Source organism: Cupressus sempervirens, chromosome 3 (genome assembly GCF_028749045.1).
Source record: "Cupressus sempervirens isolate cs-2001-9-10 chromosome 3, ASM2874904v1, whole genome shotgun sequence".
NCBI lineage: Eukaryota > Viridiplantae > Streptophyta > Pinopsida > Cupressales > Cupressaceae > Cupressus > Cupressus sempervirens.
In genome coordinates this window covers 723,756,059-723,828,147 of record NC_143120.1, presented here as the reverse complement: position 1 = coordinate 723,828,147, position 72,089 = coordinate 723,756,059, and the positions used below count along the sequence as shown (strand labels likewise).

At 34.4% G+C, this 72,089-nt stretch overlaps 1 protein-coding gene across 1 annotated transcript; it reads right to left on the bottom strand.

The window, feature by feature from the left end:
• Window positions 1-16,016: 16,016 nt before the first annotated feature.
• COX10 (cytochrome c oxidase 10) lies at window positions 16,017-66,521 on the bottom strand. Its single transcript, XM_089821696.1, has 7 exons — window positions 65,709-66,521; window positions 50,829-50,958; window positions 32,866-33,003; window positions 32,616-32,749; window positions 17,224-17,349; window positions 16,980-17,083; window positions 16,017-16,611 (listed from the first exon to the last, which is right to left on the bottom strand). Exons 1-7 carry the CDS (start codon window positions 66,068-66,070, stop codon window positions 16,220-16,222), a joined length of 1,386 nt encoding a protein of 461 aa, XP_089677822.1. The 5' UTR covers window positions 66,071-66,521; the 3' UTR covers window positions 16,017-16,219.
• Window positions 66,522-72,089: the final 5,568 nt, after the last annotated feature.

The following is a 72,089-nucleotide window of genomic DNA, read 5'->3' as shown; positions in this document are numbered from 1 at the left end:
GGTGTTGATATAGTACAGAAAGTGCTTGACATGAGAGGTCTGCAAGTGAGGGTGTTGACGTAATTTGATGACAATTCTACATGAATTTGTAATCAACCCACCTAATCAGCAACTAGACCCATTTAACTGGGTTACGGCTAGTTTTTTTCTAAAAATTTCTGCTATGGTATGTTTTTGTAAAATTTCTTGCAAACTCTGCTCATTTTTCTTGGTCTGCATTATTTTTGTGGAGGATCTTGAGGTAATTCACTTAGCACGGGTTGAGTGAGTTTTATTGTGTTATTATTTGGATTCTGGAATATGTATGCAGCTAGATGAATTTTTTTATTGTGCTAAGATGTAATAAGCACCTTTAAAAAGATCTCTAAATATACATGTTTAGAAGGAAATACAAAAAGATACCTATTTAAAAGTAAAAGAAACCAACATTTACATAGCTCCCTTGAAGAAAATTGCAGAGCTACGGCATGGCAACAAAATCATAGAGCAAGGGCATGACATGGCAACGAAATCGCAAATCAAGGGCACAGAGATCACAAGGGCACGTCATGGCAACGAAATTGTAGAGCAAGGGCATGGCAATGAAATCGCAGAGCAAGGACACAATAACCAAATGCAGAGATCACAAGGACATAGCAACCAAATCATAGAGCAAGGGCACAGCAACAAAATCACAGAGCAAGGGTAAGGCAATGAAATGCAGAGATCACATCAATAAAATGCACCAATGACAAAGGAACGACAATGTTCAAAGCTCTCCACCCTCGTTTGAAACTCTCCACCCTCTTTCACACGCAGCTCTCCATGACAATAAAAACAAATGGGGAATGATTTATGTTGTATTTTTTTGGTTTGTTTATACTCATGCGAGCGTCACAATTATGATGCAAATGTCGGTATTGCAATGGCGTCAGGGACAGTTGTAAAAAAAATATGAAAATCACCACAAATTACACCACCATTGCAAATTGTCGTTGCAATTTGACCCAAAATGTTGTAGTGATTGATTCTCAATCATTTAGGACCCTATCTAATCTTAATTTGATCAAATCCATCTCATTTATGCATCTCCTTGAATTCATTTCTATTTCGATCCTAACGGGGTAGGAATATCCTAGATGCAAATCAATCAAGGTTCCATTACTAGGGGCATATCAACTTCATTGTTTCACACCAAGTTGAGATTCCTTGATCTTTTTGACAAGTGATTTCATCATTTCACATCAAATTACTCAAGGCAAATGCTTAATTGAATAATGGGCATATCAATTCTCATTGCACCACATCAATTTGATACTCTCTAATCAATAAAAATTAGTCATAATGTTCAGTTTCATCAGTTGACATCAAAGTGTGCATTCATGATCTTCTTCATCGATTCTAGTTCAATCAAGTTCAAATTTGGTATTATTGTTTTTTTGTTGTTCAAGTTCGGATGGAGTTTCCTATCTTACTGAGTTTCATTCGATCAAGTTTGGAACCAGACCTCTCAAACTAACTAATGTTCAAAATCAAGTTCAAAATCAGTTTCGTATCAAATTTTGTTTAGTTTTGTTCAATCAAAGTCCAAAATTAATTCCTATTAAGCTTATTAGCCTTCATTTGATAAAGTTCAGAGTTAATATCTCAAACAAATATCATTTCTCTTCATTCAATCGAGTTTAAAGTCAATCTTTTAAGAACACTCAATGGCTTCAAAGCATTTGTTTGACTTCAACATATTATTTGACTCAAATGTACTGCTCACACAATGACTTAAAGAGGGAAAAAATATAATCACCCATTTTTGGTCTAGCAATCAAAATAATCAAATGTTCAATTATGTTACATATTACATATATTGACTATTGCCATAACCATTGCACCTCCTTTTGATGCAAGCGCTAGTATATTTCTACAAGACAATATCACCCATTTAGAAAAGTTTGTGGATTGGACATAATTTAATGAGTACATTGAATGAATGCGTGAAATTTCATATGAAATTTCATTCCTTCAACTAGCTCGCCTTACGTATAAAATCAATCTAGATTTTGAATTCAATAACCAATCTGATTGATTAGCTTGCCACCATTTTCTTCTTATGAGAATTTAAATACACAACACTAAAGGAAATGCAAAAATACCATCAAACCAAGAACATTGTAAAGTATAGCAGATTTTTTCCATGGCATTCGTCTCATTTCATAGTTCTTTGTCTTCATATAAATGTGTTGCTATTTTTTATATTTTTGCAACTAATGGCAGATTATTGTACTCTAGTTGTGGTTGATGTCATGACAATGACAGAGAATCAAGATCCAACAACACCCTATCTCATTTATTTTCAATTTTGGATATTGATTTCTTTTATTTAATGTCCCTTGGATAAGTTGGCAATAAATTTGTAACTTACCCATCATTGGTTTGAAAATAAGTCTTTGTCTTCTTCCATGTTTTTGTGTGTTCCTGTAGATGAAATAAGGGAACCCAAAAAGGAGAACGAGGAAACCCAGAAAGTTAAAAATACTGAATCAGAGCAAGTGAATAGAAAGAATTTATAGTGCACGTCGATTGGATATATCTAGGTGGATATGGGATTAAATTCTGAAAGCTATGCCAAAATCAAAAAAAAAATCAAGATGAATACTTTGTTACCCTCATCTTAAGTAGCTCATTTGGGAAGACAACATTTGTATTTTTTTCATACAATTTTGCAGTTGTTTAAGCATATTCAAACTGAATTAAATTGAATAATGGGGATCTCCAGTAGAGTGCTCAATTCAAAAGAGGCTGACATGTATGTCTTCTTCAATGTTGGTGTTAAACTCCAGGCAGGGATCATCTAGGGAACCATTATTTTACATTGTCATTACAATCGCAGACAGTAAAAAGTAAGTGAAGAGAAATACGGATAACTCGGCCAACAATGAGAATGTCTCTCAAGAAAATTCAAGAGCAATGAAAGTTGAATCCATGTTGCCAGCAATTCCAACATGGAGAACAATATTTCATCCAACTTTCTCAAACAATTCAATCGTCTTGCATTTGTCTGCATAAATATGGACGATTGATCTGGAAAGTTAACTTGTATTTTTCAGAGAATAATGCCTACGGCATAATTAGAAAAACATATCTGAAATTTTTTCGCTAAAAAGTTTGTACACTTTTTACCTATAATTCACAGCCAACGTATCCCCACAACACATGGAATAGAGCATTTTCATGTTGCCAAAAGATTAGAGAGGCTCAAACCCACCCTCATCACCTTCTGAGTTATGCCAGAATGTAGGCAACGAATTCCTCTGGTTACCAAAAAAGAAACAACCAACATATATAACTTCTCCACAATCTTGGTAATTAAATGGTACCTAAGTACATTTCATTATGTCTTTTTGTATTTGCCAATGCAACATTTATATTGATTTGGTGGCAGTAACTACCAGGTTTGCACACTTTCAAAATTTATCAGCTCCTCGCAAGGTGCATACCTTGTGTTTAAAGTTAATAATGTTAGAGTTAATGTTCCAGTTAGTCAATAAATAATTGTTGCATATGTGGGAAACCTTGTTGAATTGAATTGCTGACAACACAAGTTTAGTTTATGTTTTGAGTCAAAGAGTTTTAGTTTGAATTAAGTTCTTATTGTAGATGTGTTGAGTTAGGTGTCCATAAGTTTCAGTTAGCGGTCAAGTTTATGTGTGTGTTGTCAATCATGAAGTAGTTTGTTGTCATTTAAATTAGCAGTCATTTAAGAATGTTGTTGGGTCAAGTCATTGTATATATTTGCATCTATTGTTCAATAAAACAAGATGAAAGCTCTTTCTTCTCTTCTTTTTTACTGTTGTTCTATTTTTCCAATAAATAATACATCTAAAGAAGCATCTAAACTGAAATCAAAGCACCTGTAAATGAAACTATACAAAATTGAATATCTACATTAACCAAATACACAAATATAGAGTTTACAAAATATTTTCACAAAGAAGTAAAGTCATCTATGAGTATAAATAAATAAGTTAAGACAACTCAAAAATAGAACCTACATGACCATTAACTAAGATTCTAAATGACAAGCTAAAAATAGCAAGAAACTAAGATACTAAAAATAATATAATATCCTCTCTTAATGGGTGTTCTATCAACTACACCAAGTTACCCAAGAAACTTGACAAACTTCTCTTGACTGGTCCTTAGGAGTCACAAACTGCAACATTGTGGATTTGTCTTCGACAAGTCAACGGATGTAGGGACAATCAAGTTCAACATGCTTTGTCCATTTATGAAAGACTAGAGTTTTTACTACTTCAAAATTCCCTGATTATTATAGAATAAGGGAGTAATTCATGCTTGATACATGTGTGTCTACCAACATCCAAGCCAAACTGTCTCACAAGTTGCCTTAATAGTACCCAAATATTTAGTTGTCATAGAGGAGAGTGATAACATCTCCTACTTCTTATTGGCCCATGTGACTACACCTATGCCCAAAGTGAAACAAACCAAGAAGCAAACTTTTTTGTCATCGACAAGACCCACCCATCTTAGTCTATAAAACCAACAAGTCATGGATTTATGTTTCCGTTGTAGAGAATGTCAAAATTAGAAGTGTCCTTCACATATCTCAACACACAATTTCATGCAATCTAATGTTCATCTTCAGAGGTTTTCATAAAGCAAGAAATGTAGCTTACAACATAATTGATGTCAAGTCTACTGGCAACGAGATGAATGAGGCATACCCACTAGTTGCATGAATGTTAACTAATCCATCATTGGTGAATCTGATTTAGCTATAAGATTCAATCCTTTCTCCGTAGGTGTAGACATTAGTTTGCAATAATGTATCCAAAATTTATCCAACAAACTTTTGGCATACATTGAATGAGAAATGAAGATGGAGATATCTCTCTGCAAAACCTCTACACCAAGACATAATGGAGAAGTCTCATATTTCTCATGTCAAATGTCTAGCACAAATTATAATTGACATAATTAACCAAATATGAGCACTACCAATAATGATCAAATAATAAACATAACTAAATTAAATAAGAATCTCACCACTAGCATGCTTGACATACATATTAAATAATCAAGAGGACTACAGTAAAATTTTTGGTAAATCAAATATTATCAACCTTAATGTACTGTGAATGGGGACAACATGATTGAGACCATTGATAGCTTTTACCAATTTGCAAACCTATGTTTTTTACATGCAACCTAAAAACCTGGAAGCTAAGTCATGTAGACCTCTTCTTGCAAATCAACATTGAGAAAATCACTCTTGACATCCATTTGATGGAAAAGACGAGACTAATGGTACTCATTTTGGTTATGGGAGCAAATGTTTCCTCATTGTCAATGCCCTCCTAAAAAACCATTTACCTACTAATCATGCCTTGTATTTATCGAGGGTATCGTCAGCCTTATACTTTAGCTTATCCATTTGCAAATAGGCTTCTTCCTTGGTGGGAAATCTAACAACACCCAAAAGTTGTTTTTCATGATACTAATGTTTATTTTCCAAAACTTGTTCCCACTCTAGTATGTCTTTTAACCTTTAAATATCTATGCAGCTCAAAAATACTATAAATATTGGCCAAAGAATGAAATTAACTGTAGAGTGTTGCTTTCTCTTATTCCTTGCAAATCTATCAGTAACAAACTCATCATTATGAATATCACTAATGGTCTTGGCCCACCATTTAGTCTAGCTAGTAGAAGAAGTAACATCCACTACAAGAGAAACATCATCACCTAGATCTGTTAGATGTGGAGCCTTAATGTCATGTAGAGGGCTTGGTGGCACAATGACATCACAATCCCTCCCATCAAGCAAGCCAAATGGAAGATTAACATCCAAATCTCCAACCTATGGAGGTTGAACCTTAAGACTAAAACAAGAGAAGACATCAAACACCACATATTGATTGGATACAAGACAATCGAAATCAACATCAATAAGTCAAAAAGCCTTGTGTATCATTATCCCCTATGAACATCAATTTGAGTCTTGGAATCTAGTTTGGTGCACTTGGCATATGGAATCCAAACATAAGTTATAGAGCCGATAACGTTTAGATGACTAATTTTGGGCTTCTGCCAAGACCAAGCTTCCTTTGCATCATCTTCTTGATGGGCTATGTGAGAGGTTGATTCAAAAGATAAAACTGTTGTAAAGATTGTTTCAGCCCAAAACTTATTTGTATCATTTCTATGCACTAACATCAATCGGGCCATCTAAGCGATTGTAGATTTTTTGCAATCAACAAGATCCTTTCATTATGGGGTGTAAAGTGCGGTAAGTCGATGCTTAATCCAATGTGATGCATAAAGTTGAAGAAATCATATGAACAAAACTTTCCACCATTGTTGGACTGAAGAGTGACAATCTGACAACCTAACTTTTTTTCCATTAAGACCTTGAAATTTCACAACATGTCAAATAGCTTAAATATATGTTGAAGAAAATACAGCCACACTTTCCTGCTAAAATCATCAATAAATAGGACAAAATACATGCATTTTGAAATTCATGTAGTGGTCATGGGTCTTCAAATGTCTACATTAACCAACTAACAAGACCTTACACACCCTCCAAGTATCACCAGCTAAAAACCATGTCCTATTTTGCTTCCCTACTTGACGTGCTCTACAAACATCATGATTCTAGGCCTAAATCTTATGTAATCAAACAAGATGACTATCTAGAGACAACTAAGAGAGATAGTTGATTCAGATACCCATACCATTGATGCCAAAGATTATTCATAGAATTACTTCTCGCAGCCATGGTCTATGTTGGAGAATCACCTATATCAATGAGTATATATAGACAATAATACTCAAGACCAACTACAATTATTATGTGAGACTCCCTATCAACAATGTTGCACTTGTGCAAATTGAAGCATAATTTGATTGACTAACAATAGATTGAGCTTCGTACTTGGGGAAAATTATACATTGAGAAAGATCAAATCCCTCCCACAAAGTGAAATCCTAACTTTTCCATTGCAACAACTACATACTCCTCATCCCCTCCAAAAACTATTGAATCAAATTAAGGCATGAACTCTATGAACCAATCTCAACAATGAGTGAAATATCAAGGGGCACTAGAGTCAACGTTCCAAGTAGTTGATGTCTCATGATTTGATAGGCATGTGGCCATAAATGCATAAGAGATGAATTCCTTCTAATCAAAATGTGTATTTGGTTGGACCTTTTGTTAAGACCCTGCAAAGATTGTATGCTTGTCATATGTTTCTTACATTTTTCTTCATGTAACCAAACTTGTGAGAATAAATTCATTGAACACTCTTCTTTGAAGACACTTGAGGTTTACTTGGGGCTTATTGTTGGGAGGATCAAGGTTTACATTTGTTCTTATCCAAGGCTTTGATTGTAAAGGTTGCCTATTCAAAAGAGGACAAACAAGCTTTGCTTCCAAACTATTATTTTTATCTATCCTGTTGTTAATATTTATTTCAGAGATCAAGAAACTTCAAATCAACACTAGCAGAAGTGATATTGAGTATCTAAATGAAATGCTTGTAGGATTGAGGCACACTTTTTAGCGTGATCACTTTCATATTTCCTTCCTCAACCTTGTAGCCAATAGCCTTAAGCTAGTCATTGATGTCCTTGATCTTTGTAAAATGTGCCTAGAGAGAAATCTGCTCAACCATAATGATAGGAAACAATATGCTTTTCAAAAAGAAAGTTTGACTCTTGTCAAATGAAGATTCTTCAAGAGTTCCAAAATCTCTTTAGTTGTTTTTCCCAAAGGCACTTGAAGAAGTTGATCTTTTGTAACTAAAAGTTCTATCAGCATAACAACTTTCCATATACACTCATCAAATTCATCCTAATCTGGCTCAATTTGAGTAGGATGTGTTTCTTTAACCATATCAATTTTATCAAGACACCAGGATTTGAATAGTCATGTGTTGCTTCCACATATTGTAATTGTGACCATTAAAGCATATTGATTTCCCTCCAACGTATTGTTGGTTGAAGACACCATCACAAAGTTGAAGGTTGTTGATCAAACCTATGAAGACACTAAAGTCGAGGTAGGCATTGGCAATGAATTAACACAATTTAAAAGAGTGAACACACTGGAAAAGTTGAAGAAAAAATAATAATAATAAACCTGAAAAAAAATCAAAAAAATCAAAAAAACACTTTATTTGGGGAAATTTACTGAAACTCTAAACGGGTTTAAAGGTTTAAAACCCAAAATTGAATTTAGGATATGTTGCCCAAAGATTTTTTTAAAAACAAATCAGTGCCCACAATTTGGATAAGACCTAGTTAGTTTACTATTTAGTATTTTAGTTATAATAGAATGCTCATTGTTTACATTTCAATATTTTATGTCATTTCATGCATGAAACTTGGAATCTTTGGGTTTTTTTTATACACATGCCATTTTTTACAATTAAAATATTAATTTGCTATGTATTGAACTTCTAAAATGTCTATGGTGAATGGTTTATCAATGTTATAATATGCATATTTGAATTTTTTCCCTCTCATGCAGTGGCTGATAGATCTATATGGAGGGGTTATGTTTGAATAATAGACCTTTAGCACTGACACATAGTTGCTCTGCTAAAATTTGAAATAACAAATGCATTGCTCTTATCAGGGACTAGTTTGTGGATAACTACCTGAAGTGTTGGGAGGAGTGTAGTGTCTACCCCTAGTTTACTTTTCATGTTATATTGTTGAATTCTTTTAGGCCAGCTTTATGGTTATGTTTTATGATTTAGTGCTACTCGGTTACTTGATTTGATTGGATGTTATTTCATACTCAGTTTATATATTTGATGGGCTACTTGATACTCGGTTATTTCATGTGTTCATGTTTATTCTTTCGATGATGATGCTTCGTATGTTCATGTATTGATTTTAGTTGTTTCATGATGATAGTTAGATAGATGATTTATATACGGTTTTATATGGTTACTTACCCCATACTTGCATGTGTATGGTGTACATGTATGTTTTACTTTATGTTTAGCATTTTCGATGTGGTTGCGGGAGGGAGTTGTAGTCACCTGCTAGTTGGGATCTACACGATGCACTGCTCCCCGCCATTGCTTGTTTAGTTTAGATTTATATGTATATGTACATGTTCGGCTTTTATGAAGATTGTTGGTGTCGAGCATCAACTACTCTGAATTGCCAAGATGAGCGTGCCCTATCATAGTATCTCAATGGTAAAGAAGGGAGATAGTTCTCAAGTCCAAATCCTAACCCTAAGCCAATTGTCCTAGAAAATAGGACAAGTATATGAACTATTTACCCTTCTAAATTCATCAAGAGACATGAATTCGGGATTTTGACCCTTGAGCTTGATTTAGTACCATCTTTAAAATGGGTTTTATTATTTAGGTTTGTGGGTCTGTTGTGATTTTAATTATAATTAAATCAAATAAAGATAATATTAAATTATTTAATTTAACAAAAAAATTATAAAGAAAAATCAATTTTTAATTATATATGGGGGCATTTTTATTGTTTTATATAAAAATAATAATAATAAATTATAAATAAATTGGGGGAGGGGTCTGGACCTCCCCCCGGCTACAATAGCAGCGAACACTACCAAGGCAATGACTGCCAAAGCAACCAGGCTGCTAAGCAGCTACCCAATAGTTTGGGGTTATGATAATATAAATTCACATATTTTTTTAATTAATTTTTAATTATTATATATAAAATCTATTAAATGTTTTTTTAATAAATTAAAATTTATTATTACTTATTATTAATTATGAAAATTAGTAATTATTATTATTAAATTAATAAATATTATTTATTGATAATTTCATAATTATTATTAATTTAATAGTTATTATTATATTTTAATAATTTTTAATTAAAAATTTGTTTTGAAATTTATTAACTAGAGAAAAAAAAATTAATTTAGAAATTGTAACTCAATTTATAAATGGGGGAATTGATTGTTTTTAATAAAACTCAGATTTTGTTTAAATGGCTCATTTTATATGAAATGGTTTTTATACTAAGGAATTTTATTAAACTTGTGAACTTGAAAACTTTATCAAATATGACACTAAAAACGAAAACTTGAACCCATTAGTATATCAAAGTTTTATGATTTCAAACCAAATGAACTATGAAACTACTCTTGTTAAAAACTTGATGTGATGTATGGTTTACTTTGTGTTGGGGTTGGGTTTTAACTTATTACATTGACCAGTTTGGATTTTTACCAGAGGCCTAGGAGTTATTGTTTTGTGATGTTGTATGTGATGTTGTGGTTATGTGATTTGATCTTTGACGTTTTGATCAGTATATATTTTGTGATTTCTAGTTGCTTGTACAGGATTGATGTCTTCATTGTGACATTATGAGATTTTGTGCTATGAGCTTAGGGTAGGTTATTTTTATGCATGTTGGGAAGTGACTTGCAATGGAGGTCAGAGCCCTAAAGAGGTTGTCTAGGTAACCCATTGTAGGTTGTATTAATAAGTGATAATATTTCATTAAATGGGTATAAAATGAATTAACAAAAATCAATGAATTACCTCGCCCATGCCTCGAGTACTAGTACAGGCTAGGATTGGAGTAGAGAAGATGCTTGGTTGTGACTTTGCCTCATTAGTATGCCTTGCCTGTAAGAAAGGATATTGATGCCGCATAAAGTCACTAGGGGGGCGAAGTCCAAAGAGGTTGTCAGGGTAACCTTAAAGTTGGCTCAGGTGATGACACTTGCCCACTTACATAGTAGATTTCCTATGTATCTTTGTTGCCTCTAGGATTAGATGTTACTTGTGTCTTGGTACCTTTGAGATAGATTGCTATCAGGATTTCCTTGACGTAGATGATGGTTATGACTTTTGGGATTGATATTTGTATGGAACTTGAGATTATCTCCTCAGCATGGTAGGAGTGGGTCATTTAGGTTCCACAAGGTCTGGTGGTTGTGTTTTGTATACCATTAATATCTAGTCGTTGGATGTCATTGCTGGATGTACTTGTGTAGTTGTTCCTTTCACTATGATCTTATGTTTTTGTTCGGCGGCATATTCTGATGTATTATACTTGATTATTGGAGATCTTATGAGATGGTGTTTTTATTCAAGATGTATATTATTTTAGCTTTCCATGCCCTATGACTTGTACAAAGGATGATTATGCATTTGGGCTATGCCATGTGACATCTTATGTAATTGTATATTATTTCATTTGATTCGTACTTATGGTTATTCTATATGTGAATTTTGTTATCAAATTTAGTCTTGATAAAACTTGTGTATGCGATTCAATGTCATGGAACCCTTAAGAGATGTAATTTGTTTATGTATTGTTTGTATGTATCTGAGTTATTGCTTCCACTATATTATCCCTTGTTGTTTTATTTAATCTTTTTTTATAAAAAATTGTTTGGCAAAATTAGTGACTTTTTAGGTTAATTTATTTTGGGTTCCCTAGCAGAGCGTTGCAAGGAGATCATTGTTGAGTTTGGGATTCCTAGTTCTCAAAAGAAGATTTGTTAATTAGGCTATTGGCAATTCTTTTGAGTAAAATATATGATTTTGGTTCCTTTATTAAGCAAATTAAATGGTTGGAGGGTTCAAAGCTTTTAAAGATTTCCACTGAATAGTTGTATAATATACTTATGGTTGATTCCTCTTATCTTTCATCGGTGAACCATGGCTAGGGTTTCAAATGTTCCTTTTCTAATTGGCATTTTCCTTTTATTGTTTCTGGCAATGCCACTCTATGCCTAAAAAATTATTGTTACATCCCAATTTTTAGTTCAATTTTTAAAAATGTTCATATAGTCGTTGAGGTTTCATGTGAAGCCAATTGACATGTAAAATTAGCTATGATCATGTGAAATGGTAAGATGGTTGATCATTATAATTTCATATGAAGATGACATCAATTAATCATTATGATGTTATTATATTGTTGTCTCGAGATCTTGAAAAGTTGCTTATTCATCATTTGAAGTGAAATGGTGGTTAGCTGTTATGATGGTTTATGAAAAATAACTCGTTATGGCAATTGTGATTATATTGAGGAATATGATATAATCAGGGAGAAATTCCTTTCCTTAAAAGGAGCACGTCAAAAGGGGGAAACATTGGCCAAAAACTTTGGGCACAAGGGCACCATCATCACTGGCCAAATAGGTATGAGTCGTGAACCACTATGGCTAAAGGAAAATGGCTAGACAAGCAATAGTGTGTGTTGGACAACCTTGAGCTAACTAGACAAATTATATATATCACTTAATAATAAAAGAAATCACTAATCATAAATCGAACTAAGAACAAGTCGGTACCTTTTTAATTGTCTTATTTGGTTGCAGCCTCCTAGTAGATAAAGCATGTCCTGACATATCGAAACCATGATACCTGAATACATGTACATGAACATATATGTATATGTGTAAACCAGTTAAAATACATAAGAACATGTACACACACACACACACACACACACACTTGATATTTGACGTATACATAAGAAATATAAGATTGAGGTTTACACATGTACATGTATATGTGTACATACATATATAGGTGTTTCTAAATACAATGATGTTAAATATATTGACATTATTATTATTTTCCACCTTGGCTATGAATTAATATTATTTTTTGAGTGGCCATATTGTTTTCTTATTCTCCATCGAGCCTTATAGTCTACAATGACCTTTTTTTCCTTTATAGAAAGTTTAAAAGTAATAGCTAATGCTCCTTGTTTTCTGTTGAAACTCACACCGCCACCATTTTCTTGTTCTGGCTTGTAACCGAGCATGCGGAAGAAGCAATTTATATACAGTGATTCCATTACTAGGCACCCCCCAATACCACGATAATTACCAAGCATTGAAGCTCCAAGTTTGCCAGCTTTCCCAATCTAGATAGCTATGTTATTGCATTTGTTTTACAATCACGATAACTTTGTTATTGCATTCATTTTACAATCATGATAGCTCTATTCTTGCATCCATTTTTTGACCACAATGGCTTTGTGATTTGCATCAATCACAACCCTATTCCATAATTACATTGAGCAAGAAACTCTGTTTATACAAGTGTATTTATTGTCTGCAAGTAACCTAAGTCTCCAACGTTGGGAGTTCAAAATCTACAAGTGTATGGAACACGATTGCACATACAGGAGGCAGTAATCATTACCATGTTAAGCATTGTATTATTCCTTCATTTATGTTATAGCAAAAGGATCGAGTTATGATATTATAGATGTGATCTTCGTATGTTGCCAATGTTTTATTGCAAGAAAATACGCTATGCACATGCTACTTACAAAATTTTGTGTATGAAATGTTGTTCCAAAGCACCAAAATACTTACTATGCATATTGATAAAATGCATTGACTTATACAGAGGTGTTGGCAATATGCCTCTATGATAAGTTCACTACTTAGAAGCCATGACAAAATCTTTGTGCAATGACATGGATTTAGAAATGCAAATTAATATTAGAACTGAATTCTACTCAAGGGATCTCCTAGGAAGCACCCATAAGGACTAGAATGATCAAGATAAAAGGTGGGAGGAGAGAACATCCCTACAATGGCAAAAACAAGATGAAATCAATGATGTATTTATAAATATAACAACATTAAGTAACTGAGTCAGCTCATGTTAGTCCAATGTTTAGATCTTGTTTTCTACTCGAGTGGTGGGTTGATACTCCAGTGCCAAGATGCTCAGTGGTTGAACAGTGTGTCACATCTCTATTTCCAAGTAGGGAGGGTCTTTCTCGGTTGAGATTGTGTAGGGATATTTAAGGATCTACGGTTGGGTGGTTAAGCCCCTGACAATGCTTCTCCCCTCCACCAGATGTCAAGGCTTGCACAAGACAGAGATATGATCTAAAATCAAATATTTTTTAGTGACAAGGATTTTACTTTTATGATATTTGCAATCTCAAGTTTAAGAAATATTAGATGGTTAATATCAATTAATTTCCTTTAGTGCTTAGAAATCAATTTCCTTTTTAAATGTATTAGGCAATCAGTGAAATCAATTGATTTTCCAATTAAACATGAAATGTGACTGGATGTAAAAAATAAGCTTACTCAATGGTTGTTATAACTATCATTCATTCATGTGAATCTGAATATATACATAACTTTTATTTACTGATTATCATAATTAGCGATGAGAAAAAGAAGATGTTACAATGACTTTGTTGTCCTAAATGGTCTTGGTTATTACAATACAATGGTACAACTTTTTGTGCCCTAAGCAATATGTGTGGACTAACCCAAGTTTTGTAGTTGTTGCCCTAGGCAGATTTCTGATTTGGAATTTAGGGTATTGCAGACTTAAAATCCTCATTTTAGTTTTATTTGATTTTCCCTTCAATGGTTAAGATATTTCAGTTAAACTGGTTCCGACCATTAATCTCTTTCACATGAACATGTAAAATAATTGTTCTAACTGCCTTCCCTTGCTCATGTATATGAAATGAAAATGTCTCAATGATATGTAAATTGTTAGCTAAGGTTGTTAGCTAAGGCCCGAGAAAAGGGGTTGTTAAAATTATGTTTTAGATGGTTATTGTTGCTTTAAAAAATGGTTGTTGAACTTGTGCTCAAGTCTTTGGGTCATGACTCAAGTGTGGCTTTTGTTCTGTTGATGAAACTTTTGAGCATTTGTTTTTTTATTGTGAATTTGCTTTGGAAATTTGGTCCATCTTCTTGGGTTCTACTATCATTTCGAACAGTAGTCCTGGTATTTCTTGGAGTGAAATCCTCGCTGGTTATGTTGAACACTTTGATTTGAAACTCAATAGATTTTCGTCTGTACTTTCTTGTGAAATTCATTGGCTTCTGTGGCAGGAAAGAAATGCAGAGGTTTTTAAAACGAAGACCAGAAAACTCAGTATAAGCTCTCACATTTTTCTGTTGTCTCAGATTTCTCTAACCTTGGAGATCTCTAAGAGTCAATTTATAATGCTTGTCCAAGAAAGATCTGTGCCTACTTTTAAAATGGTGTTAAAGCTATTCAGTACTTGATCCAATACAAATCCATGTTGATCCAGTTGAGTTCGATAATCTTAATCAGATTATGAATGAATTCAGCATCAATGATAATCAAGGAAGATCCAATGCTAGCAATTAACCTAATTTAGGTAATGTTTGAAGAGCCTACTGGACTTACAGAGGACGATGGGGTAGCTAGATGGGACAATCTGATATGTCCTAATGACACTTGTGATACTATTGAAAAGGTTTACAGCTCCAATGATGGTTGGTGTAGTTGATCCCCTCTGCTCTCCGTTTTTGCTGTTTTGGTCCAATATATTGTGAACAATCTGATGATAGATTACTTCTATAAAGACATCTAATATGTATATGCCTTTGATGTAGTTCAGAACAGTGTCTTCGCCCCCATTTTGTAATTGTATATATGAGGGGGGTGAAACTGATATAGCCTTACTTCTCTTCTCCTGATTGAAGGACCTTCATTTTGATGATGCTACTTGATATATGTACTAGCTGTTTAAACTATTCTAATAGAATAAAAATTCTAGCACTTTTTTAATAGCCATACCTTCCCCTAAATTTTGGCTTTAGTTTTACCCATACCGGAAACATATCCCTGGCCCTTAAAATGTCCTCATACAGGAAAATCTGTGAAACATAGGAAAATATGCAGAAAAATCCCCAAAAAATAATGGCTGGTTTCATAGAAAATCGTGGGCAAAATTTGGCAGAAATTTTTGATGTGAAACAAAGCTAGTGCCATGCCGATGAACAAAGAAAATACCGACATAAGCAGAGATGAAAGAAGGTCTGTATCAAGCTCTTTAAAAACAAAAATATAACAATAAAACAACTAGAAAACAAGGGACCATTTACTTGTAGGTCTACCACATACCTGATATAAAGGTAATCTTCTGCAAGTATTCTGGAGAAACTAGATGGAAAATTGTTTTTTAACACTAAACTTTTCCAAGTAAATTAAATGCCCATCTACCAGTGCCTTTGAGGGATTAAAAGGTAAATAGAAATCGAGAAAATATTTTTATGCTGCGTCTTTGGCCTTACAAACTATAACTTGTATTTGGAAACAATATAAAAATCCAATAAAACTATTTTATGAGAAAGGTCTTGGATTTCCCATACAAATGGCATGTTTTTCTTAGTGAAGTCATAACAGAATTACAATCTTTTCTCATGGATTTCATATATGGAAGTAATAGATCAGTCATCTGAAACAAATGTTGGCACAGGTAGGAAAGGAAATGGTGCCACAGAAGCATAAGCAACAGGAGGTCGTGATTGATTACTAATACGTTGTTTTCTCAACTTATACCTGTCTTTGCTTTCTTCATTGTCAACCAATTCAACACTTCCAAAGGCTGTGTTGATCCTTTCTCTTTCAGGTAGATCGCTTGTAGACCTGTCAAACTGTGAATTGGGCAAACGATGAAAAAGCATTGCTGCCATAAATATTGGAAGATACAGAAGACTAGCATGGAAGAGTTTCCGAGCATTTTTTGAATTTCGATTGAAGTAAAACAGCATTGCTGTGACAACCATTCCAGAAGTTAGCAGTGCAGTCTCTAACCCAAACCATGCAGATGTGATGCCCCCTGAAGTTGAGATCAAAATCAGTTAGCAAGCAGAAATAGCATCTTGTTGACAATTATCAGGCCTCTAGATTATGGTATATACCATATAAAAAGTTTACTTCCCATGCCTTGGCTCAATAATTAAAAAGCAATAGCAAAATTGTAAAAACATAACTATAATGCAAATCTACCAATAAAATCCTACATGCAGCAATAAATAGTAAAATGGTCTAGAATGACAGTTCAGAAATGAGAGTAGTAAGAAAGAAGCGAAAGCAATATGATACTAAATCAGTAGAAATGATTAAAGAAATCTTGAAGATCAATGAAACAAAAAATAGATATAGATTATTATCTTAATACACCCAATTTACGAAAATTGAACTTACAGTCGTACGCCAGATACCCCACAGGAAGGAGGTAAATACAATTTCGAAGAGCCACAAGTGATGTTCTAGCCCCACTGACATCCAAAAGGGAGAGCATTTTGAAACTGTACAGATTGCAAACAAGAATGACTTGAAATCAGCCAGCCAAAGTGCAGATCTCAAAACACTTAAAGACAACTCCATAAACAACAAAGAAAGCTACATTCAGCTCTTTGAAATAGAAAGTATTAAATTAAGAACATACCCTCCGGTAACATAGTCATTCCGGCACAGATATGCAAGGGCCATGAAGTGTGGAATTTGCCAAAAATAAAGAGCTGCTGGAAGGACCAGCCCTGCCAATGTAATTTGTCCTGAGGCTGCCACCCACCTTAAGTATGCCACAATACAAGCATCAAAATCTATACAGATAAAAATAGACTAGGATATCTAACATTTCATTGATTTACCAAGGCCCAAAAAAAATTCAGAAGATAAATGTGCCTAATCAAATATATTGCTATGAACTGATTCCAACTATTGAAACCAAATCCTCTGACTACTATAGATATCATAGGCCTTAGATTGAAAACCTAAACAAACCTGAGCAGCAAAATTGCGTCCTCTATGGAGAAGGATTTTAAATGTCTGCCTTTATAGCAATAATGGTGGGAACAATGGCAATTTGGTTGCATATATAGACAAACAACGAATAACTAGTATGTAGTTCCTTTTCGAAGAATATGAGAAAAGGAATGCCATCTGGATTGAAGCACAGTAGCCATTGACTAAAAGACTGATATTATACCCTTGGTTTGTGTTCAAACCTTCTAGTATAATGATTTTGGGTTTCTTAAAACTGTTGGTATATTTTTTTAAATTAAAAATAAACAAATATGTTTTGCACCAAATTAAAATTAATTTACGAAAATTGAAACAGGAATTATGTAATGACCCCCCCTCCCTACCACTTGAATTCGGGAATCATTCTTACTAACCAAATATGTTAGAATATTATTCCATATTAACCATCACTAGTCATAAATATTAGAAAAAAGCAAACCATCAAGTGATCAACTAATGAACATAATCTAGATTAACATCTAAGGATTTCTTCATATAGATCACAAGCATTCCTTCCCTTTTCTTTACTAATGCCATCATAAGGTGGAAGCCTTACCATAACAAGGGTGCGTGAAACAGACTACAAGTGGGGCCCCTCAAGGCTTAACCTCAGTGTTGAGACAAGCCTCAATGTGTCTGAGATTACTTCATCTCTCCCTTCTGCAAGCTCCCTACCCTACGATACCTTAATAATAGATAAGAGATAGATCCATATAATCAATAACCTAAGAATCTAAAACATATTCTTATTCTTTGTTTTTTATTTTATCCATTTATTCCTTGTGAATATAGAGATCTATTATAATCATATATTTACATATACAATAATTCTCATATGCTAGATGTAATAAATGTTTCAATTATACTCCCTGTATATAATTCAAATATATAATCTTTATTTATATGTCACTCTATCTTAATGTATGTGCTTTTCTTCTCTCCCCAACTTCAAATGAAATTTTATTATTCATTTTATATCTCATGGTTGAAGGAGTCGCATCTTTTTATTTCATGCCTTTTGACCACTCATTAAACTTATTTATAGTTTAGTTTTATTTCTTTTATATTTTACTTAGATTCTCTTTATGATTCTTTTATATTTAATTAAATTTTAAATTAAATTCTTTTACATTTCAATTATAATTTAATTTAATTTATTTGCATTCTAATTTATATGTTATTTTATTTTTTAAATACTTTTTACAATCTGGTTGCTTGTAATGTATTCATTGATTTTTATTTTTTTATTTTCATTTTTATTAAATCCTATTAATAAAGGGCACATCACAAATTAAGAATAATTATGTGGTTCATTAAAAACTAAAAAGTAGAATAACTAGCAATTTCACCTTAGTGTGCAATAGGTACGCCGTAAGTTATGTAAGTTCAATAAGTATTTGTCCATTTATCTCTCTCTCCCTCCCTGCTGCTCCATTTTATAATGTCCTTACATTTATCCTTGTTATCTTTTGATGAATCTAACTCACCATCTATATCACTTTATATCTCATCCCATTTATATATCCCTCTCTATGCATCCTTCCAATCCTCATAGATATCTTTCTATCTTTACCTCTGAATCCATCTGTATCTCTCTATACATCCATCTCTCCTCATTACACTCTTCCTATACCTTTAAATCTCTACATATATATATTTATTCCCCCATCTCACACTCAATCTCTATCTGCACACCTCTCTCTCTCTCTCTCTCACACACACACACACAAACACAAACACACAACTCACCCTCTCTTTGTCTTCAGTTTTTTTTTCTCTCACTCTCATTCTTTCCTTATGTCTCCATATATATTTATGTCTGCCTTATTTGTTTATCCTTTTATCTTCCCAATTTATGTATCTCTTCCTTCTATACATAACCCTCTCCTCCATACCCATCTCTATATCTATCTATGTCTTCATCTTTATTGTTAGTTTCTTACCTCTCTCTCTCACGCTTACGCCTTCAATATTGTTACCCAAATATTTTACAGAGAGTTTAATTATATTAATTATTCAATAAGAGAGAGAGATTAGTCTTATTGAAAAATCAAATTTTCTCTCTCCCTGTACTTCTCTCTCTCCATGTACTAAAATTTTTAGAGAGAAGTACGGGTTAAGGTTTTGGGTTTGAGTTTCACTTTTTCTCTCTCCACGTACTTTTCTCTCTCCACGTACTAGAACCTTTTAGAGAGAAGTACGGGGTTTGAGTTAGAGTTTTCACTCCCTCTCCTCCAATTTTTCTCTCTCCCCGTACTCTAACTTTTTGCCCTAATCTTAACCTGTACCAAAATATAAACAAGAACCAAAGTGTGTACATTCAGGCAAACATGAGAGCGTCTTTGCATAAACGAGGGTAGTTTATGAGGTTAAAACACAATGGTGGCAGGGTGTGCAAAGATGTAGAAACGGTTTATCCAAATCTCCATAAATCATTTCACACAATCCAAATCCTTTCAGGTCTGTTCCCAACTATGAGTTTATGAATATCCTCTATCATTTCTGCTCTGGAACTTTAGAATACACAACATAGAGAAGAAGGAAGCCTGTTCTGTCATGAAAAGTCGGGCCAAATGAATCTACTGCTCATTTCTATCAATGCCCAAGAGCATTTCAAAAGAAAAATCTGGAGACGAAATGGCAATGTAACTCACAACTGACCACGAATCTCAAGATTACTCTGAAAGAAAATCCTGCACAAAAGATAATGTTAAAAATGATATATGCAATTAGCAATTTCATTCTCTCAAGTTCGATTAAATATGGAATTGTTTAACCCTGCATGGCCTGCGGCTTCATCAACACAGACCTACGGCCTTACAAGCAAAGACCAGCATGCAAAACGCTGAAAATGATACCATATAATGAGCAGAATGAATAAAGGACAATTGCATGGTGAGTACGGCTTGTTTTCCACTGCATGGTGTATGGTATTTTCGGTCTGCGTGAGACAGACTCTTCATTGAGTCAAATGTGGACAGCGCCCAAAAGTGCTTGGCTCAGGAAAGCTGTGCATGGGGACTGGGGAAGATTTTGTGCGCCCCACCATATTTAATATGCTTTTTGCATGAAACGTGCTTGCTGCAAGATGCGATAAGTGCCAAGGCAGTGGGGGCGACTTGTTTGACAAAATGCGTTGTCTCCAAGTTGTGGTGCCGTGAGCAGCATTAAGCATGGGAAGATTATGCACGAAAATGAATGTGCAAATCAAAAATAAGCCACCCCCAACAAAGCATGAGCATTGTTAAAAAAAAATCGCAGCAAGACACTCCAAGGCACCCGATACTGTCAAAACAATGGTATTCCGGACCTGTCACGGCATAGCAATGGTATTATTATACTCCTAAGCCGCATTTGGAGTTGAAAGACTAACAATGCATTTGAATACTGAGTCTAGAATCACGTATGGGAACACAAGGCAGTGGGTGCGACTTATTTGATGGAATGCGCTTTAGAGTGTAACTGAAACGTTTGACATAATTCTTCATCTCCAACACTCGGGTAACCCTCGACTTTTCTCACCCACGATATCCATAAGAAGAACTTCATGTCACTAATTAGTTCGAACAGTTGGCAAAGCAATGGAGCGAATACATTCAAAGCCAGTGTGCTTATGTGGTTCGACTGAAATATCATCAATTGGTTAGAATAAGCGCAGTGTATGAAAAGGCATAAGGGCAGAGGTGCATGGACATAGACAAGCACGTGACCATTGATATTTGAAGGAAATTTGAAGACCGAGGAAAAGCAGGCAACCCCGCCATCAAGAAGAAGCACATATTTTTAAACGTGCCTACTATCCATTTGACAAAATGAGCAACCTCGAATGCCAATAAAGCACTTCTAAACTACCGCACAAGAATGCATAAAACAGTCACAAAGCAAGCTCTCAAAGAGGTGACTTGTTCAATGAAATGCTTCTGTCGCACATGAGAGCTGGATTCTTCAAAGTGAAGTAAAGATTTTCATGAATTCTTATCATTATTTGAAGATACAACACCAAGTTTAATACAAAGCACGTGACCATTGACTTCGCATTATTACCAAAACAGCCTTGACAGGTGATAATATGAGGTATAATTTTCAGGGTAAGGAACCTCCTGTAATACTGAAAAGCACGCTCCCCGAAATATCTTGGGGCATTTAGAAATTGCAGACTTCTGGAAGATGATGAGCAAAGAAGATAAATCACCCCTGGCACGTCGAACGCTGGAAAGTGGTCTGGCCCATGCAGGACATCCGCTCGCAGTTCAATGTGTGGAATTGGTTTTAGAATGTATCAAGGCATATGATCAGAATTCGAGGGACATCAAGACTGCAGGAGGTAATGTCGTAGCAAGGTTGGACCCCATATCTATATCCATCACTTTCAGATTGCCAGTAAGAGAGGAGTTTACAGAAATTTCTAAAGAAGGTGCCCAGGCTTATTTTCATCAGAATAAGAAAACATGTCTCAATGTTATTGCTAAAAGTTGGCTCGATCAACCAGACGAGGACAATCGCAGTTGCCAAGAATGTTACGCAGGAATATCTTTAATGAAGACATTTCTGATATGATAGTTCTTCTCAATAGAGTGGTGGGAAATCAGACAGCTGAAGATTTTCAAGATTGGATGTTTTTGTATATTAATACCATCACCACTGGGAAACAGTTTATAGATTGGGGAGAAATAATCAGCGATGCCCTCCATTACCAGTTGACAGGATTCAATGCAAATCAAGGATTTTACATGTCCTCATATCTAATGTACGCAATTGCAAGTATGAAGCCATGGCCCGGTCTAAATCCTTATGGGGAATATAGCTTAACCACTCAAATCTATAACTATTACCCCCAGTTGCAATTAAAACAAAGCAATGCACACTTTCGCAGGGTGAATGATGCTTTTTCTATGCTCACTGCCAGGGAACTACAAGGAGACATAGGGCTTCGAATTTCTCCTGAAGCAGCCAGTCTCATTAGTATTTATGGTAGCTTCTTCATACAATATCCTCGATTCACTTACATCCGCATTGGAGGTTTCCGAGATTGTCCTCTCATGTTGCCTCGCTTCGTAGATGATAAGTTGGTACTTTCAGAAGTCTGCAGGCAAATTGGTCAAGTAAACAAAAAGTGCAGGAACAAAAGATCAATCCCTTTCCCAATTGGCATTGGACATTACAGTTGTTCGTCTTCTTCGGATGCTCAAAATATTGAGAGATCCATGGTGAACATAACTCTACACTCTTTCTACAGTTGCTTTCCATTTGATTGTAGCGAGTATGTTAAAAATAACTTGGCACTTGGACCTGGCTATCTTCATTTCCCCACATTGGAAGATTATTGGGCTAATTGTGAGAATGATTTAGAAGTTAGAAAAAGGGACTGGATGAGATTTACAATAGAACAAATCATTGATTACAAAATGGGATGGGATGTGACAGGCGTAACAGAAGACGGGTCAGACTTGATTGATCCTTACTTCTTTGAGCGGATACAATTACTAGAATTGCCATATATCAATTGGTCGTTGCCAGAACTAAAAGACCTCAAGGAAAGGACTTTCTTTGTGATTCAACGAACTGAGACTTGGTTAAAGAATAAAGTCCAAGAAGCCAATACTACTAAGTCAACAGGAAGAAGTAGTGTAAATAATAATAATACCTCTCAAGAAGGAACATCAGTTTCAACCATTCCGTCTTCTATTCCTACATCCTCAGGCTCTTTGCATAGCACACAATGGGGAGATGATGGTGAAGATCCAGATAAACGAGTTGATCTAGCATCAGCATGTGAACTCAACATGGTTACCAGGAAGAAGAGATCAAAACCCAAGGAGAAGACCTTAAAGCCAATTCAACAAATGATTGATGAAGCTCCTGAGATGAATACTTTACCATCATTTGTAGATGAGATGATTCAATCCATAGCATCTCCTACACGTTCATTGTCTCCCGAAAGCACAGAAGCAATCCAAGAGGAGCCAGTTGTAGAAAATGTGCATAACTTGAACTTATCATCTACAGTCTTACAGCTTCCTTCAGTAATTGGTCCATCTGCTAGTATCTCAACATCTTGGTTACAACAGAGTTTGGAGAGAAAGAAGAAAAGAATGATTCAATTGGAAGCGCCCAATCTAGATGGTGTAGCTGACTTGATGCACAGAAGTACAAAGATAAAGAAGACTAAAATGGATTCCAGGCTAGCAGCGAGCCCCACTACAGGTAATTTATCTGTTGAAATTGCACAACCAGTCACAGAAAAGGACATAAATGAGGCAAATGAATCTGACTTTAGCATCACTAAAGTAGATCTAGGCCGGACTACCCGTGAAGGGAAAGAACACAATTTTCAAGTGTCAACTGCTGTCCTAATAGAGCAATCAAGGAGAGATAAGCAAGTTAAGAATCAACTCAAGTGTCAAGTCCAAGCTCTTTCTTCATGCATCAAATCAATGGTTGGTGACTCCTTTCCAGGCCCTAGTTCATCCATAGAAATTATAGAAGATCCGGAGAAGATGTTTGATGAAGAAACCATTCGAAACATAGGAGAATGCCAAACTTATGGTAAGATGGTGAAAGCATGGGTACAAAGCATGAAAGAACAGGCATCAGGCTTATTTCGAGATGTTCAAGGTATATTTACCAAAGCGGATCATATACAACAAAGCATTCAAAAAGAACTGACAACTCTCAAGGAACAACGAACATTCTGGAAAGAAATCGATGCCAATTTAGTAGAAATTAAAGGCATGGACAGCAATATAGTCAAGTCACTAAAGTTAATCAGCACTGGAGAAGAAGAGCAAATTGATATATGGCTGGAAAATATCCGGTGGAAGAATGATAGTATGAATGAACAATTGAGTGAAGGAGAACAATTCTTAAACTCATGCAAGTTACTGAAAAAGAAAGCCTTGGGGGATATACCGATGATCGTAGAAGGTATTCCTATTAGTGAGCACACTCAAAATCCAGACATATCTTCCATTTTGGAATGCATAGAGGCAAAAATCAGCACCGAACTTGGCAATAAACAAAGTTCAGATGCTAGTGTTATGATGAGATTGAGCAGTCTCTCAGTAGCATTGAACTCCTGTACTCAAAACTTGTCAGGTTGTGTTACAGAATTGGATGAAATTAGAAAGAGACATGAGCTGTGTAAGCTGAAGATGCAGAGTTTAATCGTCATTAAAAACAAAACTTTGGCTCAAGTCATCAAATCATTCAGAGCATACAAGGCAAACTTGACTCAGTTGTTAGTAGCGCCTACAGATCAAGGAGTAAATTCAAAGAATTAAAAGTTAGAAGTATTTCTATCCAATGTTGTCTTAGAATTTTGTTGATGTATTTTGTAAGAAGGTCAACTTTAGAATTAATTCTAGTTTTCATTTTTCTAACCATAGTTAAGCTTCAAGGGTTAGAGTTGGTTATGAATCATCTTCAAGTAGCCCAAACTCCAACTTTTTGGGTAGTTACGAACCCGAGAAGTTGGTTATTCTAGATTGGCTATAAATTCCTGGAGGTCAATGTAATAATGGAACTTTTTGGGACTTGGATACAGGGAACACTGATGCTCTGATCATAAAGCAATTTTTGGAAAGTGTGTACAATTGTTATTTTTGTGTAATCAGTTATTTCTTTCTTTCTTGGTGCAAGAAATAAATGGAAGTACATTTAGCGTTCTCTCTCCAAGGAATCTGGATTGTTAAAGTGTTAATTCATCTATGATTACTTTCATGGTATGATGCGAGTATTTGTGGATGTTTGAATTAGCATTGTGTTGGTGAAAGTTCTCAAACGTAGTCCTTGATAGCTCTCATTAATAGTTTACGTCATTTTTATGAAAACGTTGAAGGCGTGTGGTGCATTCGCTATCAATGGTTTTCCTTCCTATTTTCTAAGTTCTTCTTATCTTTATTGAAAAATCTAAAATTTCATCTTACGAGGCAGCTGCCCCTCTAAATGCAGAGGAAGGCCGAATATCAAGGGCCTATCCAACTGTTGTAAACAATTTGCCACATACACTCCGTTGGGCAATTTCTTTAGTGACAAATCTGTTTACCAACAAATATCTACCTCACTTCTTCTATTTTCCAAATGCAACATGATTGCGTTGATAAACAAGTTATAAAATTATTCATAAAATGAAGTCTATTTCATTGTTTTAAATTTTTTTCATATATATATGAAATAAATACAAAAACACGAACAACCACAACAAAAAAATACATACAAAAAACTCTATCAAAAAAAGAAATAAGAGAAAACAAAAAGTTTAAATAAAATTTTAAAAACTAAGAATAAAGTAGATAACTACCCAACCCAAGGAATACAAAAGTAAAACAATAAAACTAATACCATTAAACCTATAAATCTATATAATTATTATATTTAATTACTAAAATTTAAATTATATAAATTAAGTTATAATTATATTTATGTAATTTGTTAATTAAATTAGAAACACATTTTTTCTTGATTAGAATTTAGTAGGGTTTTTCTTCAATCCTAGTAATTTTTGTACAACAATATCTCCTAATATGTGTTTTGTTAATTTGTAGTTTTCAAAATAATTTTTACTTAAATTGATTACTAGAGTGGGAGTATTAAAGATATTACGTTTTCTTACTTTAGTTATAATACACCACCTGGATAATTTTGTATTTTTTTTATTTCACATGTTTATATAAATAAAAGGAGATAGATGTAGAGAAAGATATGTATATATAAATGAAATAAAGATAGACAAAGATGGATAGATGTAGCTAGAGCTAGAGGAATCGAGAAAGCTCGAAAGAGGTAAATATTATAAACAGGTAGATAGAGTCATAGAAAGAATTGGAGAAAGAGACACCGAGTTGCTCACAAAGTGTAATGTCATTTTTCATTATTTGTCCCTCTCCTTTTCACATATATTTTTTCGTAATTGATCTTCAATATATCTTTGGCATACCTATTACACAGTCTACAACACATCAATAAATTTATGAGTCTCTTATGTGGGAGGCCTTAGGCTCGAGTCTACTCAAGCTAAATAAATAATAATAATTAATCATAACACATAATAATAAACAATCTTAGCTTGAGCCTCTTACCGATTTTTTTTTAAATCACACACAAACAAATCCATAAATTATGTGCACTTAATTAGTGATACTTTTCAGCTAGTTCAATTATATATTCTTCTTATAAATTGAATAAGTCGATATTTTTTAAATCTACTATTAACAAAAACAAAGGATTATTATTTTCTTATGTGCTGTTAAAAATAGGATATGAAAATACACTGACATAAAAACTATGATATCTAAGAAGTCAACATTAATAATAACATGAGCATTTATCTACCCCTAATAAAAGAATCCTAAAGAGGACGATATGTCATTTCTATTAGAATGTAATGATTTAATTACTGAATATTATTCTATGATTTGGGTAGTAAGTTGATTCATATTTAAAGAAAATCACAAAAGAGCCTACATAATTGAAGTGTGTAATGTGGGTTTTCAATACGTATAATTTAAAAATTTGTTGTAGATCTGTGGTTATTTTGGGAACAAGATTTCTTTGGATCTCATCTTCGCCCTCCTTAAACACTAGGTTAATTAATTTTGTAGTCTTAAATTAATTTTAAATTCATTAGTTCATTGAGCCATATGTATTTAATGGTTTCTATCAATAAACTAAATATTATTAATTTAACAAAAATAGCCTAATAAGATTGTATAACTGAAACACAGGAATACATCATCATATACTATTTTGAAAATCACATCAATATTAAATCTAGAATTTAAATATCTTATTTTATTTGTAATTTTCTTATACATTAATCAATATATTTCCAAATCATATTCAATCTATAATTATTAAGAAGATTATTATTTTCATACTTTTATGTCATTATCAATCTCTACTACTTGTTAAATTACTACGAATATACTTTTATACCATAATCAATTTGAAGTAGTGAGTTGCACAGTACTCATGCTAGAGAAGGGTGTGGCCAACAATTTCTCCATATTTTGTGAAGTTTCAAATCATCCTGGTAGAGACTATTGTTATAAGGTGACGAATGTGATTGTTAGAAAATTCGTTTTAAATACTGCATTTCCTTAAATTTATTGCTCAGTTTTTTGGATTGGATGGTTATGAACTCTACAATAATTTTCATGATTTAAATCAAGGGAAAACAATCAAGTTATCTATTGGACCTAGGAGTTGTTAGATAGTAGAACATGCCTGCAACACAACCTCCAACTCCTTGCAACAAGGACTCTGGGAGCTACAGTTTGTCACGATTTCCTTCGAAAGATAGAGGAGCAGAAAAAGTGTTCCTTGGATTCTTAAGAATTATTCAAAGTTCATGAGGAATGATAAAAATGTTTCTTTTATACTTTGATACTAATGGTGCATTGCTGCATTTGGATTCTCTTGCAGAACTGTAGGGGTATAATGGAGACGTCGAAATTCACATTGCAAATGTAATATGCTAAAAAAAAAAAAAAAAATCAATGGATGAACAATCTTCAATAATCGATCACCGACCTTCAACTTCCAACCGCTGATGTGCTCAAAACAACAAATAGTAAAAATTGTAGTCCCATGTTTTGATTCTTCTAGCATATGAATCTAGTGAAATTTACAAGGCTACCAAAAATCTAAACTTATGTTGAAGAACGAATGCTTCAAAAACTGCAAGGTTGTCCGTCTCTTCCGTGCACTCTTTTAAAGATACCACAGAGAGACTTGAATGTAAGCAACTCCATAAGAGATGAACAGAGAGGAGATTTAAAGGGAAGGGATACTCAAATGTCTTATAACACAACATATGATCTCTCTGTCTCTCTCTCTCTCTCACACACACACATCATATAATCACACACACAAACATACACATATTTACAAAATATAATGAATTTAATTTTTTTTAACTTTCTTACAAATATAATTATTTTTAAAAAGCTATATTATTAATAGAATAAGTACCCAGTGCTAAAAGAACAATTTCTCTCAAATATAAATGCTTCCTTAAATACTTTAATCCTTGTATCCTTGTTTAATAATTAATCTTTGAGCTAAAACTTTTAACCAATTTTATTTTAAAATATAGTTTATTGACAATATGAAAAATAAGATAACATTGAAAAACCATTCAATCCCTAAGATCAACTTCAATTATATATTACCTATTCATGGTAGAATAAATCTGTCTACTAGTATTAATAGTTCCTCTATTGTTGGTGTTGGCTCTAGAATATATAGAGACCACTCACAATTGTATAGGCCTTAACCATACAAATGAACAAATTTGGGAACTCTCACTCCGCTCGGCATCTTCAGATGCAACGGCTCAATTTTAGGGTGATATGAGAAATCAACATCTGCCATGGGCTCGACTTCATTAAGACCTATGAGTTGGGAATCTCTGAGCACACCTAGCTTTCAAAATGGAAGGCAATAGAAGTGATGATTCCTCTGCTGCAATTGTCCGTTGAGAGATGTTGAGTAACAGTGAAGAGTTTGTGGGAATCATAGAGACTACTCCCACTGTCCCACACAGGCGGTGACTCGATCTTAGGTTGTGTTGATGTTGAAGTTTGTCTACAGTGGAAATTGTGCTGATGCGCCATTGGATTTGTGTACTCTGATAGCGCAAATAAGACTACAGAACGGAGAGAAATGGAAGAGAATGATGTGCCCCATGTAATCGCTTTACTTCACAATCTGTTTGCCCTCCCCATGGGTCTTTGTTATACACTTCCCTTTTATTTGGTCCATTAACTTATAGCAGTCTTTAATGCTCGACCATTGTTTACAGCTTCATGATCGAATACTTGTGAAGGATGAATGCCCAGCTCATCATTAATCATTAATTTAGTTTGACCAATTGTACACTAACTTCTCCAAGACATCTTACAATTACATAGAACTTACAGTAGAAGAAAACTCAAACAAAGATCAATCCAAAACACTAACTTCTCCACAGCCTCCTTCAATAACACATAATTTAAACAAACAGAGATATTTCCAAAGTCTGGGAGACAGTGGATGACCATTGCGCAGTCTTTAACTGTCGATTATTATACCAAATATATTGATTGATGTTGTACTTTGCCATTGACGCCTGCCTATCCATTTATTACTGTAAGAGGATAGTAGATGGTTTTTAAGTGTACAGATTGATAATTTACAGGCTGGCAGGCTTGGGAATTCGCTTACTGATGTGAAAAGCTAAAGATTTACAGATTATTGACTGAGTGTCGAATCAAAATGAGTTATATTTAGTGTTTTCCGTTTTAGTTCCCATCGTTTATTTATGCTGACATCGGTTCTCTCCGTTCTGGGTGTTTCAGATATGATTGTTCTATCTGCTGATTAATTTTCCAAGGGCAAAGAGATTTATTGCTTTCTGTTGAAGTTAGCGAGGTTCAAACCAGGAGCCTTCTTTCAGGTTAGTATCGTTGTTCTCCAGAGGCCCTTCAGGACCATTGATCTTCTTTCTTGTTAATTGAGATGAATCTGGTGGTTCTGTCGACCATCGGAGGATTTTGTTTACCTTGTTGAATAGAATTTTCCAAGGATGTTTTTGGTTTTCGTCATTTTGTTTAATTGAAGCAAAATCAATCGTTTGCTTGGCATCAGAAATTTCATTATTCTGTCGATTTAGGTATTCTTTGTAGTTCGGCTTCTATCAATTGCCGTGAAATTGATCGCGGTTTGCCTGCTATAGCGGCATTTTAGCGATATTGAAGTGCGTTTTTCATTGCTTAGGTAAACTCAAACTTTTTCTTCTGTTAATTGACATATTTCATCTGCCATCAAAGGATCCTTTGAGATGGATAAGAAAATTCCACAATAGTTTTGCAATAAATAAATAAAACCATTACCATACACGATCTGCTTTGGTCACTCCGGATAAGAAATGACCTGTTTGGCCATTTAAGTCTTAAAAAACCAAAAAATACAATCAGATTTGGGCGTCAACCGATTGTCTTGGTCGTGAGCTATGAGTTGGCCCATGAGGCTTTTGTAGTAAAAGTCTCTCTTTGCCAGCAGATCGCCCTTACGCTGAATCCACAGTGTTTTGTACGTCATGCGCTATGATGAAAAGGTGAAAATCGATCAACGGTTAACATTGCTTCAATGGCAATCATTCGCTCTACATGATTTTCCATCATTGGATTCAAATTTTTGCTCCTCACATTCAAATAGGGAATGCCTACAGCGTAATTATTCATCCACATGAAAGCAAACACTGCAAAAGAACCTATTTAATCTCATGATGATAAGTAAAGCTAATCTTCTGCCAGATTATGTGGATCTCACCTCAACTGCTGCTGACATTTAAGGCCATCTTTTGTAGTGTTTAGAGGTTGTCAAGAATGAATTTATTTTGCTTCCAATGAAAGCAATTCTATGTACTCTCATTAATTGAATATAGCTTTTAAAAGGTAGTTTATGTGCATTTGCTCACAAAAGTGGACTTATTCAATTTCAAAACAATGTATCTTACATGTTTCTCACTGAACTACAAGATATATCATACATGTTTCTCACTTAACTACAAGTTTTGAAAATTTAATTATGACTCGGGCTCTAGAACCTCAATTATTCAAGTTGTGCTCCAACATATTATTGCTTTGATGTTATGGACTCACTGCCTCAGCTAACAAAAGCTACAAGATTGGCTGCCAGGGATAAAATAATTTATTCTTGCCTAATTGTTTATGGTATATGTTTGAGCCACGGTGGCAGACAATAAAGAATAAATAAAAACTTTTGCCTATTGTTTCTGGTCAATTTTTGAGACATGGGGGCAGATGATAAAATAATAAATCAAAATCAACATTAGTTTTTCAAAATTTAACATATTGAAAACAGCTTAAACAAAGTGAAAAAAGGCTGAGAATTTTTAAAACATCAAACAGTTATAGTGTATACATACATTTCAAAGGGAGTGACAAAGTAGGTGTCTTGAACAATTAAAGTCTAAGATGTCAGAAATGACTCGCGAAGTGTAAGCTTGTCTACTCTCATAGTTACATTGAAGAAATTAATAAACAAAGAAATGAATTACATTTTTAAGCATTAAAAACAATTAGAACATTTCCTTTAAATGTACAATAAGGATCTCTTAGCTGACATATAAATAAACTTCTAACTGAGGACGCATTTTGGTTCAACAGCAATTTGTCTGAGGAATGAGTCTTCCCAATTCCTGTATAAACGGGCATGAATTGCATATGACATTTTCAACATCAGGTAAGTGCTATAAATTTACAACTAAATCTGTAAGGCTACCCAGATTCCTCAGTTAACTCTATACTCAGCCTGAGTAGCCTTTGATCTCTAAGTCACAAGCTCACTACAACCCTTCCATATCTGTTTTCTGTCTAAATGTCCAGGCTTGGGGAGATGCAGAGGCATCCCAATTTTAACCAAAAAAAGGGGACATCCCAATTGTTTTTGAGTATCGAATTTTGTTTAGAAGGGGAACAGAAATGGGGAGAAGGATACAGAGAGATGTTCAAAACAAGTGTCTGGGCCACAGGGACACATCCCCAGTGGCAACTGCAATATCAATTGTTCTTGCCACTGAGATTAAGGCCTAAGTTCCCATCTCTGCACATAGATTTTCTTGGGGTCTTTAGTGTACAATTAAGAGAAATGATCTCATTGAAGCTAAAAAATTAAAAATTTACAGCTTGCACAAGACCAAACCAATTTTATATCACCATTGATGTTAGATCTAGATTCTATATGCTAAATAGAATCTATCCTTGAATGGTAGCATTTAACAACATTATGAATTCACATTTTTTTTCTATGAATAAATTCAATGTAGCTGCCATAACCAACAGTAATCATACTCTATTTTACTAAGCATATATCAACAACAACTACACTCTGAGAAAGAACAGAAAATGAAACACAATTTATTCCACATATATCATTTATGTTTTGAAAATGAACTTGTGGCAATTACCTCAAAAGTACAACCAAATATCATATTCAGAGATTGTCAGAAACATTAGAAAAGATTAGTACCCAATTAACGGAGGAATTGCACCCACAACTGCTCCAACCCATGTATTTATTGGATGAATTTGCTTCAACGGAGTATAAATAAGTGCATATAAAAATAGATTTGAAATAGCAAGCCCTGCTGCAAGAGCATTAGCCTGCAAGAGCCTTGTCGAAGAAAATTCAGGACTATTAGTAACTGAATAGAACCAAAACTTATGCAGCAAAAACTTTATTGCGAAATTTTTACACTTTGAAACAATGTAATATCCACCTTGCATAATAACAAAGCACTGCCTGTAGCACCCATGGTCACAGCCCATGTCATTGCATTAAGCACACTTATTCTTCCTCCAGGTAAAGGTCGTCTCATTGTACGTTTCATCTTTGCATCATTGCTTACTTCAAAAATCTAAAATCAAACAGAAAAAAATTACCTAAATTAGATAATGATGCAACTGAACAAGAACTGTTTATTGATCACCATTTACAAATCAAAAATTCGTGACTTGAAATATAAATCCTACCATACGCTACAATGGTGAATATAAATGTCATCTAACATGTCCAGAAGGATTCACAGTATTGTATATACTAGCAAACATTAATTAGAATAAGATTGTTATAGATTCACAGACTTTAAATTTAAACTAATTAACTACAAGATCTGCTTGATGACATACCAAAACCAACGCTTACTTTTGAATCAACAAAACGACAACTCCTAATTCCATATTAGTCCCATTTATTTGTCCACACCCCTCTGTCTGTTCATCACATTACATATGCACAAGCATTATATGCATGGGAATCCCATGAATATCATCACTCTTTAAGCCATCAAGCACAGACCAGCCCTATATTGCCCAGAAATCAGTGAGCCCTTAGATAACATGTACAAGCAGAAGGACCAGATAGTGAGTAACCCATATAGGAGGCACAGATTTGAATACAGAGATTTAGGGCTGAACACTACACCAAACAACAGATAAGGTAAATAGAAAAACTGTTAGTATAATATTATACTTAACCTAAGATTGTCTGTATCCTAACTGTAGCATTGCACCTCTTTATTAAATTTAATTGCAATAATAGAAATATTTATTTTCCCTCACCTAAGTAGCTAATATAGACGTGTCACTTTTTTATCTGAAGCCATCAAGTGCTAACACTGCCCATCAATTCTTAACTTGAACAGATAACTAAGTTAACATATCAAGTTATCTCCTAACTGGGAGTTAACACATGACCTCTTCAACATGTCATCTTGACTAACTTATCCAAAAGGGCTGTATATTTGAAATTAACTCATTGGATTGTCACTCAACGCATTTATGCTCAATTAAGAAGGATTATTCTTATTTCTGATATTGTGACTAGTTCATAAACTTAAGGCCCTGTGTTACTTTGTTCAACACAAAATCTAACATGGTACCAGAGCCATCATGTGCTAGAAACTGTCTATATTTCAATCTTTAAAACCATTGGGCATAGAGGATATTTTGGGTGAAGCTGATTTTCAATGAATGGGAATCTCTTTACATCACCTAAATGACTCAAGAAAGTCAAATTAGCCTTCTGTTTCATCCAGATCTAGCATTGAGAGACTGAATAATCTTGGTTTTGCTCTGCAGACATCATACTTCTTGCAGGAAGAGTAGTTTTTGGACATATACCTGATCAATGCAAGTACTTTCTGCTTCTTAGATAACACCATGTGCCACCCTCACGAGCCCAGCTTATCTACCACTGATGTACTCCTACAACACAACTCCTGCCACAAATGGTGCCACACAAGGCCCTAGAAATAAGACAATGTAGACCTCCCTAGTACTGCCATGTCATCCTGGCACGGTACATGCCTGCACCATCAGCATGCTCTTTGGGAGGGATCCCACTCTCCCATTTGCATTCTTGTTTTTGAATATCAACTTCAAGGGGCTGTAACTTGCTCCTTTGGTCTCTGATCCAGGTCAAAAAAAATCGACCCTGCCTATTATTTTTACAGGCTAATCAATGGAAAGGATTTGTTTCTTCTATAAATGCCCCTATTTTTCGGAAGTTGCTTGCACTTCTTTTGTCACACAAGATCAAGAGAACTATTCATTATAGAAATAAAGGATCATGAACCATCTTCTAGAGCAGGATATTACCTTACCTTTGTGGACTCATTCCCAAGACAAGTGATCCTGAACAGAAATACACATGGTCAAGCCACATTGGCATGGCGTATGGGCTAATATGTCTTTATGTTTCTAAGGACACTCTACATCACATAGGGCACATGGAGTGCCCTTCCATTACTTTTTCCAAAGTTGAAAAAGTCCCCAAGGCCCAAAAAAAAAATCAGCAAAACACATGGCAACTTAAAAAATTGTTTGAATTCAACTAGAAAATCATTTTTTGTAGCAAAATTCAACAAGGAGATGCATCCAATGAGTAAATAAACAAGTACATTAAAGAAACAAACTGAATCCAGACATATTTGATTGATTTAAAACCAAAAAAAAAGCATCCTCATGTGGAATGCTAATGTTTGGTAGCCTTCTAGACTAGCAAAATTAAAATAGCAAATTGTTTTTGTAAAACTAAACGAAAATACAATGTCAAAACATTTTCAAATTGGAGGGTCGAGTCCCAGGAGTCCATTGTGGCTGTGACTCCTCACTCGGCATGACAAGTTGTGGCTCAACCTTCATCCTAGATGCAGATGTTGTTGGCACTGATAATGACTCCTCATCATCCTCAACCTCCTCATTCTCCATGCAATCCAATGTGAATCCAGATCCACACCCCTCCTCCTCCATAGCCTACCTCTCCAAAACAAAGATGACATCCTCGGTAAACAATGAAGGCTAATCCTGCATTGTCCAAAAAGAGTAAGGACCTGCAGCATCCACAAATCAATCGGAGCACGTAATATTTCCCCTACCTTCCTCGTGCACAACTAAAGAATCTATTGCACAAAGATAAGGTCATTTAAGGCATATTTTAGCTAATTTTCCTCTCTTCTTTGTGTGGATGGCATCGTGCAAGCTCCAATTGCGCTTACAACTAGATGAAATACAAATCTTCACATCTAGGTGCAAAATTGCTTCAAAAGGCCTTAACAGTGGTTGGGAGGGTTATTTTCGACAGGAGGAGCAAAAGAAATCAATTAACATGAAATTAGAAAGAGTTTTTTGCATCTGTGCAATAAATTCTTCTATTGCCGAGTTCTTGCTAAAAACTCAACAATTTATGGGAAAATCACTACGATTTGTGGGAAAAACTCAACGACTAAAGTCTATGAGTTTTTGCGAGATCTTCTCACCATACAAAAAAACTCACAAATGTATCAATAATGACTATTACCATAATCAGGTAGCTATGTGGAGGAGTTTAATACCATTTGACCATGATGTTCCTATTGGATATCTTGTCATTGGTGTCAACGATTAATAATCATAGTCATATAAATCTCAAAGGACTACTCAAAGTCTAGGTTACCGAATTCTCTCCACCCATCCCAGATGCGAAAGTGAATGCATTTGAAGGCAGAGACAGATGCTCCCTAGAGGCACCTAAGAACCAAATCCCAAGGTTGTGGATGCCCCATGGATGTGTTCCAACTTATCAAAGTGCAAGCGGCATTGAGACAACTTAGGTTGCTAAGACCCAATTTGCATCTCATACTATTGTTATGAGATGACTTGTCAAGGTCCAAAGAGCATTGAGCCAAAAAGGTTATTTCCGATCAATGGGGTGTATGCGAGGCTCCACATTTAGAGAGGGCCCAAAAGGTTACAACATTGGTTTTGGATGATGATGGGTTCGTGTGCAATTTATATTACATTTCACTTAGCCTATCATAACTATACTTTGCTTCGTTAATACAAATAAACCTTGTTTGGGGGATGTCTATGATGGCATGATCACAATAGTAGAGAAGGTAAAACTTGTCATACAAACATATGAGAATGAACCCACATAATGTGAAGCCTTATGCAATAAAGTGGAAACAACCATTTATCATCTTTGGAAAAAAATGACCACCAAATGCACCTCCTTGTATATGCCATATCTCTAAGGTACTATAACAAGGAAATATTGGCTTGCCAAATGGAGTAATGCCATATGCAGATGAAGTTGCTAGTCAGTGATACAATGCTTTTGAAAGACTCTTCCAAGATGAAGAAATGCACAAAAACGTTAGGACAAGATTTTGTTTATTTGCCTCAACTGTAGAACTTAGACCAATTGCAATAAGGTACCAAAACGATATAGGAGCAATCACATAGTAGTACCACTATGGTCAACCATTTAAGCATCTACAACCCTTCGTAATCAAGGTCCTCTCACAAGTAAAGTTTTCTGGTTTTTGTTTACCACTGGTATATTACAATTTAGTCGTTCACATTCTTTGATTTGCTTTTCATTTTATGTTTAGTTTTTTCAACACTGTCCAAGTTGCAAGTTCTTCTGTTGCTAAACGGAATTGGAATAGATACTCCTTTATCCACTCATTGAAGCATAACCGGTTCGGCTCAAAAATAGTTGAAGACTTGGTTTACATTTATACCAATGTGTCTTTTGTCACGTAACGAGGATCACTACAATGAAGGGACAGCCAAGCTTTGGAATGTAGCCCTTGAGTATGCCAACTTGGACACAACGGTTCAAGATCTTACTAAACATGTTGCAATCATAAATGATGATGATGATGATAACATCATGACACATGGTACATCTAGTTCAAGTGGAATCACTTTGGGTTCAAATGATCTTGAACTTGAAACAGTTGAAGATTTTGATTAGTGAATCTTGAATCTTGATTGATGAACATTGAATCATTAACTAAATTTTGATTTTGTAATTGTAATGATTTTCTAATTTGCATTGGAATTGAGAACATAGATGTATATGATATAGCTTATTAGTTATTTCCATTTGAATATTTGTGAGCTATCAATTGGTATTTAACTAAGTTGCCGGTTTAAGTTCGGTTCCAAGTTCGAGAACCAATTCGCAAGTTTGTCAAAATTTTGAAAAGTGGTTTGGGTTCGTTAGCACAAAAACATGTAAAAATTATGAATATATATATACACACTTTTATGAAGCATGAGTTAAAATTAGAATGTAGCATAGCAGCATAAACACATTTAAACAACAAAAACTTTAAAACACCATAAACAGTTAAACTTGTAATCATAGTGATCATACCATCACATAGTAACATAGTTCAATCAACTTCAACATCAAAGATTCAAAACATTTAAATATCAAGTTCAAGTATCATTGTTTCACGTTCATTGTTTAACTAATGGAATGAAAATGTATTAATATTCTTAGTTCTAAGTTCTTCAGTCTTCATCTTCTTCATATTTATCTTCTTCTTCTCCGGTATTACTTGGGCTAAGGCCAATGGGATCAGCAGCAAAAGCAACATCGGTATTGACATCATATTCATCAAAATCAACAATTGTAAGCTGAGCAGTAGAAGCATCCAAGTCCGCAATCTCTGCACCTACATCCCACTTCTTTGTCTCCCCTTCTTTGTATTCTTGACTCTTGTGTGAAAGAAGGCGCAAGTTGTTATGCACAAATACCAGGTTCTCTATTTTTTTTATTGCAACCTATTACACTTCACCAAGTGGATGAAAGAATAGGTGCTCCGTGCTCCAATTTCTTTCTGATGCAGAAGAACTAGCAACCTATGAAGACAACATAAGGTAAGCAATTAAAAAGGAATTAATTCAATCTTATAAAAAAACTAAAATCACTTTCTAGTCATTATTCTTTTGAAGATAAAGTGAGCTAATTTTTTTTTAACAAAAATTACTTGTGACATAACTTTGATTGCAAGGGGCTGCAATGCTTGGAATTTTTGGCCATGGAGGTACCACCAACCATGAGCATCCTTCTTGAACCGATGATGAAGAGCATCATTACTTAGACCTCCAGCATTGAAAAACTCTATGAACTCATCCATGATTACATCTCTCATATCATCATCAGGAAATATTCTTCTAAATGCTGCCTGGTACCCGTCAGACACTTCCATATCTCTATATGGTGGCAACCTTCCTAGTAGACTACAATATTGTGAGCTATAGTATTAGGGGGTCAAGGCATAGGCAAGAAAATGTGCTCTTCCTTAAGGCAAAATAACCTGTTTGGAAACATAAAATGACAATGAGTGGCCACAAGAAGCAATTCATAACAACTTCTAGGGTTGTGGATGTCAAAAAACAAATAATTTTTGCCCAAAAGACACTTTTCCAGCTGTCCGTGGGCCCCAGTTTGCTGCAGGTTCGAACTGGGTTCGAAATTTTAGAGTTGTTCACCTGGGTTCAAACCCGATCGAACCCACAGTGCCAAAACAGCACCCTAGGTGAACTAAGTCCGAACCGGACCCGAACTTCAAACCAATTCCAACTTTTTTGGGTGCGGAGGCGTGGGGAGGGGGGGGTGTGGGGGTGATACCCGTGCAACTTTGGTATTTAATGTTAACCTTGATCAATGGAGTATCACACTATCAAATGATTTAATTTTGTATATTTCTATAAATTATAAATTAAGCAGTATGATACATATTGGTTAAGAGTTCATCTTAACAAGCAACAACTACTAAAGTTTACCGAAAGGTAACCCAAAAAAGAGAGATGATTTGTGGCCCGAACAAATCTACCAACCCATTACATCAGGCCGTATTAATTCAAAATTCTATATCAAACTGTATCTAGTTTTCTGCAATGCATGTTGTCCAAGGTAGAGGACCATTTGCCCATCCGAATCTAAGGCCATTTTCTCTGATTTCATTGAAAAGATTGCTGAAGAAGGTTTCACAAAGAAGAGCAGGGGGACGAGGAATAGTGCTGATCAATATCCACGAGGTCTAGCTGCTCTAATCTCTACTTGGTTCTCTGTGACAACCAATACATTTGTCAGGGCATTGTTAGGTACAATTCTGTCCAGGACTTCCTTTATAGCCTGGTTATGTGCATTGGTATTGACTGGTCCTGCATTTCACTTGTTGAGCACTGTACTAGCTGCTCCTGCAATCGCCTGTTGAGCACTGGTATTGGCTGTTCCTGCATGGACAGGTCCAGAGGCAGCATTAAGTTCTGCTGTCTTCTTCTTCTTGATGCTTTGATCCAGGATTTCTTTCAGTGAGCAATCAACGTTATACTTCTTTACGTCTTTGGACTTGATGTCAAATGAGACATTTTCCTTTTTGAACAAATTAGTACAATTCCTGACAATCTTGAGGAATTGCTGCTCTTTAACCTGTAAGCTCAGTGAGACCTGCACAAAGATGTGATAATGAATGAGTCTCTGCAAAGACTCAGAAAGAATCATGTGCCTACCTTTGAAAATATCCTCATTCATAGGTATCCAAATGTACCAAAGTAAATGAGAGGAGAAAATAGACCAGAAATAATGGAGATGCTTAAGAAAACCAGGGATGAAACCAGAGATAGCATAAAACAACGAGATATCCTCATCCAAAAATAAGCCAAAGATCTTCCACACCCCCTTGGCAAAGATGCAATCTGAAAAGATATGAGGAATAGAATCGGGTTGCTGGCAAACAGAGCAGAGATAAGGGTCACCATCAGGTTTACAGAGGGGTAGTCTATGGAGAAGAGAATGCCATAAGAAACATTGAACTTTAGGTTCAACCAGGTGATGCCATAGGTAATCGAGGCTTTTAGTCCAGAATTGGGAATCATGGTTGGTGGACCATTTAGAGTTAACATGATCATTGATAACCACCGAATCAGATAACAAGCTATATATATATATATATATATATATATATATATATATATATATATATTTGTCTTTCATAGAGTTTCAGGGGGGAGTCATCCATCCATTACAGCAGAGGAAGTCTGTCAATGCTCTCACCACGGTCTACAAGAAGCTTTTGGATCTCCCAGGCCTCTTTCAACACAGAGAAGGCTCTTTTATGAGAGGTAGGCAAGTCAAGTTTCAAAATAGCTCATTCCAATCAACCAATCTTTCATTAGTAGTGATCTCCAAATTTAGTAATGCCTAGTTTAGAACAGTGTTTGGCAGAGCATCCCTGTAGAAGTGCCAAAGGCTTCTCATTCCTTTCAAAGTTCCACCAAGATGATTTTTCCCCACATAGTTTGAAGTTCTTATCAGTCAGTACTGCTCCTGATACCCAATGCCTCACTCGTTTCCATCCTTTCCAGATTGCTTTAAACATTGGAGATCCTTCCACTTTGATTTTCCATTTCCCAGAGAGAAGATCATGAATACACAGGCCTTTCCAGGACTTGCAAGTTTGTGGGACACCTCAAGCTATATTATTGTGAATTATAATCTTCCATGACTCATCTCCTTGGGTAGCCTTGGCAACCCAGTTAACTGCAAGGGTAATACCTTGCCATCTGAGATCTTTCAGCCCTAATCCACCAACTTCCTGTCTTCACACACACCATTCCCATTTAACAGCATGCCTTTTCTTGTTGCCTTTTCCATCTAACCAGAGGAAGTTCCTGATGATTTTCTGGACATAGTTTATCTAGGACTGGTTAAATAGCGATGCAGAGGAGTAATAAATGGTATAAGCTGATAGAATTTTCTAGCATACTTGTATTCTTCCTACCAGGGAGAGATATCTAGTATTCCATTTCAGTAATTTGTTTTCAATCTTACTTTTGACCCAACTCCACATTATGATATATTGGGGGAAACAAAAAAAGGGATGCCCAGATATTTAACTAGATGATTAGGACCTTCCCATGAGACATCAAGCTTGTTATACTAAGTTGGGGAGTGTCATCCCATCCCAACATGATAGATTTAGACATTGATATTTTGCTACCCGAGGCTATACAGAACATATCTAGCTTGGCAATGAGGTTATTGTGAGTTCAATTAGTAGAGAGGTATCATCTCCAAATTGTACATTGGAGATCTCCTCAAGGTTTCGAAGGGCAATCCCCTTGACTCTTGGGGATAGGGAATTATCTCTCAGTATATAGTGCAGGCAGTCTGCGGCTATAACAAACAATGCTCGTGCTAAAGGACAACCCTGCCTTATAGATCTTAATAGAAGGAAAGATTTGGATCTGGCACTGTTTATCTCTACCAAGGCCATGGCATCTACCATTCGAGAGTGTACCATTTTGTTAAAGAACTTGGCAAATCCAGGACTGCCCAATCCATACTGATAAAATTCCATTCCACCCTGTCGTAAGCCTTCTCATAATCAATTAAAAACATAGCAGAGTGTTGCCTCGAGCATTTTGCCCACTCCATAACCTCTCAGCAGGCGACAAGGTTTTCCATAATGTATCTCCCCTTTACAAATCCAGTCTGTGTATGATAGATCACCTTAGGGAGAATATCCTTCAGTCTGAGAGCTAATATTTTGGCCAAGATTTTATATGAAGCGTTGAAGAGTGCGCTAGGCCTCCAGTTTTGATCGACAACTTGTCTCCATCCTTAGGAACTAGCTTTATTAGCCCTGCATTGATGTCTGAGCCTAATGAACCAGTTTGTATAGCTTCTTCATATAACTCCATGAGGTCTTGCCAAATCCACTCGTGTTTTATAGAATTCTACCAGGATACCATCTGGACCCAGGGCTTTGTCATTGTTCATTTGAGCAATCGCATTGACTATTTCTTCCTTTGATATGGATTGATCCGGTTTCACTCTATCCTCCATTGAAACATTCACAGGAATGAGGCTTTTGATCTTATTTCTTTCTTCCTCCTCTCTTGTGCCCTGATCTTCTAAGGTGAATAATTTAGCATAAAATTTGGCAAATGCATTCAGAATTTCCTTATGATCATTCAATTCTCTTCCTTCTCCACATATCACTTCTATTGTGTCCCTGGCCTCTTTGCTCTTCAACAATCGAAATAAATATTTGGATCCTTTATCCCCATGTTCTAGACAGTTGATTCTAGCCCTGATTCTTGCTCCTTGTATTCTACTATTTTGAAGTTTCCTCGAAGAATCTCTTGTTGAGGTCAGGGTTTCCAAGATTTCTCCATTGGCACAATCAGATTGCGTGATCCTTTCAGCTTTCACCAATGAGTTGTGTAATATACATTCATTTTTCCAAGAGTTCACCCCTTCCTTTTTCCCTATTGTTTGGAATAATCTTTTCCAACTTTCAATCATAGCTTCCCATCTCTTAATGGCACTAGGTTGCTTAGCAATTTTATAGTTATACCATCTAACCACCAAGGTAGCAGAGTTGCTGTCCCAATAATTGAGTAAGAAAGTGTTAAACATGGTAGCATCAGTCAGAATTCAAGAATAAACTAGCAAACTGTATGCATATGTGTGTGCATATGTATGTATACCAGTTCATCATATGAACTGATATACATGCATACACACACTTACACTTAATTATCTTGTCTTTAAATTCATTGGGATTATCCTTACATTAACTGATCAACCTAAGTATGAAAATCTAAAAAATCAGAATATTGTTATCTCTTGGATCAGGTTGTCCATCCCTTATCTATATCGATCATATGTGCATCAGGATGGATTGTGTAAAATGATCCTCTGCATAAATAGACTGGAGGATATAAATGAATTGTTTAGCATGATTACCATCAGGTGCATTTGCAAAAGGCACAACGGTTAACCCACAACTTATCGGGCTTATTTGTTAATTAATATTTGCCTTCATGTCTCTTCAAAGAGACATTTGCCTGAACAGTCACATCCATTCCTCCTTATGTCTTTTGATGGCACTATATATGTTGACAGATCACAAAGAGGAGATCATCGAAATCAATAAATGTTTTGCCTATTGAAGATCGAATACCATTAGTTCTGATTCAGAACTGTGGATTTATAGTCAGTATTTTTTCAATACTGTTGAGCATTTTAACATGGTATCAGAGCCAGGATGAGGATTGAAAATTGCAGAAATAAAAAAAATTATAAATCTTCAACAGCTTGAATAAATCCTAGAGTTGCCGTGAAGTTGTTGGAGAAATAAAGTCAGTGTCCATTTATATTATTTCTGAACAATATTCTATTCTGGCAGTCCATTCCAAGGCTATGAGTGTTCTGGGTTTGTCGTGAATTTCATATTCTGAAGAGAACTTAATCAAACATTTGATATGGGCAACTTTATACATTGATCGCTAAGATTAAAATATTGCTGCACCGATTTTGCCTGGGCATTACTATTATTTGCAATATCGTGAATGTTGCAAAGGGACAATATTTTATTTGTCATTGTCATGAATACAAATGAATACAATCTGTGGTTATAAAGCTTTGATATAGCTTTGGGATTTATATAATTTAATTTGATTTACCATTTCATTTTTATGGTGTTGGACGCATATATTTGTATAGTTGCAGAAAATATTTGGTGAAATATATCATGCCACTGAAAATAATATTCGACCATTGCATATAGTATTTCAAATAAATATTATATATTTTGAAGTTATATGTGGGATCGCCGTATATGGGTGTGAGGCGAATAATAATATTAAGCATCTGGTGAGAAAATAGCTGTCGTGAATGATCATTTGCCAAGCTTATCTATGAAGATTCAAATGAACGAAGGCTTTGTGATGGAATGATTTAATTCTTCATAACCATCCACTGAGCATCATAAAGAGGTAAATTGATTATCTAAACAACTCTGGAAGCGATACTAAGAATATAATAGCTCTTCCGTCTTCTCTTCATAGTCGGCTAGCATGCAGGCATCATTGTCAAAGACTTGTGCGGGCCAGAATTTCATCCTTTCTATTAAATTCAGGAGGTAGTATATGCATGGTTCTTCAACTGGTATTCATCGCGATGTGTATGTGTGGTGTTTCTCTTTCAGAGTAAATTCTCATTTTGGAGATTAATAATTTTGAGAGGAATTGGAAACTATATTCTATATGTGACGATCCTTGCATTAGGGCCCGTTTGGTTGCTGGAATACAACCGGAATAGGAATAGGAAATTAGAATATGATTTGTATTCTTTGTTTGGTGTGTGGAATAGGAATAGGGAATAGGAATACGTATTCTCATTTTAGCCCCAAAATGAGCTTTTGTCCATTCCAAAAAATACCTGTAATTGGAATTGCTATTCTTGCATTCATTTTAACTTTCTCAAATTTGATTAAATTTTCAAATCCGCTTTGACCTGGGGTGAGCGCTGGAACTTTGTTTTCAATATTTTCAAATATTTCAGCGATTTTCCAATGGCGTCGATTGCATCTTCAGAAATATTTTCAAATGGCACTGATTGCAAATTAACCCTATTCCAATTTAAGCTTGCATAACCAAACAAGGGATAAACAAGATTGGATTGCATTTTTCCATTCCTATTCTTCATTCTCCATTCTCATTCAAATTTTCTATTATAATTCTCAATTCCTACGCTTGCAACCAAACGGGCCCTTAGGGCGTTGAACAGGTAATGTCACGATGGAGGCGTTTAAGTATTAATAGTAGCTGAGGCAACCGTAACATGTTCCCCGGGGAAGCGTCCCCCCCAAAAAAGCCAGCATTTCGGGGATGGGGACATCCCCATCCCGAGAACTTCATTGGGGACTTGCATCCGTCCCCAATTTTTTAACACAAAAAAATTTTTAAAATAAACAAAAATGTCACTTTTGCTGTCCCCACCCGTCCAAAATCGGCAAAAAATTGTGCTGTCCCGGAAACCTATCCAGCTGTCCCCTGCCGTCCCCATCCCAGAAACTCGGGGGAACATAGATTTGGAGGTATCAGTTGTTCTCAAATCATACTCATCTCTCAACGTGGCTTCCATATTACAGTGCAACCAAACTCTTTGTGCAGAAGACAGAATTTGGAACGACGCATCTTTTTAGCGTGAACCAGTAATGGTAGATTGGAGTAAACTGTGTTGAGTATGTTATGTGTTTGGGCTCTATACAGGTTGACGGCAAGTTTTCTCTTACACAAGAAGCATTGATCAGTGCTGCGGTGACACTAATAGGTATTCATTGGAACTGGATTATGTCAATTGTTTTTTGTGCACAAGCTCGGGAAACTCTTGCTAGAGATATTTCTCTTTTGCCACTATCTGTAAGTAAGTAATTTCATCTATAATAACTGCCTGTAGCTCGGGAAACTCTAGCTAGAGATATTTCTGTTTTGCCACTATCTGTAGGTAAGTAATTTCATTTATAGTAACTTCATTGACAGGCAGCTGTTATGGTTAGAGTTGGAAAATGTTTTCTGTGAGAAAACAAGCTCGGGCACCTCAAATATTTATTTAACAGTAGAAATCATAAAGTGAAATGGCAGATAACTTATTAGCACAAGATATTCAGAATTGGACACTAAATGGACTCTGCTCATGATGAGAGGGTCTTCATCCTAAAACAAGTATGACAGTGAGATCTATTCTCAAGACTTTGAAGCAAGGTAATACATTCTACAAAGGGTAGAAATATCAAGTAGTATTTTGAACAAGGTGTATTTGGATCACATGGACAAAGAGATTGCTAGAAATGCATTCAACCCAGAATTGGTTACAGTATAGGCATTGACATCCTCACTAATGATCCACTAGGAAGAATGTTAATGAGCATGTTCAGATGGAATCCAACAGGTCATGGATGTTAAGGTACTAGAGGAAGTTTGATGAGGAGTTTTATAGTCACATTTACCATTGACGAGTTTCCAAAATCAGGCATTAAGGGAGTAAGTGTTGCTCTAATAAGTGAGTTATGAGATTTATGGTATAAGATAACTTGATACTTATCATGTTGGGATGTATGTGAGAAAGGAGACTTTCCTTGACCAGTGCAAGCTTAGCTATCTGCAGTTACTGACATCCTCATGAATCCTGGACTTTTAGTCGTTAAAATAACAGCCATATCAGAATGAAAACAAAATGACACAAGGCTGTCACGTTCTGAGCTATACCTTTCAACTCCTAAGGAATTTGATACATGTGTTGTCTGAGAAAAGACAGCAATATGTTGTTGAGAAAGATTACAAAAATATTTAAGTCTGCTAAATGTCTGAAGACTGCAGTCTGATTCTGAGTAAAAAAAATGTGTCTAACTCTGTTCTGGAAATTGATATTTGAGCTTACCCCTTTCTTGAGAAGGTGGCTTCGGTTCTGGTGGAACTATTGTTTGTGCAGAAAATTTTGTTAACTATGACAACCTAGGGCACCTAAAGAACAAGTCAAGCAAGAAAATGATCGAAGATACAAGTGAGAAAATTCATCACCAACTTCAAGTTTCCAGCAAGTTCAAAATTGTGGTAATGAGAAAATTTCCAAGATCGAGTACAGCGAAAAATTTGAGAAGATGAGTCAATTTGGGAATATGCCATAACAATTGAAGGCTTGATAATGTAAATATCAAGAGACACTTTATCATCAACAAGGAATTGATCAAGTGTATGAGAAAAAAATGTTGAGGTGGCATGCACTTGTCTTCAACCAATCAAAGGGCTCCAATTACACGTGTCCAAGCACATTCAATCATATTTTGTCAAGTGAACATATTTTCTCATTGGCTATCAAAAGCGTTGTAATTGTTTTATCAGCCCACAGGGTGGTGCCTTCATATAATTGGATGATAGTGTGCAACCCCAATTATGTTTTGTAATGGGTTAAGCTTGGCCCTTGATCTTGAACTGATCCTTACCCTTCATTGTAATTGAACAATTATAAAAGCCCAAGGCCTTCTCATTTGTAACATATAAGAGCAAAGGTGGGATACACGGAGACTTGTCAAAATTGTTGCCATAATGCTATCAAAGTAATTGTTGATTCATTGTTGGTCTTCACATCGGATATCTTGTGTTGCTTTGAAGTGTTGTGTGATTTCTTTAATTCGTCACTTGGAGTAGATTAGAAATAGTGTTGTGTTAGATGAAAACTATTTGGTATGTTTCTTTGATGAAATCGTTTAGACCAAACCACAAGCTACTTGTTAATTGTAATTTTTTCTTGCATGGTCGAATGGCATATTCATGAACTTAACTTTAACTATTGCTTGCACCTTGATATGCATCAATGAAATGGTGGTAGTTTGAACATCTTACATTTACCTTAGGAGATTGCACTAGCTTCGCCATGTCACTGGCTAAACTAAGTCTAATGGAGTCATAAAGACGTCCACAGTTTCTTACATTCTAGGACTAAATTAGCTTTCTAAACCCTTACTTCTTTGCAAAATATGGTTAGAAAAAGTTAAGTCAATATCCATGAACCCATTGTGATCACTACCATATCACATCATTAAAACTAAGTGAAAGTCCACGAAAAGAAGGAACCTTAAGTTTGTCCCATTTGATCATAGAATCCGTAGATACATTTTTAGCATATGAGCATCCTTATTCAATAGAGAGTTGGAGATTTGGTATTTCATATTGTAATATCAAGTATTCAATTCTATATGTTGTAATGGAACAAAACTCACATCAACAGGTCCCTTGACTATCTCATGGATACCTTTCTATATGTCATGATATAGTTTTACTTTGTGTAGGTTTGTACAAACAGACAACACAATCAAATGTATATATATTTAATTTTGGAAGAAAGAAGGAATGCTTTCATGTTATTGAAGGCCAAATAAACTAATGAACTAATATTTACATTTGTGTTCACTTTGACACACATTCTCATATCTTAAACTTAAGTAATTCGGTGTTCAACCTCATGCCTAATAGAGAATGGAGGAAGCAGTTAGGGCAAGATGGTGGTGGATGCTTTCAAATTTTCATAAATGTTTGTAAGTTTCCAACTTCCTATTGACTTCAAGAATCAAAAATGATAATATTCTTGTCTTCAATTGGACACCCTTCATCACTTACACCAATGATATTCTACAACTTCATTGTTAGTTACTTGACGAATGAAGTTTTGGCCAAAAATAATGAAGAATTGGTATTGGAGAAAAAATGGTGATATAGTTATAAAAAAAATGTCACACCGTAAAGATCCATGTGATCTCAAAGGCCTCGATTAGCACTTTCTAGCAAGGATTCTAGTAGGTGTACTACCCTAAACCACACATTATATAGTGATATAAAAAAAAAAAAACATTAGCATGTCCTTTCTAGTTTTGATTATTATATATGTTTATGTCACCAACTGATGACATTGTCATCCTATTGTCCCCAAACTTGGTCCATGGTTCCCATGTCGCCAATGTCTGCCCATCTTACATCCCTCATAGTCCATGGAACAATGATTGACTTTTCATAAAAAGCAATGAGTAGATGATTCAACTAAGACAAAGGTGGGCCTTAATTAGGCAGATGTACCAACTTGGCATCATTAAATAATTGATGAGGCAAAGATGGCACTTGATTGCTTTACATCAAAGCTAACAAATATATTACACTTATATATAGGCTAACCTATATTCAATATAATTTTACACCAACAAAAACAATTCATGTACCAACTTCCACAAGGAGAGTCTCATGTATCAAATTGTCTTATCAGTTGGTAGTGAAACTGAAACCAACGCTCACCAATTGCTCACTGAAATAGGCCGGTACTAGCAATTCAATATTAAATGTCTTTTCAACACCAAAAAACTGTAGACTATAAGGACAGTTAACAAAAATAGCTTCTAGTATATCCTTTAGTCAAACAAATGTGCAATTGATTGGTGCCAACACTTTGTGTTCAAAACCTTAGTTAGCATTTAAGAAATAGCAAAAAGAATAAAGGCCAAATAGTGGCATGTCTTTGCCCTCCACCTCAAGTTATTCAGATATTCAGAATTCTTCAATCAAATCAAAATAAAACCCAACAAAAACAGGAAGATCTGTTAATTTAGCTAGGATCTAGACATTTGCATACCCATTATGTAACCACATTTGGTTCCATCCAAATCCCTTTAAAAAATATAACTTTTATTAAGATAATTCATTTTCAAGTTTCCACTCAAAGAGCCAAATAATATTTCAAGTCAAATGCTAGACTATTTGATATTAAGATTAGTAGATCAAATGTTGCAAAAAAAAAAAAAAAAAAGTCGTGAGGAGTCCAAATCTAGACTCAAAAAATAGAGATTTAAGTCTATAAGCTTGTAAAGGGTGGATAAATTGCTCATATCTCCAGAAAATGAGTATTCTAAATGTCCAATCAAACAAAACAACAAAGACAAGAGAGAGGGGGAGGTAGGAAGGTTTCTTTTCTTCAGTTTGGAAACCTATTAATTGGACCTAACAGCATCCCAGTGAAAATAAATCAGCATTCTTCATTGGGAATAACAGCATCAATCAATGAAGCACTATATACTCGATATCACCGTATAGCATGCCAAATGGGAAGTGTGTGCAATTAATGAAGTCATCTGAAAAACAATTTGCAAATAGAAGCTTGGCCAATGTCCATTCAAACATCTACCCTGTTTTCACAATACCTTGTGCTTTGGGGTTAGTGTGAAGTATTTTCTTAGGCCATCAACTAAACAGTAAAACTCAACAAAAAGCATGAAGTGTAAGTAGCACATTGTCATTTGATGTTTAAACATGAAGAATTAGTGTGTTCTGAGAGTAGTTGTTCTTGTTGCTTGTTTTTTATTATCTGGAAATAAAATCACCAAGTCTATATAATGATGTCCATTTGACATTAATAATGATTACCTCACAGATTGTCAAAAATAGCACCCTGCAGCATGGTGTATTGTATAGCTCACTTTCGAGATAAGCCAGTTTTAGCATCTATTTCTTAACACGTGTTTTCGACTTTTTGCAGATGCAGGCGCTCCCTACACACTAAATCGCCCAATATTTCATTAATAATAAGAAAGGAAAAAAGACCCTCATAAATATATTGGGAAGCCAGCAATCATTTAACCTTCATCCTTGCAAGATAATCCCGGGAGCATTTAAAATATCATTATATTTATTTTTTGTGGCAAAGACTCAATGCTTTAGCTCTTTCACCATTGCATGACATTCTGAGCATTGTATAAAGCATCTATGGATATAGAGATCTAGAAGGGGGAAGCTTCTATTGCCTTCAGCCATATAGTACTATAAAAAATGCATCAATAATATCATTCCTCTCCAAAAACTTGAGTGTTTAATTACCTTCTGCTATTAATCATATCAGGACCTTATTCTTCGCAACAATCATTTAATATTGAAATTGACATATATACATCATAATGAAGTGTTTCCCTTTCAACCCAAAAGAAACCTCCAACAAAGTCATCTTAATTAAGACTACAACATTCACTGCAGAAAATTTTTAAAATGTTAGGACTTGCATCAGAAACCAGACCTGATTGAAAGAATTTGCAGAAGCTGCAACCATCATTGTACCAGTACAGGTCCAGCAAAGTCCAGCCAAATCAATACTTGCGCCACTACCAAGTACAAAGCCTGCCCCACTAGTTGCCACCACAAGCATACTGAAGAGAAGTGAAATCATGTCTTCAGCTCATTATAATATGCAAAAACATTGAATCAAGAAAAGAAAATATGCAATGTCAATGTATTTGCCATCAAGCCTGCCTGCTGTAAAACCTAAAAATATACTACATGAATAGCAGTGCAACTAATTTACACCTCCAAAATAAGAGTCACAAGTTAGATAACATGATGAGAAGGAAAAATGCAACCTAAAATTAAACCGGATGAGATATCATAATACACTCTAACAATATTTTAGAAGGATAACAGTCTACAGAGAAGCCTACTAAATAAAATATCTCTATATTTGTTGATGACAAGAAAAGGAACCTGACTACAAACTGTTTTGATGGAAGAAATTTAGCTGTTAATTATTGAAACAATATTATCAGAACACCTAGGTGTGGAATGAAGAGAATCACAAGTTTTATAATTGACGAAATGAACACACTCTGAAATGAAACTAGAAAAGAGTTATTCCGAAAAAAAAGTTTTAGAAGGATATTAGAGTGTAGAAACCCAAAAATGGGCAAACTAGCGTATATGCATTTAATGCACTAATTATTCTAATATTAATTAAGGGTTATTGAATCATCAATTAATCATCTCATTCGCTATAAAGATTGAATCTTTACATCATTTATTCATTCTATAATTTTAATAAATAATTAAGTTAATTTTAATTAAATTCAATTTCCAATTTCCCATAATTTAAATTATTACCATTAATTATTCAAGTTATCTAATTTATTCCTCTAAATTAAATTAAATTCCAAACTTAATTTAATTTTTTATTATTTTCATCTTAATTTCTTCCCATTTCAAATTCTGATTAATTTCATTTTAATTTCAACTAATTTTGTAATGCCTACCCCTAGTTGACTTTTCATGTTGGATTGCCGGATTCTTTTAGGCCAGATTTATGATTTTCTTTTATGATTATCGGTACTTGGTTACCAGATTTGATTAGATGTTATTTCATACTCAATTTATATATGCGATGAGCTACTGGATACTCAGTTATTCCATGTATTCATGATTACTCTTTTGATGATGATGCTAGTATTCAATGATTTTGGTTATCTCATGATGATAGATGGATGGATTATTTATATGCAATTTCTTTGGTTACTTACCTCATACTTGCATGTGTATGGTGTACTTGAATGTTTTACTTTATGTTTGACATTTTTGATGTGGTTGAGGGAGTGAGCCGTAGTGACCTGCTAGTCGGGATCTACACGATGCACCACTCCCTGTCATTGCCTGTTTAGTGTAGATCATATGTGTATGTACATGCTCGGATTTTATGCAGATTGTAGGTACCAGGCATCAACTTCCTTGAATTGCCAAGATGAGCGTGCTCTATTGTAGTACCTCAATGGTAAAAGAGGGGAAATAATTCTTGAGTCCAAATCCTGACCCTAAGCCAATTGTCCTAGAAAGTAGGACAAGTATCTGAGTTGTTTACCCTTTTGAATTCATCAATGACGTGAATTCGTGATTTTGACCCTGGAGTTTGGATTTGTGCCTTGTCTTTCAATTGAGTTTTTGTATCTAGTCTTGTGGGTCTGTTGTGATTTTCAGTTGTAATTAAATCAAATTAAAAAGTAGTTTCATCAAAAAATTATAAATAAAAATTAATATTTAATTATATTTAATTAATTAAATTTAAAGATTTAATTAAAGTTCTAATTTTTGGCGTAATTATATTTATTTAATTTAAATATAATTTATTTAGGAGTTTCATTTTTATAATAAACTCTAAATATTATTATTAGTTAAATTAATAAATATTTAATCAAAGACATCTTGTGATTTAATAAAAGAGAGGAATTAATTTAATAAAGTTATTTTAATTAAATTGCAAAAAGATTGAGCATGAAATTAAAATAATTAAAATAATTAAGGAATCGATTCTGCATGATTGCAAAAGCGAAGCCCTAATTGGGTAAAGTTCTTTATTAAGGAATGAGAGCTCATTTCTTCATACGACAATTCGAAGGAGCCAATTTCCAAAAAAAAGGTTTTTGGAAGAAGGGGCATTGCTCTTGAGCTTCGTGTGTTCATTGTTTTAGAATCAAATCCAGGTTACCTGGATCTTATGGGTTTTGCGCAACAGTTTTCGTTCTTTGAATCTAGTCTTCTCTGTGTTTGTGGATCTGTATTCAGAGTTTATTTGGGTCGAAACCTTTGTTGCGAATTTTATCGTTTTTCGTTTGAGAAACATTTGTAAATGAATTGAAAATTTGAAACCCTCGTCTTGTAAATTTTAAAGATCTGTGATATTTATTGATTGCAATACGGGTAGGGTTTGGAAAATAAATCAAATTTAATATACAAATTCAATTGGTTGTTCGTACTTTTCCTGTGAGATCTATTAAGAAAATTTTGTAAAAAAAATATGTTAATAAAAATTACCACAGTAGATATTTTACTATGATAATTTGTATCACATCATAATATCGAAAAATCATGAAAATGCATTTTTTAAAGGGAGGGCTTTTATACTGGTTGTTTGTATTAAAAATATATATATTTATTATCGTGGGCGGGGGCCCCCACCCCCCTTTCCTCTTTGCTTTTTTTCCTACGGCCGCAAGCCGACGCTATCAAGGACAGCAACAATTACCTTGGCAGCACTACGACTGCATTGGGCAACATAGCGGCTACCTTGGTAGCTACGTCGGCTACCAAGCCTTTTAGGCTTAAGTTTTTTTTTAATTCTTTAAAAATATATATATATATAATATATGAGATTTTGTTTTATTGTATTTTTTTAAATAAATGTTTTATATTATATTATTAAATATTATTAATAGTTTTTAATAAATTTTATTATATTATTTATTTTAGTAAGTATGGTTATTAGGAAGCTAGTATTATTTAATTGATAATTTAATATGTTATTATTTTAATAATTTAATAATTTTTATTAAAAGATTGGTTACAAGGTTATCCTTAAAATTCAAAAATATAATAATATTTTTAATTAGAGAATTTTAACGGATGTTGGTATTATTAAATTGATAGTTCTTCTTTATATAAAATGGGGTTTTATATTTAAACAACTTTTAAATGGATTATTGAGTCTTTAGAGGTTCTTGTGGACTAGGAAATTTCATCAAACATGATACTATGAAAATGAAAATTGAAAACCCTATTTGTATACTAAACTCTAGAGTTTGAAAAAACCAATTGAACTATGAAAATAGTTGTTAAATTTCTAATGAAATGTATCATGTTTTTCATGTTGGGGTTCAGGTTTGACTTAGTGCTTTGACCAATTAGGATGTTTACCAAAGGCTTGGAAGTTTTGTTATGTGTATGATCTTTTATACCCGACCATGGTGACGTGTCACATAGTTTCTATGATGAGTTTGTTCAGATGTTTGTGGTGTTTTCTAGTTTTCTTGTGTAGAACTGAGATGAATGGTATGATTTTTCTAGAGTAACCTTTGAGTTTCGATCAGTTATCTTTTGATGCTTTCCCGTTGCTTGTATATAACTGAGGTGATTATGGTGATTTTCCTGGAGTAACCTTTCAGATTTGATCAGTTGTCTTTTGATGCTTTCCAGTTGCTTGTATAGGACTGAGGTGATTATTGTGATTGGTTTTAGGTGCTTTCCAGTTGCTTTTAAAGGACAGAGGTGAATAATGTGTTTTATCTATAGGTGCTTTCCAGTTGCTTGCAAAGCACTGAGGTGAATATTGTGAATTCTATGATTTGTACCTTTATGAGCCTAGGGTAGGTAATCTGTGTACGTTGGGAAGTGGCTTGCAATGGAGGTCGGAGCCCTAAGTGGCTACCTGGGTAACCCATTGTAAGTTGTTTTAATAAGTAATAACATTTCATTAAATGGGTTTAAAATGCACTAATAATAGTCAGTGTTTTTCCTCACCCATGCCTTGAGTGCTAGTACAGGCTAGGATGGGAGTAGAGAGGATGCTTGGTTGTGACCTTGCTTCATTAGTATGCCTTGTTTGTACGAAAGGATACTGGCGTTGCATAGAGACACTAGGGGACCGGAGTCCAAAGAGGCTGCCAGGGTAACCTTAGAGTTGGCTCATGCGATGACACTTGCCCACTTACACAGTAGATTTCCTATATGTCTTTGTTGCCTCTAAAATTAGACGATACTTGTGTTTTGGTATCTTTGAGATAGTTTTCTTTCAAGTGTTTCCTTGACCTTGATGTTGGTTATGACTTGTGGATTGATATTTGTATGGAACTTGAGATTATCTCCTCAGCATGGTGGGAGTGGGCCATTTAGGTTCCACGAGGTCGGGTGATAGTGCATTTTTCTTATACCATTGAAATCCAGCAGTTGGATGTCGTTGTTGGTTGTTCTTGTGCAATTGTTCCTTTCTTTCTGATCTTGTATTTTTGTTGGATAGTATTACTCTATTGTACTGTACTTGATTTTCAGAGATCTTATGAGACGATGTATGTTATTGATGATGTATATTCTCTAAGCTTTTCATACCCTGTGACTTGTACAGTGGATGATTATGCATTCTGCTTTTGCCAAGTGGCATCTTATGTAATTGTATATTATTGAATTGGATTTGTACTTGTGATTATTCCATGCTGTGGATTTTGGTTATGTGTTAGATTTAGTATTAATAAAACTCAAATGTGTTTTAACGTCATGGAACCCTTAAGGGATGTAATCTATTTTGGATGGTTGTATGTGTGTGAGTTATTGCTTCCGCTATATTATTTGTTGATGTTATTATCTTTTTTAAAAAAAATGTTTGACAAACTTAGTGAAACTTTAAGTTAATTTCTTTTGGGTTCCCTAGCACGGTGTTACAAATTTCATCTTTTTAATTTAATTTAATTTTTAATTCAATTAGATCTTCTAAAATCTGGAAAAAAAAAATTATGAGGAATTATCAATTTTGAAATAAAAATTCCTCACAAACTAAAATATACTTTTTTTGAAAATCATATCTTTAAAATAAGAAAAAACAAAGACTTCCCATTTTCAATTTTTGGAAACTTTGTCTCTCTAAAAATTGAAAAAATCTTCAGCTTTGATCTTTTATTTTTCCAGTTCAAATTGGAAACTTTCTAATCCTTTCTTCAGTCTTATCTCTTTTTGTCTGCCAATCTTGATTTTCTTTGATCAATCTTGACCATCCATTTTAACCACAAATTCTATATAAGAAACCATCATTCATTCATACTCTCTCTCTCTCTCTCAATTCTGTATCAATCTAATGCAAGTTTTCAATCAATCAAGTATCAAACCTATGTCAATTTATCATCACAACCATTACAATCATATTTCTTGAAGCTTTGTCCCAAGGTGTTCCCGAAAGCACAGCTGAGTGCTACATCTCAACAAAGCAAAGAGAAGCAACAAGAGCTTGGAGTATTTGTCGGTTTGCATGCATTCATTTGTGTGTTTTATTTCTGATAAAAATGCTTCTTATTTTGTTGTTTTTAGGGTTAAATAGATTTTTAAGTTTAGCATGTTGATAAATCGGTGCTTCTAACCAGTTTGTTTGAGTCTTGTTGATTTTCCCTACGACACGGAGAAGCCTGATAGCTGATATATTGATATCTAAATATGAAATGGAATCTGACTGCCAAAAAACATCTTAACAGAAAGACGTTAACTGTTTCCAGTTGAGAGATAAAATAACCAAAACACAATATCTAAAAATGATTATTACCTGATTAGGCTAAAACATGAATCCACACAAGTTCACAAATAAATCAGAACTATTGCTAGTACCAGCTCATAGAAATATTCAAAAAAATTAGACTGCCAGTTATTGCCAGTACCAGCTCATAGCAATATTAGGAAAATTAGACTTTCAGTTATTGCCGGTACCAGCTCGTAGCGATATTAGGAAAATTACACTATCCATGAATCACCAGCAAGCATTGAATCCAATGGGCAGCTTAATTCTGAAGTGGCATGTGTCTTATTGCATTCAATAACGAAGGAAAACCCAGTATCTAACTGGGCTTCCCTGATTTCAAGTCATGTTAATGCACAGGCGATAAAATGTGACTGATATAATGTTTGATTTGATTGTTAATCATTGTTATGACAGCCAGAATATAGCATTTATGAGATTCCATATCCTGCTTCCTATCTGGCATGTGTCATGTCCAAACTAGTGTCATGAGAAGAATTGAGAGAAAACCTCTGGCCTGTTTTCATTTTCCATAGGATAAGAGATTGTGCAAAGAAAATGAAAATTTTGTTATTTTAAGTCAGACCCAGGCACTTGTTATCTTTGGGCAACTAAAAACAATATTATTTTAATAAATTAAAAAAGTGATTCTGAACACTTAAAAGTTAAATATATAAAATTAACATAAATAAAAAACTCTTGAAATCCAAGGCTCTAATTTGGAAAGGTATCTCAAGGTGATGCCTCTTCACTTCACTGTCAAGATTTCATTTGGCATTTTCACTGCCAGCTTTGTCTTTGAATTGGCATTCAAGAACAAAAACACTTGGCTGTTTTCTAAGGAGCACAAGGATGAGAGCCCTCTTGGCTTTCCTTTGGCGGTGAGGAAGGAAAACCATGGCTGTTTTCAAAGACCTACAAGGATAGAACCTTTTTGACCCTACTTTGGACATGGGGAAGAAAAATCTTGCCTCTGGCATTGGTCATTCTAAAGCAAAAATTGCATGGTTGACTGAATAGGAGATTTGTGCGTCATTTCAGATTAAAGGAATCAAGATTCACAAGAAAATATCAGAGCACCATTGTCCAACACTCTATTACACTATCTTCCACCTCTTCTTTGAGTGTCTTTTTGCTATCATGGTTTAATCTTTGTTTCCTTGGTCTGCTGTTATTTGGGACTCTTGACCTGGCTTATCTTGGTTTTAAATCTTAGCTGGTTTTTGTTGATTGTTTTGATGATCATCTTAACATCTTTTGGTCTCTGTTATCTTGTGAAGTTATTTGGTTTTTACGGACCAAGCGAACTGAGGATGTCTTTCAGGGTTCAAAGAGAATCGTTACTGAGTTTAATCATAAACTTACTATCCTTTTTATCATATTACAGGTACCTGAAGCGCTGGGATCCCCAAAAACCAATTTATGATCCTGGTCAGAGAGGGAATGCTACTGATTTATAAATCAGATATTAATTCGGCTCACCTTTTTAATGCACATAAAGACATGTTCAATCAAAAGGAACTCAACGCTATTGAGACATCTATTAAGGACAAAAATATCACCAAGGAAGGCATAGAAGAAATTAACAAAGCTCCTAAACTTACAGATGATCCTCAGTAGGACAACTCTGCTGTTCCTGTTCCTGCTATTGATCGCCAACTGGGGAGGTTTGACACAGACAGAGCTGAAGTGCGACAATATCATAGAGTCATGAGATGCTGTTTGACTATCAGATAGTCAGAACTCTCTCGATCTTAATATTTTGTAATGTACGATGAGAATTGATCCGTAGCATAGTAGATATCTTTTTTTTGGAGGTGGTAGACTTGATATTACAGTTAACATGGTTGATACTGGTTTATGGATATTTTGATGTAAATCCTTTCGTAAACTATTTCTATTACAAAAATTCTAATACACTATTGAGGCTGTCACAGACACATGAAGGTTCAATTGAACATCGTACTTCATCATCCAATCACCTTTCCTTTATCATTGGATTATTCATTACTGTTATTGTCCTCCAGATTTGTTAAGTTAATCAGACTGATTACAACCTTTGTGTGAGCTCCATGTATATCACCAACGAAGGGCCTATCAGGAGAATAGATAACAGACTAGCATTAGTCTTTATTTATTTATTGACATGCCAGGGAAAAAGGGGACATTAGGTTCAACTCTCAAGCATCAACTCAACCTGATCAAATTCCCACAATGGTTTTATCATCAAGACTCTTGTTTACAGTTCAGTTAGAATTGTCTATCTCTTACAAATTAAAATGAGAGTTAATTTTGACAAATTTTAAAAGTCGGATAACGAAATTTCCAATCATTTACCATGATCCTGATGCTAACAAACTTTGAGAGCCATTAAACAAACTTGCATAATTTGGCAGTCACACATGATTATCAATTCTCAAACTTGGTATAGGTCACACTAACCCTTTGGAAAGGGTCATTTTTCATTATCTAATAAAAGAAAAAAAACCACACAAAAACAAAGAACATGGTCAACCTTTATGGTTGTTGTGTGGAATCTGGGGTTAATTATTTATAGCATCAAACAATGGACTTACAGAGTTTCAGAAAGCCAATAACAATTGCTTAAGAATTTCTCAAACACCCTGCATAAGACCTTTGAATCAAACATTTTGGTTTTCACTGTTGAATCATCAATAAGCAAAAAAAAACATTTTCAGATACTCAACCCATCAATCCAAAATTTTAAATTCATTGGATATGTTGAATAATTTGTCATTGATGTCAAAGCTAGTTAGATTGCCATGTCAAAAGTCTAGAGTCATACTATAATTAGTGGTGGCATCGATTGTGATAAACTCTTTTTTTTTGGTGCGATGCTTCTTGGTGTATAGCAGTTGCAGGTGTTCTGACAGCGTCAGAATTTGATTCCTGGTACTCTATGAGTTGGTGCTCAATTATGTAATTTGGGTTGGTGCCCATTTCGTTAATGAAAGCTATTGATATACCATGATCTTTAACCAAAAGGGTTTCCACATGAAATCTGGAATTCTCCTTGATGTTTGTTCTCTCTAACCTGTCTCTCTTTTAAGTGGTTTCATCTGTTTGAAACTTACAGAATACCTGAACCCACTTACCCCCAGTATTTTCTGTGTGCTTTTCAGGATATTCCCTGATTGATGGTTCCAGTTTTTATTACGATAACAGATAGTTTCTATTATTATTATATATTATTTAATGGTTATCTATTGTAATCTCTTGTAAATATTAGAATGTCTCTACTATATAGTTTCCTGTGTCTAGAATAGAATGTTTCTATTCTTTGCAATTGTTTCCTAAGGAAACATCGTCCATTCTTTTGTATATATTGATCTCTTGATCATTTTAATATGAAGCAAATATTAACCACTTAGTTCATAATAGTTTTAGATCACAAAATTTACATTTGCAAGATTATCCAGAAGTTTTTAAACTTCTGAACACACAAAAGACATAATCACAAAGAATAAGGTAAACAAAATAGAATTCTAAAATCATCTTAAGGTTGTCATCCCATGTAAGCTAAGGCACAAATACTTTCCAATTCTCCAACCTTTTGCATGCATAATAAAACCTTGACCTCTGCAGTCGCCCTCTCTACAACTACCTCACAGAGTAACAAACATAACTTGGTGGGAAATATGCTTAAACATTAAATGCTTTTTACTATTTTGTATGTTGCTTCCTGGGCAAGGTTCACAAAATTGACACAGATTAAAACTTTAAAAAGGACTCCCTGTGTGCCACATTTATCCTTATCATCCACAGCACATTCTTGTCTCCAGACAATCAGCAATGACAAATATATTCTGTACAAGAAAGCATTAAGAAACATTACTTGCAAAGATAACTCTGAAAAATGTAGGATAATACTGTGGTTGCTCACATTCTTCTGACTAAAAAGTTCCTCAGAGAGTTTAAAAGGAGATCCAGCAATGGAATAGATATAATGAACAAAAGAGATATTGTCATTAAGAAAAAAGAAGAAATAACTCTCAAGCTCAAGCCTCTCAAACAACAAAAAACCCATATAATTGCAGAAAACTAAATAAACTCCAACAAGAAGGCAAGAGCCTACAAAACAACAGTAAATTGTCAGTCTCTCATTTGTAAGATCTTGGTTTTGAATCTACTCAAGCTTAACACACACTATTAATAAATACGTACTAATAATGAATCTCAACAAATAATAATAATAGAAATAAATAGCTAAATAATCTAGGCTTCGGCCCATTACGTACCAAAAACAGATGAGTTCCAACATGTAGCCAAATGTTTCAAGTTTCAACAAAGACCAAATAAAATTTATTTGTTATGACATAATTACAAGGATTAAATATTTAAGTAGGTTTAGTAGAGAAAAACATAATGCAGGAGGATCCCTGGTAGATAGGAGATTCAAATTTGAGTCGGCACATTCAACCCAAAATCTTGAATAGTTCTTTATGGTTTTGGACATGAGAAATGGGAGTTACAACTTTCCTTGACTCAAAGATATTTTCCTTGATGCCAAATATTAAAAAATGGGGCCCAAGTGGGAGTTATTGAGCAGTTTTCATTTCAAGGTCCTGAGTTGATGGTATACTGGGCTGATATCCTTGGCATGTTTGGAGATGGAGATCACAGAGCATCCAGAAGCTTTGAAGGCGATTTCTAAGTTGGGAAGATGCTTTTCCCTTGTTTAGGTATTACTTTTTGGGGGTTGCCAAAAGTCAGGTTTTGGTAACTTTAAACATTCATTTTAGGATTTTCATTTTCAAATTGTTGGCCAGTTGTAGGGGGCAAAGACATTTGTCTTTATAGAAATTGCAGGCTTGAAGATGGAAAATATGACTATGGGTAGATTTAAAGCTTAAGGATTTGAAATCCTGTTTTGCAGTAGGATGCGTGAGAATAAGTGATTTTTGGATTGTAATTTCTTACTGTTGTAAGCTGATTCAAAATCGGTTCTGAATCTGATTTTGGAGTGTTATCTGAAGCCTATAAGACATCCATGCAATTCAATCAAAGGGATTGGGTTCTCCCCTACAAACTTGCGCTCTGGTCGTGGTTTGACCCAATTGTGGTATTGGCTCTAGTCCTGGTTTGGCCAGACAACAAACCAAGGCCAAAATCAGCTCACATTCCAATCTGATATTTATTGGGACAGTTGTTCTTTTCTAAGTCATAAACAGAATTCCAGATATTATACATTTTTATTTTTTTTATTTGAATACTTTGCTTAGAGAATAGAAGTAAACATCAAAATATGAATCTACTGAAGAAACAGCATTTATAACAGCAATTACAATATATCACATTTTTTCATTGAAAGAGGCTTTTAGCTCCAGAAATCATCTGGCATTGTCGACAGACTACTTCTTATGAAAAATATTACATCTTTTTAGAATGCAGACTACTAAGAACCACAGTAAAGTTCTCATGCTTTAATGTTCAATTTGTAAATTCATATAGGCTTAGCATCATGTTTTTAAAATAGGTACATTATATCATAACACAGGATTCGCAATAGATTGAACAGCAAGCAATAGACACCATTAACAAAAGTAAATAACAACTATTTCTGGCTCCAGATGAATGATTTTATTGGTTTAAATTTGTTCATATATGTGGTTTTGGCATGTCAAATCTATAATTCGTATTAATCGTCATTTCTTAGAGCAGATAAACATACTACTTGCATATTATAATATGATTTTAACATTTCTTTTGTACTAACAAACCCAAAACGCAGAAGAAGAAAAAGCCGAACCAGCCAACGAAATCCCGGAACCTGAACCAGCAAATTAGAATTTAAATTTAGCCTTGTTAAATTATTTGCAAATTTCATATAAATTTGGATAAAATTAATGAGAAATAGTTTGCTGATTTTCTGCATATTCTTACATAATTGAGTTGCAAAAATATGTGTTTGGGGTTAGGCGAATACCCATATCAGAACTTAAGTCAAGTTTTTCAATGATTTGCATGAGTGGGATCTGAGAGTTTTTCACCCCTTCATCAGAGGTATCAAAGAAAGAGTTCATGAGCATGTAAACAGATCACCAAACTGGAAGCAGTTTGCACCAGGATCTAAGGGTTGGATTGTTCGAGAAATTTCTTGAGTGTGTATATGAACTTGCAAGAAAGACCATTTAGAGGGATTGAAGAGCTGAGGTTACAATGGTCGTGAACAGATCACTGAAGAGAATATTGTAAACAGATCGCCAAAAGTAAGGCAATTTACATGTGTTTTAAGAGGGTTTTTGTAAATAAATTGCTGAATGTGAGGCAATTTACATATGTTTTAAGAGGGTTTTGTAAATAAATCACTGAATGTGAGGCAATTTACATGTGTAAAACCTAACGGTTATAAAAAATTGTGTTGTTGAGGCTTCTGAGGGGCTTAAGTATGGTTAAGAGAAAGACTGGATAAGAAAAGAACCTACAAATGTTTATAAGTTTAACTCATGGGACATTTCAAAGCACCTTGGGCGTTTGATGCATGAGCATCCATGGTGGATAGGATATTCAAATTTGAAATTAGCATAATCAACCTCAACTCTAGATTATTCCTTTTTGAGCATGGAAAATGGGATTTACAACTTGCCTTGACTCGGGATACTTTCCTTAATGCTAAATATTCAAAAATGGGTGTCTAAGAGAGTTATTGAGCAGTTTCTATTGCAAGGTCTTGTTGAGTTGATGGTATAGTGGGTATCCTTGGCAGGTATGGAGGTGGAGGTCACAAAGCATCCACAGCTTTGTAGGCAATTTCTAAGTTGGGACAGTGTTTTTCCCTTGTTTGTGTGTCACATTTGGGGGGTACCAAAGTCATGTTTTGATAACTATGGTGGTTAAAAGGCAAGTTTCAACATTCATTTTAGGATTTCCGTTTCCAGATTTTTGGGACACTGGAGGGGATGAAGAAACTTGCCTTTAGAGAAATTGCAGGTTTTAAGATAGAAAATATGATTATGGGCAGATTTCAAGCTTAAAGATTTGAGAGCCTGTTTTGCAGCACAATGCATGCGAAGTGATTTTTCCATCGTAGTTTCTAACTGTTATAAGCTGATTTAAATCAATTTTGTATCTGATTTTGGAGTGTTATTTGAAGCCTATAAGGTTTCCAAGTTAATGGATATTCTTGGCAGGTCTGGAGGTGGATTTTACAAAGCATCCAGAAGCTTTGTAGGCAATTTCTAAGTTGGGACAATATTTTTCCCTTGTTTGGGTGTCACAATTGGGGGTTATCAAACTCATGTTTTGGTAACTATGCTGGTTAATAGGCAAGTTTCAACATTCTTTTAGGATTTCAATTTCCAGATTTTAGGGATGGAGAGGATGAAGAAATTTGTCTTTGGTGAAATTGCAGCTTTTAAAGATGAAGAATATGATTATGGGTAGTTTTCAAGCCTAAAGTTTTGAGAGCCTGTTTTGCAGCACAGTGCAGGAGAAGAGATTTTTACCTCATAATTTCTAACTGTTATAAGCTGATTTAAATCAATTTTGTATCTGATTTTGGAGTGTTATTTGAAGCCTATAAGGTTTCCATGCCATTTAATTTAGGGCATGTAAATTTATCCGCAAATGCCATGAACATTTGGATAAGACTAATGAGAGATAGTTTGCTGATTTTCTGCATATTATTACATATCTGAGTTGCAAAAATGTGTTTTGGCTTTGGAGAATATCCATATCAGATTTTTAGACAAATTTTTAGATTATTTGCTTCTGTGGGATGTGACGATTTCTCACCCCTTCATCAAAACTTTAGCCCAAAAATGGGCATTCAAAAGTCTTTGGTGTGTACCCGAATCTAGATCACTAAAAAATCATGTAAAATTATAAAACAATGGAAAATGAAATATGAAAACTATATATAAGAAACATTTAAAATGTCCAGTAACATGCCAATGGGATTTTTCCAAGTAGTATATTACATCTAGCCAACAGAGAAGACAATTTAATGCTGCAAAACGAAATCAAATACCTTATTGTTTAACTAATATTTTTTCAGCTCTGCTGTTGACTCGGTATTTTAACATAGTCCAGCCCTAGAGAGAAAAATTCGTTCACCAATATTTACAAGTAATAAAGAATATGGTCCAATTTCAACCCCTGCCATGTTAAAGGCCACCCATAACCTGAGCTGAGATTTTCCAAGAAATACAAAGGCAGCCCGTTAAAGTCTGCATAAAACTTGTTCAAATGACTCATACTTTGATAATAACTATTAACAAAAATTCTTACCAACTCGGCCTTGGACATTATTCTTCCCTGAAGTGAGGGTAACTAAGTTTATCTTATAAGACAGATGCATGAATGTTTAAGCAGCCAACAAAACCCTAATCTAATTATCAGGCAATAAAGATGTCCTACACGTACGATCCTTTTAATTTAGCTGAATTGTGAAAAACTAAACACGCTTTATCCTTGACCATATTGACAGAATTTTTTTACTTCGAGGTAAGGAAAATTAATTTCAATCTATCAAAAAATAAAAAGCAATTCACTCAAAGGGTGGCTAGCAATAGAGTAAGAGCACTTGTAAAGAAGATGAAACAGGGTCAAATCCCCACAACCACAAAAGGGCCAATACGGCAGCCAAAAACATCAGAGAACTTGTTATGAAGATTGAGAAAGGCCAATAAAGAATGCATTTGAAATTGTGGAACATTGAAATATAATTAAACGAGGTTATTTACCACTTAAATTGGAATATACTGCTAGAGGACAACCATGGTTCAACCCAGCAAGCGCAGTAAGATTAGAAGGCCACGTAGCTATTATAGTACCTTAATAGCCAATGGACAATTTGAAACCTAAGAATATCTTTTTGGAAACTCCCGACCTAGCAATTGCTCAATAAAACTTAACAGAATTTCAAACGGCGGAACAATTTTGTTCGCCTGCTTGAAAGAACCAAAAAAAACGGACTTGCAATCTGAATTAATTTACTTTTAACTTCGAATCGAGTGAAACCTTTTTTTAGTTTTTAACAGATTAAAAAAATCTAACGTGACAATTTGGATACGAAAGTTAACCTCATTTGAGACGGGTAATTTTTTTTAAGATAAAGCTGAATAGAAAAACCTTAAGCGAGCTTTGGATAGCTCCCAATAGCACTGTCCATAATGCTGCAGGACCTCAAGCAAACCCCTGGCCTTTAAAGAGCTTTCCTCCAGCGCAGCAGAAGCAGAAACAGAAGCAACTGTCCGTACGCGGCCTCCTCCAAGTCCTTTGAAAAATGGGCCAAAAAGGATTGAATTCGTCCCTGCCGCAAGGGAAGCCTCCCGATTGAAACTCCTGCCAGCCGTGAAAGCTGTAGGCCGATCCTTGCCATTTCCCGCTCGGGATCCAAATAATTCATCTCGTTTTGGTATTGAGAAAGCATATACTGCCCTTAGATAGAAATATCCACATTTGGAGGATGAGTTTCTGAGAATCATTGCCATGACGAAGATCCGGGATAAATTTGTTTAAAAACAATTTAACTAAATTTGCCGAATACCCTGATGCTGCTGCACATCATTTCTCCTAATGAATTTTTATTATTTGTTTCTGGTTCTGGGAAAATCCCATGTGCCAGAGTATCGATAGGAACAATCACTCCGACAATTTAACTAAATTTCCCGAATACCCTGGTGCTCTGCACATCATTTCTCCTAATGAATTTTTATTATTTGTTTCCGTCTCTGGGAAATTCCCATATGCCAGAGCATCGATAGGAACGATCACTCGGGCAATTGATAAATTTTAGTAATTCAATTTTATAACCAATGAAATAGCCAAGTTTTTCGTATGTCCTAACATCAAATTTTTGAAGAACAAGGGACGCAAGTGTTACAGTTCCTGCTTAGAACGTGATTTTTTTGGAGTAAGATGTGATAAAATGAGAATATGATTAAGGTGGAGTAGACATGATATAGTTTATTTACATGGCATATTACTGGTAAAGTAAAATTTGAAGTAAAATTTGAATGAAAATTTGGAGAAATTTTTTCTTTTCTTTTTTGTGTAGTTATGAAAGGGTTAATTTTATTTTTACCACTTTCCTATTATTAAAAGTAATATGACATAATATCAAGCCATTTTATTGTTGTATTAAACAAATGAACCTTGAATATTACGAAAGATATAAAGTACTACGCAATATTTTATGAATACATAATCTAAAATAGTTTGTATCCATCATAGGAAAAGAGGTCGATAACTAATCTTCATTATAAAAAATCTTTGAGGCCTCTAACTTGCGATAAAATCTTCTAGATATACTTGATATGCTATGCCTTGCGAGGGTTTGAAGTGTTCTTGAAAAATCTATTATTTTTCTACAATAATATACAGAAAAAGACAATAAGACTATTAAATTAAAGCAAATGTTCATGAATTAGATTATGTACCAAATATTTTATAATAACATTAAAATAGATTTTATTTCTAGATTATAGAGTCCATAGTAGCTCCATGGCTTCTACATCTCTGGATGAAATGACATTTAAATTACAATTTAACTCATGAAACATAATAGTAAATGGATATGTGCAATATAGGCACTCCCAAAATACTTTTCTTGCAAATAAACTAGACTCTCTCTACCAAATCAGTTTAAGCAATGCTAATCTTCAGTCCTTTAGTCAATAAAAGAAATTGATAATTTGTATTAAAAATTAGTAATTAAATTCTTATAAATAAAAGAACGACTAGGAAGCAAATTAGTGAGATTTAAATATTTGGTCAAATAAAACTTTTGATTTCGTGTGCAACCTCAAGTCAGAATATGTATTATTGCAAGAAAATAAGTTGCAATACTTTTACTCATAGATAACCCTATAATAAAATATAAGTAAAAATTCTTCTTTGAAATCTCTGTCCAAAAACCAATTTTTGAACGATACTATTTGTGACATTTCTAAATTTTTTCTGGTCATGGGCAGATAAACTTCTTCATTAGATTTGTGTATGTTCTTCACGTTCAATTTGAATGAACTCTATTGTCATAGAATAATATGTTGATCTAAAAATTAACATGATAACATGTGTTATGTTGATCGAAAAATTAACATGATAACATTTGTTATGTTGATTTGAAAAAATGACCATACAATGTATAATAACATATTACAAAATATTCAAATTATGTCATAAAATTTTGATTTTTTCGATATGCCATCACAATTTTCCACAGGGATTCAAAATTCCCCACAGAAAAGCTACTAATAATCATCAAAAGTGCATCCAAACATGACACTATAGGATACCACATGTAAAAAAATCATTAAATCAAACATTATTTAAAATTCATGGTAAAACCAATTTTTGGGTTCAAACAGTTATGTTTACTTTTTACTAATATTGAATCCTTCAAAATGCTAAACATGCAAGTAAAATCAGTTTTAAAGATGAAGGTTAAAAATCACATAATTTTGAAATCCTCGTCAATATCTCATTTTTTTCTACAAAGCTCATAACACACAACAATCTATACATTGATCATTGCTATCATTTTTTCCCACTTTCTTCTACAATAATATAATATACACTTCTTCACTAAAAACCTGAATAATGTTGTGATTGTGTAGTTGAAAACCAAAAAATATCCCATAATATTGGGAGAAAGCGAGCCACATGGGTATTTTGGGGGCAAATGCATAAAATAAGGTTGCATGTTTGTAAGTGAAAGATCATCTCAATGCAACAATAAGTTAAGCATGGAATCAGAGGGCTGGAAACTGTTGGGGCCTTCCTTCAAAGGTATCCATCTATCTCTATTGTAACGATATTGCCGCCCACATGATCACTGGCCTCTATATGTAGCAATTGCTTGATGTGAGAAGAGCATTAATAGGGAGATCCTTCGGTATGAGGATAGCGTACATTTGAAAGATTTAAGAAATTTTAAAGGGAAACCAAAACACAAGATCCCAATTCAAAAACCTTCACTATTAGAAGAACAGGGAGACAAGCCATTTCCAAAGGGTGAGCCAAAATGGCTAAGGAAAATCGGTATGATGCCCATAGTAATGGTGCTCATTAATCTAAATTGAAAATCTGTAACCAAGTAGACATGGGACCAAATTTTTAACTATCTAAGTGTTTTTATTTTTTAAAACTTACATAAAGTTGTGAAGTTTGGGTCAAGATTTCTCTACCGGAATAATGCCTCTGTATTGGTTGATAATGTTATACATATCCAATAGCATTGGCATAAAATCTCCAATTTTCACCCCACCTAGTTGGTCGGCATCTTACAATTTCTTTCCCTCTGCAAGTGTAATTGTGTGCATCTGATTTATGTGTTGAAGCCAACATATTTTTTTAAACACAAGAGTCAATTATACCAATTGCCATCGTTGGGATCTTGAGATCTTATTTAATGGAGTATAGGAGAATGGGGAAGTTAGGTGGACAAAACACTTGTGAACAAGGTAGCAAAGAAATGATCATTTTAAATTGAGAAAAAACTATAGAGACCCATGGAGGCAGAAAATAATTAAAAGAGGTAAAAATACCTATTTGTTTACATTCACATCCACTGCATCACCAAACCTATGCAATAAAACTAAAATTTTTGGTCAGAAACTTCTGAAACCAGCAATTCCAAAACTACCCAGATAGAAATGTTTAAGAGAGACCACAAAAAACAAGAACAACACAACCAATTTCTCTCTGCATAGCACAAAGAAGAGCATGTCAATTTGAAACCAACCACTCCTTTCTATAATTCGACAAATGAGATAAATTTCAGTTTATTAATTGTTGCACAACCAAATAGAGACATCTGTGCCAGATACATTCCCGCTTATTAATTACCCTCAACTTGCAATAATCAAATAAGGAAACACCTTTACGAGATCTTGCCTGGTTTCAGTATCGAAAGCCTAAGGAATGAAAAGAAACATTAAAGTCATTGAACCACAAACTGTCCACGTAACACTAAATGAGTTGTAATGAGAGCAAATTATATTAAATTTTGTCTCATCAGGAACAAATTCACTTTAGCTTTTGCAAGTTATTCAAACCCCGAAGAGAAAACTGGAAGCGCTACTATTCATCTTATGGGCCAATGAACAATTGATATTTAATAATTTCCAGTACAAATACAGTCCAACAGGAAGAAAATACATTATTGAAAAGATTAGTATATTGAAAATAAATGACTGTGGTTGGTCAAAAATAAATTGCAAATAGCACCCACTTGGATGCTATAGTATCCTGCCGAATGACAGGAACTAATAAATGAAAAAATTCAATTGATTATTAAAAAAAAAAATTTTCAAGGTATAATTATGAAAAGACGTTTGAGTTGTGTGGATAGAAAATTATATTTATACTATCATCGCATGTTTTTGTACATGCAGTGAGTGTGTCGATAGGAGAGAGATTTAAGAGAAAAATGTAGAATAAACATTAAATAATGTAAATATAAGTTTTTTTAAATGAAAATACAAAAGTAAAAAAATTAAAGATTAAAACATAGATATAAGATTTGCAATATTGAGGAAATCTAAATATTACTTAAGAAACGTATTCAATAATTTCAATATTTTGCAATTAAATTCAATTTACCAAATGTGAAAAAAATAATCATTTAAAAAAAACCATCAAAAAAATTATTGCAAAAAATTAATAAGAGAAGTAAAATAAATAAATAAATGAAAAATAGTGACATCTCTAACAAATATTCTATTGACTAAATAAATTATAGAAACTAAAAAAACAATATTTAAAGAAAAACTAAACTAATATAATTAATAAATAAATAAATAAAATTGAAGTAATTTAAAAACTAAAACCTAAATCAATTTAAAAAATCAAAAGTTTAATAAATACAGATCACAACATAATGTAATGTGGAGATCACAAATAATTATTTTTTAAATAAATAAGAAAAGAAAAACAATAGTTAAAAGTGGATATTTAAATTATAATCTTATGTGAACAAATTAGATTATTAATAATTTTCAATATAAACAACATAATATTTACTAAAATCTTTTAAATAGATTAATAAATATCATTTATTTAAGTTAAATTTTACACATATGGAAAAAAATCATTTAAAAAATCCATCAAAAATTCTATTATGAAAAATTAATAAGAGAAATACAAAAAAATAATATGTCTAATAAATATTCTATTGACTAAATAAATTATAGAAACTAAAAAATAATATTTAAAGAAAAAATTAAACTAATATAAAAAATTAAAATTAAAATAATTTAAAAACTAAAATCTAAATCAATTTAAAAAATTAAAAGTTAGATGAATAGATCATAACATGAGCTAATGTGTAAACATTACACTATTCCTAATAATCTATTATGAATACCACGGTGGAGATGGCGAGTGGGAGCAAGAATGGTGAGAGTTTGGGCGGGAATAAGATTTTGAATCCCCCTATACCTAGAGAATAGTCTGGGAATCTCCCTGTCAAATATGGGGATGATGGCGAATCTGGGGATGCGGGTGATGGCAAGTTCCTGGCAGATGCGGCGGGGGGGGGCCGCAAACAGAATAAAAAATGGTCTAGCTTGTTTGGGATTCAACCCACAAGAAAATCTGCTTTTCTGCCAGTTAAAGACATTTCAACGAAGGAGAAAGGTAAGTTTTCTATTAAGATTCCTAATCAGATTATTGATAGAAACATCTCTTGTATGGAGTCTACTCTAGTTGGGCATTTTGTTGGTGCACGACCTAATATTGAAGATGTGCAGGCTTTTGTGCAGAGAAAATGGTGTTTGAAGGGTCAAGTGGATATTTCTACTATGGCTAGAGGCTGTCTTTCTTTTTGTTTCTCTTGTGATGAGGATAAGAGAGATATTTTGTGTAGTAGTCCTTGGGTTATGGGGAAGCATACCATGCTTTTACAAAAATGGGCCCCTAATCTTTACTCCTTGGATGATTCAGCTATTCAAGCTCCTATATGGGTGAAACTTCATGGCCTCCCTCTTGAGTTCTGGATGGAAGATTTTTTCAAAGGTATAGCCAACACCTTTGAGGAACTTCTCTCTATAGATCTAGTGACGGTTTCTAGAAGGAGATTGAACTTTGCCAGGTTTTGTGTTGGAGTTTCCCGCGGGATAGACCTCCTGAAATCTATTGCTCTAAAATCTAAACTTGGGGTTTAGGACCAGAGGATTGAATATGAATCTATCCCTTTTGCTTGCTTCCATTGCAAGAAAGTAGGTCACTGGGCTAAGAAATGTCCTTTATTGAAAGGAAAAGCTAATAAGAATGCTAAGAAGAGCAAGAAAATATGGGTCAAAAAAGCCCAACCTAAAGAGACAGCGGCGAGAGTCAAGGGGCCTATTCCTCCTAAGGACATTGCCCATTTGGATAGTAGCAATTCTTCAGTGGGGGAAAAGAAAGATCTATCTAAAGAGTCAGCTGTGGTGACAATTGAGGTGCTTTCTCCTCCTAAGAACCAAGCTCATTTGGAAATCTCCAAGGAAGTTGTGGGGCCTGTTCCTT

Excerpts from the sequence above, each read along its gene's own strand:
- COX10 (XM_089821696.1), bottom strand. The coding sequence starts at position 66,070 with ATGGCAATGATTCTCAGAAACTCATCCTCCAAATGTGGATATTTCTAT. Across the intron at positions 17,350-32,615 it reads GCAATTCCTCCGTTAATTGG|GTGGGTGGCAGCCTCAGGAC; the intron begins GTACTAATCTTT and ends GGCATACTTAAG. Across the intron at positions 16,612-16,979 it reads GGGGTATCTGGCGTACGACT|GGGGCATCACATCTGCATGG; the intron begins GTAAGTTCAATT and ends TCTCAACTTCAG.